At 42.5% G+C, this 60948-nt stretch overlaps 1 protein-coding gene across 1 annotated transcript; it reads right to left on the bottom strand.

Moving 5' to 3' along the window:
* Positions 1–46571: 46571 nt before the first annotated feature.
* On the bottom strand, positions 46572–58018 carry LOC140485467 (uncharacterized). The gene is made up of 4 exons (XM_072583670.1): positions 57784–58018; positions 52760–52862; positions 50268–50531; positions 46572–46979 (listed from the first exon to the last, which is right to left on the bottom strand). The coding sequence occupies exons 1-4, from the start codon at positions 57850–57852 to the stop codon at positions 46813–46815; spliced, it is 603 nt and encodes a 200-aa protein (XP_072439771.1). The 5' UTR covers positions 57853–58018; the 3' UTR covers positions 46572–46812.
* Positions 58019–60948: the final 2930 nt, after the last annotated feature.

The raw sequence follows: 60948 nt of genomic DNA on the forward strand, positions 1-60948 counted from the left end.
TCCTCCGGGTGCTCCGGTTTCCTCCCACAGTCCAAAGATGTGCAGGTCAGGTGAATTGGCCATGCTAAATTGCCCGTAGTGTTAGGTAAGGGGTCGATGTAGATGTAGGGGTATGGGTGGGTACGCTTCGGCGGGGCGGTGTGGACTTGTTGGGCTGAAGGGCCTGTTTCCACACTGTAAGTAATCTAATCTAATCTAATCTAATCAAAGCGATTGGGATGTATTCTATCACACTCCTGACTGTGCCTTGTGAAAAGGCTGTTTTCCCCACTTGTTGGCCCTGGGAGTTTTACCTCTTCCAATAATGTGGATGCCTCCTGGGGAAGGGGATGCAGAAAGATGGGTACACAAGCAAACACACAAATTAGGTGCAGAAAAAGGCCATTCAGCCTCTCAAGTTGCTCTGCCATTGAATATGATCTTGGTTGATCTACTAATGCAAGTTACATGCATAATGTTGCATGTAACTTGCACTGTGATGTTCTAGCCAGCATGAATGCTGGGCAAGAGAATAGAGCTATCTTCATATTTCAGGATTTCAGAATTGTGGCTTAGCAGTGAAGAGGAAATGGTGAGATATGACCAAGTCAAGTGCATGTGATTTGTTGATGACTGTGTTGTTACTATCCATTATGGTCAACCTCATTAAGGGCAGTGTGTCACTTTTCAATAATCCAATTTATGTCTTGTTATGTGTCAGCATCACAGGTTAACATCCATTTGTTTTAAAAATTATGAATACAGTTAGTAATGTGATTATGTGCAGATAATTTGTTTATGCGATATTGATTGAGGCCACCCAGGATTCTTCTTCGGAATACCTTCGGAATTCTTCTTCTTGGGATCTTTTACAGAGACCTGAACAGGCATTTGGGATCTTGTTCAAAACGTGGCACCTGTGTGTGCTGTGTTCCCTCAGTACAGCTCTGGAGTGTCAGCTTTGGCTTTTATGTGCTCAGGCCTTGGTGTGGGACTTCAGCCCAGAACCTTGGGGTTCAGAGGCAAATTGAAGCACAGCTAGTGATGGTTTTGAATGGAATATCGTTGTAATGTGACAATGTGGGATTACTTTATCTCACAGTAAGGTGCCTAAACTTCTTAAGTGGTGAAGGTTCACTACTAAAGAGTAGTTATAGCACAGAGATGCTTAAGGGGAAACTCAATAACTGCATGAAGTTAGAAAGGAAACATATTTGGCAGATTGTTACAATACATCTGGACAGTTATTGGTCTGGACAATCATGTTCTTAAATGTTTATGTTGATGCTTTATTGTCTTATGGGGGGTACAGTGTAGATTTACCAGAATAGTATCTAAGTTCTGAGGACAAGTCTGATAATATTGGGTTGTATCCTCTTGAATTTGGAGTGTTGAAACACTTGAGATGTTTAAAATCATGGTGGCGCAGTGGTTAGCACTGCTGCCTTACAACACTAGGGCCTCGGGTTCGATTCCAACCTCAGGCAACTGTCTGTGTGGAGTTTGCACATTCTCCCTCTGTCTGTGTGGGTTTCCTCTGGGTGCTCCAGTTTCCTCCCAAACTCCAAAGATGCAAAGGTTAGGTGAATTGCCCATAGAGTTAGGTGCATTAGTCAGAGTGAATTGGGTCTGGGTGGGTTACTCTTCGGAGGATCGGTGTGGACTTACTTGTTGGACCAAATGGCCTGTTTCCACACTGTAGGGAATCTAATCTAAACAAAAATGATGAAGAAAACCATCCCTCTATTAATGAATTCCTGAAGAAAGTGACAGGGTTAGGCTTGAAATCAGGAACGAATTATTCACTATAGAAATCTGCCTAAACCATGACTATCTAAGCTTTTTAGGAGGTGATTTTTGCAATTGGTGGCTCCATTTCATATTTTTCCAAAGACAGGTATAACCTTATGGAATCAAGTCCAAATGCAAATAAAACAATTTAAGCTGAGTTGTTTATTGCTGTAGATTATTACAGCCTTTACTATTTCATTAGGAATACTTCCATATTTTCGTCCTTTGTGAGACAAAGCAAGCAAAATATCAGGGATTTCCAAGAAAAGCCATGTGATATTCCCAGCAAATGTGAGGGAGGTTGGTTCACGTGAATATTTAGAGCTGTTATGCATAGACCATTCGGTTTAAATCAAAATGACAGAGTGTGTATGAGTTTCCCCAGACCCATCACACTGTTTACATTTCTTGCACTGTTGTTGGGTAGTATTAATACTACCCAGTGAGACTCACCGAGTCTTCTTCCATCCAGGAGGAATATCAGCAAGCTCTCTCACCTTATAGTAATAGTTCACTTTGTAGTCAAGGCCAGCTAGTTGGAAGGGCAGAAGTTTATCTCAGATGCTGGTACTGACAGTGAATCAGCAAACCTGTTTCAAATTCTGCCCAATGATTGATTCCATCACTCAATTGGCTGATTGCTGTTTTACACTATCAAACCATTCCAAATCTATAATACTCATTAAGATCTGACTAAAAACTAAGAACAGAGTATTATAACTCAACAATTTAGGCTGAAAAATTGCTTAAAGATCAAGTTTATTTATTAAATGCACTGAATCTGGCTGGGGTCAAAGAGAAATGTAATCCCCAGCAATATCAAAGAATACAAACAGTACAGACAGAATAATAGTTGCCTGGTTCTATAGATGGCTGGGCATAAGCATGTTTTCAAGGGAAGCTGGTGAAGGGGCATATTCTTACTACACTATGAGCCGCAAGAGTAAAAGGTAACTGGGTTGCATGGTAATCTGAACTCCAAGAGGTATAAATTTGTCTGGAAAGTGTTAAACCAAGTTGGCAATCCACCAATGCCCAATTACTGCTACCCTCAGCTAACCCCTCTCCCACAACTTTCCAGAACAAATCTGTTCCCCCTCCCACCCTAGATTGTCTGCATTAATCCTCAAAAGGCTTTGATCTATATAGTGTATTTCATTACCTCAAGTCATCCAATAGGTCTCTACAGCCAATGAAGAACATTCAAAGTGTGATCCCTCAAGCAGTGTAGATAAGACTGCAGACTGTTTCAAAAAGACATTCACTACCATCATCCCAGGCCAACCAGGGATAGAGAATAAATGCCAGTGAGATGCATATCCCAAAGAATGATTCAAAACAAATCAAAATAAAACATGCTAGAAATAGATCTGGCAGCATCTGTGAAGAGATACAGATTTAACATTTCCATTCAGGTGAACCATTCCTTTGATGAAAGATCATCAACTTGAAACTCCTCACATGTGCGACTGAGTCTATTTCTAGCAGTTAATTTTTGTTTTTATTTCAGAGTTTAAGCACCTGCACTATTTTGCTTTAATAAATGATACCCTTATCTTTCCATCTTTTTGGAGATATTTTCGTTGCCATTTCCCTTTGGGATTGAATTCCTTTGGATTTATTAATTGGGATAAATATCAGTTGATTTGAAACTTTCATGTTAAGTCAGGGCTCTTTCAAGATGCCACAATACTAAAACCTACTCACGCAAGATCCGCCAAAACATTATTTTCAAAGCTTTCCTCATGATTTGGTATTATGGATTGGAATGACTCAGCTTTCCACGGCTAATGAATCAGCAATTCTGACACTGGGAGGAGACTCTGTCTCTGTAACTTGCTGAAGATCAGAACCCACAATATGTACTGCTGCATATCTGAGTCCTCTCAGCTCAGTTAGTCTGTCATTTGAGAGTACAGATGAATTGAATGGTCATCCTTAGTATTCAATCCAGGGTCAATTTCTGTCCTTGAGGACAAAGTGAGGACTGCAGATGCTGGAGATCAGAGCTGAAAATGTGTTGCTGGAAAAGCGCAGCAGGTCAGGCAGCATCCAAGGAGCAGGAGAATCGACGTTTCGGGCATGAGCCCTTCTTCAGGAATGAGGAAAGTGTGTCCAGCAGGCTAAGATAAAAGGTAGGGAGGAGGGACTTGGGGGAGGGGGGTATGCGATAGGTGGAAGGAGGTCAAGGTGAGGGTGATAGGCCGGAGTGGGGGTGGGGACGGAGAGGTCAGGAAGAAAATTGCAGGTTTGAAGGCAGTGCTGAGTTCGAGGGATTTGACTGAGACAAGGTGGGGGGAGGGGAAATGAGGAAACTGGAGAAATCTGAGTTCATCTCTTGTGGTTGGAGGGTTCCTAGGTGGAAGATAAGGCATTCTTCCTCCAACCGTCATGTTGCTATGGTCTGGCGATGGAGGAGTCTAAGGACCTGCACATCTTTGGTGGAGTGGGAGGGGGAGTTGAAGTGTTGAGCCACGGGGTGGTTGGGTTGGTTGGTCCGGGTGTCCCAGAGGTGTTCTCTGAAACGTTCTGCAAGTAGGCGGCCTGTCTCCCCAATATAGAGGAGGCCACATCGAGTGCAGCGGATGCAATAAATGATGTGTGGAGGTGCAGGTGAATTTGTGGCGGATATGGAAGGATCCCTTGGGGCCTTGGAGGGAAGTGAGGGGGGAGGTGTAGGCGCAAGTTTTGCATTTCTTGCGGTTGCAGGGGAAGGTGCCAGGAGTGGTGGTTGGGTTGGTGGGTGGTGTGGACCTGACAAGGGAGTCATGGAGGGAGTGGTCTTTTCGGAACGCTGATAGGGGAGGGGAGGGGAGGGAAATATATCCCTGGTGGTGGGGTCCGTTTGGAGGTGGCAGAAATGACGGCGGATGATACGCTGTATATGGAGGTTGGTGGGGTGGTAGGTGAGGACCAGTGGGGTTCTGTCCTGGTAGCGGTTGGAGGGTCGGGGCTCAAGGGCGGAGGAGCGGGAAGTGGAGGAGATGCGGTAGAGGGCATTGTCGATCACGTCTGGGGGGAAATTGCGGTCTTTGAAGAAGGAGGCCATCTGGGTTGTACGGTATTGGAACTGGTCCTCCTGGGAGCAGATGTGGTGGACACGAAGGAATTGGGAATATGGGATGGCGTTTCTACAGGGGGCAGGGTGGGAGGAGGTGTAGTCTAGGTAGCTGTGGGAGTTGGTCGGTTTATAGTAAATGTCCATGTTGATTTGATCTCCCGGGATAGAAATGGAAAGGTCTAGGAAGAGGAGGGAGGAGTCTGAGACGGTCCAGGTGAATTTGAGGTCGGGGTGGAAGGTGTTGGTAAAGTGGATGAACTGTTCAACCTCCTCGTGGGAGCACGAGGCAGTGCCCAATACAGTCATTGATGTAGCAGAGGAAAAGGTGGGGGGTGGTGCCAGTGTAGCTGCGGAAGATGGACTGTTCCACATATCCTACGAAGAGGCAGGCATAACTGGGGCCCATGCGGGTGCCCATGGCTACTCCTTTGGTTCCTCCAACCGCCACCAGGACAGAACCCCACTGGTCCTCACCTACCACCCCACCAACCTCCATGTACAGCGTATCATCCGATGTCATTTCCGCCACCTCCAAACAGACCCCACCACCAGGAATATATTTCCCTCCCCTCCCCTATCAGCATTCCGAAAAGACCACTCCCTCCATGACTCCCTCGTCAGGTCCACACCCCCCACCAACCCAACCTCCACTCCCGGCACCTTCCTCTGCAACCGCAAGAAATGCAAAACTTACGCCCACACCTCCCCCCTTACTTCCCTCCAAGGCCCCAAGGGATACTTCCATATCCGCCACAAATTCACCTGCACCTCCACACACATCATTTCTTGCATTCGCTGCACCCGATGTGGCCTCCTCTATATTGGGGAGACAGGCCACTTACTTGCGGAACATTTCAGAGAACACCTCTGGGACACCCGTGACTCAAAACTTCAACTCCCCCTCCCACTCCACCAAGGACATGCAGGTCCTTGGACTCGTCCATCGCCAGACCATAGCAACACGATGGTTGGAGGATGATCGCCTCATCTTCCGCATAGGAACCCTCCAACCACAAGGGATGAACTCAGATTTCTCCAGTTTCCTCAATTCCCCTCCCCCCACCTTGTCTCAGTCAAATCCCTCGAACTCAGCACCTCCTTCCTAACCTGCAATCTTCTTCCTGACCTCTCCGCCCCCACCCCCACTCCGGCCTATCACCCTCACCTTGACCTCCTTCCACCTATCGCATTTCCAATGCCCCTCCCCCAAGTCCCTCCTCCCTACCTTTTATCTTAGCCTGCTGGACACACTTTCCTCATTCCTGAAGAAGGGCTCATGCCCGAAACGTCAATTCTCCTGCTCCTTGGATGCTGCCTGACCTGCTGCGCTTTTCCAGCAACACATTTTCAGCTCAATTTCTGTCCTTATCTAGAGGCAATATTCTGCTCAGATGGCACCTTCATCCAATGGCGGGCCTTGTGAAATCTGGAGGCGAAAGTGAGGACTGCAGACGCTGGAGATCAGATACAAGATTAGAGTGGTGCCGGAAAAGCACAGCAGGAATTCTGATTCCTGATGAAGGGCTCCTGCCTGAAATGTCGATTTTCCTGCTCCTCAGATGCTGCCTGACCCGCTGTGCTTTTCCAGCACCACACTAATCTTGTGAAATCTGGACCCAATCAAAAGAAGGATGTTAACGGGATCACCTTTGGCAGGGTGACGCCTCTTCTGTTTGTCCTAATCAAGCTTCCGTTTATGAAAGACCCTGTCTCCGCTCAGTGTTTTTCCAATGAAGTGTGGCCATAATCAGCAATTCAGGTGAATGGGGATTGGATTTGCCTTTTCACGTTGTGTCGCACACTGCCACAGCTGATCTTCTGATCACAGAATCTTCCTAATCTACAGGGGTACACTCCAGAAAACAGAGCTGAATTGGATCCTCTCTGAAGCCAGACATGACATCATACCAGAGGTAGGTATCAAACAAAAATGTTTTGGTATTTGGCCTCCTGGACAGATAGGAAAATTTATTTCAATGATATTCCCTCCTCTCTCCTACCCTTGGGAAGTTTTGGATTTTCTTTAGAGTTCTCCTAGAGGGTCTATGCATTGCCAAGGGTGTACAGGGTTTCTAGATATGAGGACAGATCGTTACAAAGAGATTGGACAGGCTTATTATTTCCTGTCCAACTTTTAGACTTGTCCATATTTATTTTCTGTTTTACCAGAATGCTCCCTTCACTGGTACAAAGTCTTCAGGACATATACAGTCTATATCCTTGAGACATTTAGCTAGATATGAGGCCTCTTGATGGATTGTTGACATAAAGAGTATGGTGTAGTCCCTTATTAACGAAATATCAACAACTCATGTGGCCCACCTAGCTCTAACTGAAGCTAATTAATAACCACACCACAAAAATTGCTTTTAGATTTTGCAAAGGTTTTGCACAAGCTGCTTCTTTTTATGCAGATTAGAGAAAACATCAATGCAGTTGCCTTCTAAATATTAACTCTGCCTCTCTCTTCCAATTGTCAGCAGTAGGTCAGAGATTGAGTATTATACCAGTGCACCCTTGCATCTCCAAGCCACCACAACAAATGTTTGGCATATTACTGGTGTGGAAGAAATCATGTAGGTCAGTTACTATCAACCTCTTCAGCAGAATTTACAATCTTATATTTTTCCTTCCACAGTATATGGCCAAATTGTTCATCTTTCTTTGCAATGCAATAGCTATATTCCTGGTGTTGGTCAAATGGCTTCCAAGGCAGATGGTGAAGTTAAAAGAAAAAGGCCCAATTCTTTTCCTTAATGGTTGGTTTATTCACAGGATGCCACTTTGTAGATCTCAGCCTCCTTACTACTACCCCCAGGTCCCACTGACTCTCCATATAATATTTCAGACAAACCCATTGAAACAAATTAAGCCAAATAGTGCCTTAAATGACTGTAATGCCACATTAAATCCCAGAGGAACAGTAACCATTCGAATTAAAGTTTGTGGAGTGATAATGCTGTGTCCAATGCCCATAAGGGGAAGTGATGGCCTAATGGTTTCATTGCTAGGTTGTAAATCCAGAGACCTAGGTAATGTTCTGGGTTCAAATTCGGCTCCCACATCTGGTGGAATTTGTATTCAGCAAAACTCCGGGTTGATGAAACCATTATCAGGAAAAATCCATTTGGTTTATTAGAGATCTTTAGGGGAAAAAAATACTGCCATCCTTATCTGGCCTACATGTGACTCCAGATCCACAGCAATGTGGTTGATTCTTAACTGCCCCTTGGGTAATAAGGGATGTGCAATGCTGGCCTAGCCAGCAATGGCCTCGTTGTGGGAAACCGCGCACTCTCCATTCCTGATCCCAGCCCTTAACCAATCAATGCCCATCACTTACACATCTTTAACAACATAATCAACAAACCGTTTATAAATATTCACACCGATCACAATTGGTTTGTTTTACACTGTCAGCACTAAACTTGGTTGACAAGTTTCACTTATTAGTCAGCAAAGCTGCCAAGGTCTGCTGTGGTTTGTTTCAGCTTCTTAATAGGAGATCCATTTTAATCAGTCTTGTCATCTCACGCCCTGGTACTGGGCAGGGTTTTTTGTTAGCCTTGTTTTATTAATGAGCTGTTTTTATTTCCCAGGTCACGGCTGGGGTGGAGGGGGTGCAGTTTTGCGTGAGTGATGTAAGTAATCAGATCTCTAGAACAAAAAGATTTCAGTAGAGTGTGTTTTAAAAGCTTTTGAGTCATAGAGATATACAGCATGGAAACAGACCCTTCAATCCAACTCGTTCATTGTGACCAGATATTCTACATTAATCCACTCCCATTTGACAGTGTTGGGCCAGTATCCCTCTAAACCCTTCCTATTCATATACCTATCCAGATGCCTTTTAAATGTTGTAATTGTACCAGCCTCCACCACCTCTTCTGGCAGCTCATTCCACATGTGCACCACCCTCTGCATGAAAAGATTTCCCCTTGGATTCCTTTTAAATCTTTCCCCTCTCACCTTAATCCTATGCCCTCTGGTTTTGAACTCCCCTACCCTGGAGAAAAGATCCTGACTCTTCACCCTATTCATGGCCCTCATGATTTTATAAATTTACATAAGCACATCCTCCAAGGCTCCAGGCAAAATAGCCCCAGCCTAACTTGAGCTAATGTTTAACCGCACAGTAGGTATTCTTGTCGTGTACTGCCTCTGAGCCAGCAACTCTGAGTTCAGGTCTCACTTTGACACTTGCCAGCCATGGAAGATGTGTTCCTGATGTGGTTCAAGTAGGTCGATCATCAGCCTGCTAGCACTCTGCAATTCTTCCTTAAAGGGGAACTCCAAAACATGCATGAAAACTCAAAATTCCCTCTCAGACCCAGACACTGATTGCTTAATATCATCAGACCACTTCATTTCATTAATAGTCAGTGAAAAAGAAGCAGAGAATCCCCGATGTTGCCCAGAGTCAGCGCTGGAAGTACTCTAACAAGTACCCGTTAGTATCAGGTTGTGAACACTGCAATAGAGAACATTTGAAGTATATTTAATGAATAAATCAGTCGCCAGTTGATGGAAACAAGCAACAGGTTTGGAACTGGGCCTTTGTGAGCAAGATGTGTCACTAATTGCAACAACTGGCCTGCAAAGTCCCAGTTTTAAGCTTGCACTATCTGTGCTCTCTCCAAAAGTCTTCTGAAGTTTCTTGATTAACTGCACCTTAAAGTAAGTTCTTCAAATGTTTATTAACTTTAGATTGTATGTTGCATAACGTCAAACAAGACCAACTGATTTGACTAAATCACAATATTAAGTTGTTAATTTACTGAACAACTATCTCAAACTGTCCTGTCTATCACTTACCTGCTTCTTACTGTCATAAGTATTCAAGGGGGCATTCGATGATCATTAGGAATAAGCAAGGGTACAGGGTAAAAGAAGTTTGGCACTAGATAATGATGCTCCTTGTATGAGCAATTGCAAACAGTATGGGCTAAATGGTCTCCTTCTGCACTGTACCACTTCTGTGTCACTGTGATATGAACTGCATGTATATGATTCATGTTAATCAATGTAAATTTGAAAGCACTGCAGAAACCAATGGTGAATGCACATCTGCACAGTGAATTCCTCATGTTCAGGATGTCCCAAAGAAAGCAAAGTACTTAAAAAGTTCAGTCACCATTGCAATGTCAGTAAATATGACAACAAGTCTCTGCACAGCAAGATCCCCCCAAAAAAAGGAATTTTGACCAAAGGCCAGTTAATTTTAAAGAGTCATAATTCATGACATGAAGACATGGACTCTCCTGCTCTTTTTTCTTAGCACGATTAAATTACATTCACTTGAGAAGGCGAACTCAGCTTTGTGTTGCTTCTGAAAGATGTCTCCTTTGGCACTGCAGCAGTCCTTCAATACGGCACTAATGTGCCTCCCGGGATTATGTGCTTGAGTCTCTGGGTTTTGACTTTTTTACCTAGAGATGGCAGTGCTACCAGTGAACCACTCTGATACTTAAAATACAGGTAATACAGGAAAAGACAAAATCGTGCAATTAAAGAACTTTGTAATGAATGATTGTATGAGATTCATATTCTGCAACTGCTGGTCTGCAAAGTGAACAGTGTCTCTTAAAGCATCTCTTTTTGGGGATGGTCCTTCCATTTATCAAATAAGGCTCCCTGAATCAGATAAGTTGCCGTAAAAGATGTTTTTGGGGGGTTGGGCATGAAGGGAGGTGGGGAAGATTGAGGTCAGCTTGCTGGAGAGGTCAGCAAATAGAATTGCACTGAATAATGCCCGGCAGTAATTACACTGGACAGACACTTCCACCAATAGCTCAGGACTGACTTGGTGAATAATTAAAATATTAACAAATACTTTGTGGTGACATCTTTAAATGAAAATCAGAAATGCCAACAAATGCCAAGTGCCGACATCTAATGATTACATTTTCTGAGGCTGCACTGCTGGGTGCTTGTTAGTCACAGATCTCGTGATCCATTATCTTCAGCTAGGAGTGAACTGCTGTTGGTCATTGCTATAATCTGAGCTGTGCACTGGGTCACTCAGAGTCTGCACATATCAGAGAGAATCAAACTAAAATCGACAATCACTTTTGATGCCTCTATATTCTATCTTCCAAGTTGCTTACAATGGGTTTAGATAATATTGACAATGAAGGAGTGTTCCAATAAACTGATGGCACAGTGCTAGTAAGACAGATTTCATGTTTAGGCAAGAGGTATGTGAAAGACTACTTTTTATGCAGTAAATGTTCATATCCTGTGTTACAATTAGATCAGGGACTGTTAATATTTAAAGAAAAATTCAGACAGCTCATTTTAATCAAGATAACTATAGCACACGATTTCACTTATTTTATTATATATAGAAATATTAAACAAACAATCACTCCTAACTTCACAATATGATTTCTAACTGTATAGGCTATGCACTCAGGTTTACTTTTTATCTTTTGAGAAATCTCTTATAAAACACATCAGAGTCAAATTTATTTGCTTCTGTCATCATGTGTATAATTCTGTGCATCTATACTTAATGACCTCTCCTGCAAGCTGATCCCAACCTTCCCCACCTCCCTTCACTCTGCTCCCTCCCCCACCACCGCTCCCCAAAACACCTTCCACAGCAACTCCTCTGTTTCAGGGAGCCCACAGATGTCTGGAAAATTTTCCTCAACTCCAGTGATTCTCAGAGATAAAACCTTAACCGAGTGTAGAGGTTTCAGTCCTTTGTTCTGGTTATTTTTTTCAATACTTCACAGCTAATCTGTCTTTGGCACAGGAGATGTAGATTTTTCCACTAGTTTCAAACTAGGCAATCTTCGAGTTTCTGTTCCCTCACAAAATTCAAGTTGAGATTAAGCCTCATCCACATTGTTAATAGTGAGGAGGCCCTTTTAAACTACAGTTACATATACTCCGGCTATCTTCCGTCAGCGAGGTTCACATTGCAACTCAGCAAACAGCCAGAAAAATTGAAACTGGAGAATCTCCCAGAGCTCCACCCACCTCCACTACGACATAGTCTGCTGGAGTGTCCTCAAACTGACCTTTACCTTAATTATCCCTCAATTACAATGTTTTCCTCGATCTGACAAAGAAAATTGGTTCTACAGTCTTTCAGAATTCACTGAATACTTCTAAAATAATTTGTTTCTATTTCCCAAAATAAAACTTCTCTTTGGAATGCCTTTGCTGCAAGGATTATAGATCTCACATCTCCAGCTCTTCAGTGAACTATGCCCAGCTGCTGTTTGATAGCTCTATTTCTTCTGACTTTACTAAACAAATATGAGTCACCTTCAAACTTGGCATTTTTTTTCAGGTGTTCTGGCAATTTCTAAAGTCCAGAAATATATGGCATCACCTTTACAACTTTAATCCTCTTGAGAACTAAAAAATGACATCTAAAGTAGGAACATGATCTAGATATTCCCAACAACTCCAACTCCTCCTCTACAAGCCTGGTGGCCAGAGAGATGATCAATGATTTCGAAAGGGGATTGAGTAGGAACTTAGAAATAAATTTGCAGGGCTATAAGGATAGGTGGGTGAATATGAGGGATTGGACTGTTCCACGTCATTATTTTATTAGTATTAAGGAAATTAATCTTTAATTCCAGTACATTCCTGGGTAATATTGACTTGACTGTTTCAAGGTACATTTCCCATCACACTTGGAAATTGAGATAAATATTATTTTTATACGGATCTTTCTGTGTCTGCTTGCTATGACTCAAGTGGTTACACCCTTACCTCAGAAGGTTATGAGTTCAAATTCTCCTCCAAAACTTGAGTACAACAATCTTGGGCTGACCTATGGTGCTGAATTGGGGAATGCTGCACTGTCAGATGAAATCTTAAACAAGGACTTACTACCTTCAGATACATATGGAAAATCCCATTAAACTACATTGAAAAAGATTCTGAACATCCCAACTGTCTTGGCCAACATCACTTACGTAGAATAGCATTTTTGTCATATGACTGTTTGTGGGAGCTGACTGTGCTGAAGTTGGCTGCTATGGTTCCCCATTCCAACAGTGACCCTGTTTCAAAAGTACTTTGTTGGGTGTAAAACATTTTGGGACATGTGGTGGTCATAAAAGATGCTATAAAAATGCAAGTCTTTCTTTTCTATCTCAGAATCGTACAATTACGAGTGGAGGCCCTTCAGCCCATCATGTCTGCACACTCTCTGAATGAGCATCTCTCCCAGTTCACTTCTCATCACTATGTGCATTGTTCCATTTCAAATAAGTCTAAGTTCCTTTTGAATTCTTCAATTGAACCTACCTCTATCATAGTCTTAAGCAATGAAATCCAGACCCTGAACTCTCACATGAAAAACGTTTTTGCTCATATCACTTGGGATTCTTTGACTAATTGTTTAAAATCAGGGCCCTCCATCAATTCTTTCAAGCTGGGATGTTTTCTCTCTATCTTTTCTGTCCAGATCACTCCTGAATCTTAATACTTCTGTCACATTTCCCCTCAGTCTTCTCATGTCCAAGGAAAGCAAATGGTCAGTTAAGAAACAGTGAGGATATATTCCCAGACAGGGCAGGCTTCTTAACAAGAGAAAAAGAGTTGCCCCTCCCTGCTGGGTTGCAGGAGGGGCCCTTGATCTGTTTAAAACCTGGATATGACAGGTTAGTGCAGTGTGACAGACAGGAGAATGACCTTAATTGCTGAAGGCCACCCAGCCTGCGCTTGCTTTTGTCTCCCTGAACCTCTCCCCTCCTGTGGGCTCCACTCTGTAAACTCTCTCCCGAAAGCATTGCACACCATAGCTCTCCACATACTGGCTGCACAACTCACATTGGCTGCACAGTTTATTATAGCTGTTGGCCCTTACAAAACTTGCTATTTTAGGAAGGGCTGACCATTGAACTACTAGAAATTGTCTCTGTCTTCAATGTCATTGCAGCCAAATTGCAATATCATTTAAATTTGACAAGAACAATGTTCCATGCTTTGGATTTTATGACAACCTTTAATTCTTGGAATTAGTAATACAGTGAGTTAATTTTCTTGGGTTACAATAAGACAGCACTGATTTCTGGCTATGTGACATTTGTCTTGGAGAAATTACCACTAACTGGTGGTGAAGTCTGAATGTACCAGGTCATTGAAATTGTGTTACTGAATGTGAAACAGAAGAAATGTATTGTCATTGACAGTGGAAATGATACTTCACTTGGCAAGAAGGATGAGGGTTTTTTGGGGACAGATGTGTTCTACTTTCATAATGCCCCTACAAATCCCTATTTCTCATGCGATGGTCGACACTAAAACCACACTATCAAGAAACATATGTTGTATTCTCAATGTGCTGTGCTAAGACAACCTCCTGGTTCAACATGTGTTTGTGATCTGACCTTATTGCAATGTAATCATTGTGTTAATGGAACTTGTAGTCAGTACATTCTGGGTCTTAACAAATCCCTGCATAACTTCCTTTTCTTCATCCTATGTCTTGTTTTTTTACTTCAAAACTGCACATTACAGGTTATCAATCTTTCTACCATCAGGAACAGCTTCTCATTAACTGCTTTATCAAAATATTTTGTGATTTTTGAATAGGAAATTCCAGATCCTGTATTTTTACCAAATCACTAAAACCTCTGGTACTATTTTATCAAACTATTTATTTGTTCATGCATTATGGGTGTCAATGGCTAGGCCAACATATATTACCCATCACTAATTGCCCTGGAGAAGGTGGTGAAGAGCTGCTTTCTTGAATTGCTGCAGCTTTTTTTGTGTAGATACAATCACATTGCCATTAAGAACAGAGTTCTGAAATTTTCAAATTCCCAAGGGTTGACATCTTCATAAAGTATGGCGCTCTGAATTGGCCACTTTATTGCAGCTGGGGTATAACCAGTTTATAAACGTTTAACATTAGCTTAATTGCTTTTGAACTCTGTGCTCTTATTGTAAACTGAAGAACTGTATCTGTCATTTTAACAATTTTTCAACTTATTGTGCATTAAAAGATTATGTATAAGAGATTCAGATTTAGAATATTACAGCGCAGTACAGGCCCTTTGGCCCTCGATGTTGCGCCGACGTGTGGAACCAATCTGAAGCCCACGTAATCTACACTAATCCATTCTCATCCATATGCCTATCCAATGACCATTTATATGTCCTTAAAGTTGATGAGTCTACTACGGTTGCAAGCAGCGCGTTCAACGCCCCTACTACTCTCTAAGTAAAGAAACTGAGGAAAAAGACTTATCTATGTCGCTCTGTAACCTACAATAACCATCTGAGGAAAAAGACAACATCCCAGGCAACATCCTAGCAAATCTGCTCTGAACCCTTTCCAAAGCTTCCACCTCCTTTCTATAATGTGGTGACCAGAACTGTACACAATACTCTTAAGTGTGGCCACACCAGAGTTTTGTACAGCTACAGCATGATCTCATGGTTCCAAAACTCAATCCCTCTACCAATAAAAGCTAACATAACATATGTCTTCTTAACAACTCTATCAACCTGGTGGCAACTATGTACCTGGACACCGAGAGCTCTGTGCTCAGCTACACTACCAAGAATCTTACCATTAGCCCAGTACTCTGCATTCTTGTTACTCCTTCCAAAGTGAATCACCTCACACTCTTCCACACTCTTCCACATTAAACTCCATTTGCCCCTCTCAGTCCAGGTCTGCAGCTTATCTATGTCGCTCTGTAACCTACAATAACCTTCGTCACTATCCACAACTCTACTGACCTTTGTGTCATCTGCAAATTTACTAAGCCTTCCTTCTATGCCCTCATCCAGGTCATTTATATAAATGACAAACAACAGTGGACCCAAAACAGATCCTTAGGGTATCCCACTAGTAACTGAACTCCAGAGTGAATATTTCCCATCAACTACCACCCTCTCTCTTCTTTTGCTTGCCAATTTCTGATCCAAACCACTAAATCACCCTCAATCCCATGCCTCCATATTTTGTGCATTAGCCTACCGTGGGGAACCTTATCAAACGCCTTACTGAAATCTATTTACACCACATCAATCACTTTACCCTCATTCACCTGTTTGGTCACCTTCTCAAAGAACTCAATAAGGTTTGACTATCCCTAATCAACTTATTCCTCTCTACATGATTACAAATGCTCTCTCTTATAGCCCTTCCCAACACTTTACCCACAACCGAAGTAAGGCTCACAAGTCTACAATTTCCAGGGTTGTCTCTATTCCTCTCCTTGAACAAGGAAACAACATTTGCTATCCTCCAGTCTTCTGGCACTATTCCTGTAGACAACGATGACATAAACATCAAAGCTAAAGGCTCAGCAATCTCCTCCCTGGCTTCCCAGAGAATCCTAGGATAAATCCCATCTGGCTCAGGGGACTTAGAAAAATAGATAACACCTCCTCGTTATGCACGTCAATCCTATCTAGTCTAGTAGCCTGTATCTCAATATTCTCCTCGACTACATTGTCTTTTTTTAGTATAACTACTGATGAAAAGTACTTATTTAGCCCTTCTCCTATGTCCTCTGACTCCAGGCACAACTTCCCACTACTATGTTTGTAACTATGAAATAAAAGTTAAAGTAGGAATAAGCCATTCAGCTCTTCCATTAAATAAGATCATTCCTGCAGCCCTATAACATTTCACCCTTTGCTTATCTCTGTTTATCTCAAATTCTGCTTGCATTGCCTTTTGAGGACTGGAGTTCCAAAGTCTCATGACCCACTAAGAGAAAAATAATTCACCTCTTGGCCAACCTATGATTTTTAAAGAAATTCCTAGTTCTAGATTGTCTCATAAGAGGAAACTTCTTCTTCATATCCCCATCTACCTTGTTCCTTTATCATTTTAAATACCTCAATTAATCTTCCCTCAACCCTCTACATGAATTACAGGCCAAGTTCATCCAATTTGTGGGACCTGGTACCTCTCTAGAAACTCTGCATTACATTACTGAAAGGCTAATATATCTATGAGCTGCTCAAAACTATCTGCAATATTCAACTGACATACCACTTCTTTATTAGAGAATACTGGATATCAGAAAATGAAGGGATTCTATATATGTAGATCGTTATAGTATTTGGAATATAGTCAATGCCCAAAACTTAAAATTACCACATTAGATTTTGCAAAGTGGTGGAAATTTCAATCCTGTATTATTCTTGTCTCATAGGAGATGGGTGGCACTGGTAAGTTGCCCATCCTTAATTGCCCGACATTTTCTGTAATGGTTTGGTCTAACTGAGTAGCATTACAGCCATTCCAGAAGGCTACTCATAATCAATCTGCTGAGAGCCTGGAGTCAAATGAAGACCAGACAAGGTAAGGATGACAAGTTTCCTTCCAGAAAAGAACACAAGTGAACCAGATGGCATTTTACAACAATCAATGATAGTTTCATGGATATTATTGCTGAGATTTGCTTTCTATTCCAGACTCATTCATTGAAATTATTAATTGATTGAATTTAAATTCCATGCTGGAATTTGAACCCATATTGACAGAGCGTTAACCTCGGTTACTAGTTCAGTGACATTACCTCTGTACTACCACCTTCTGTTTATATTTACTAGATTAATAAATTTGGAAATGCACCTGCTTGAATTAGAATACTACTGTTTTAGAGGACTGGGAAGCCACTGTACCTCAGGCAGTGCTACTTGTAAATCTAATCCGATGAATTTATATGCATCAAATATTTATCTAATTTTTCTGTGAAGAATGTGATGATTTCTACCTCAATCCTTCCCTGTGCAAAGAATTCAACTTGCTGTATAAACTAAGTTCTCTTAGTATTTCTACTCAAGATGTTAAGAGTTAATTAATTAATATCATTTTCTGCACAGCATTTCCTTTGCTTTGGGTATTTTAATGGAATTAAACCAAGCAGAGTCTTGCCAGCATTTACCAAACAACTATCAGCAGTTGGCTTGATGTTCCTGGGGCCAAGGACCAAAGTGAAACATGTAAGCTGTTGAATGTTGTAGTGAACTGGAAACAGATGGGCTGGCCATCACTCTTAGTTTTTCTTTGCTTTGCTTAGCAAGATGTAATTAATGGGCATGTATATGCATTGGCAATCCCCTGTGATTCTGTAACAAATATAACTCAGTAAACCAGGGCAACTGTGAATATCTACATATAAAAAGTTTAGTGTAGTGTGTCAGCAGTTTTAAACTGATGCTTCTGGCGAGCCTTCAATAAATGAACTAAATGATTGTGACTGTCGTGGAGAACAAAATGTCATATCACCATAGAAAATATTGAAAGCCTCCTGATCTTCTGGAGTTACTCCAAGATAGTGTACCTTGTGACTGGAAAAGTCCACTGAGTTTTGCTGATGCTGCTGTTGAGCTCACTGTCCCGGGTTGAGCTGCTCTTTCCCTTCCTGAGGGAACTTAATTAATTTGTTGACAAAGATATAAAGTTTGACCCAAAACATGTGCCAGATCTTAACTGGTAATGATAGATTGAAGAGAAGCTAAACATTTAGGGGTAAGCTTGATACATACAATACACAAGAGAGTAGGAAATAAAGGGAACAGGATGGCGACAGACTTGTGGGGAGTATAAACACTGATACAAAACAGCTGAGCCAAATGGACAATGTGTTGTAAATTTTATTTGAAGAATTAGACTTGGCGCTGCTACATGTTGATACCTTCAGGTTACTATCTTGCTTTATACTTTCATGTCAGGTTGAATAATGTCAGGTCAAATTGTATAACCCTCAAAAACAGACCAATGGCAAGTGGTTAGAAACAGAGAGATTCCTGGTCAACTATGTGATGGAAAGAAATTGTACGCATACCTATAAGCCATAACATGCATGTGACAGTGTGCACTTTGTGGCTGGCCTGTGTAGAATAAACTACTGCCAACAGGTGTATTTTAAGGCCCTGCTGGGGTAGATTCAGGACTTGCCTCCTTTCCCTATTCAGAGTGGACAACACAGTAATAGTACAGTAGTCAGAGAGGTAAAAACAATAACTGCAGATGCTGAAAACCAGATTCTGGATCAGTGGTGCTGGAAGAGCACAGCAGTTCAGGCAGCATCCAAGGAGCAGCGAAATCGACGTTTCGGGCAAAAGCCCTTCATCAGGAATAAAGGCAGTGAGCCTGAAGCGTGGAGAGATAAGCTAGAGGAGGGTAGGGGTGGGGAGAGAGTAGCATAGAGTACAATGGGTGAGTGGGGAGGAGATGAAGGTGATAGGTCAAGGAGGATAGGGTGGAGTGGATAGGTCGAAAAGGAGATAGGCAGGTCGGACAAGTCCGGACAAGTCAAGGAGACAGTGCTGAGCTGGAAGTTTGAAACTAGGATGAGGTGGGGGAAGGGGAAATGAGGAGGCTGTTGAAGTCCACATTGATGCCCTGGGGTTGAAGTGTTCCAAGGCGGAAGATGAGGCGTTCTTCCTCCAGGCGTCTGGTGGTGAGGGAGCGGCGGTGAGGGAGGCCCAGGACCTCCATGTCCTCGGCAGAGTGGGAGGGGGAGTTGAAATGTTGGGCCACGGGGCGGTTTGGTTGATTGATGCGGGTGTCTCGGAGATGTTCCCTAAAGCGCTCTGCTAGGAGGCGCCCAGTCTCCCCAATGTAGAGGAGACCACATCGGGAGCAACGGATACAATAAATGATATTAGTGGATGTGCAGGTAAAACTTTGATGGATGTGGAAGGCTCCTTTGGGGCCTTGGATAGAGGTGAGGGAGGAGGTGTGGGCACAGGTTTTACAATTCCTGCGGTGGCAAGGGAAAGTGCCAGGATGGGAGGGGGGTGTGGACCTGACCAGGTAGTCACGGAGGGAACGGTCTTTGCGGAAGGCGGAAAGGGGTGGGGAGGGAAATATATCCCTGGTGGTGGGGTCTTTTTGGACCTCTTCCTCCGCTACATTGATGACCGTATTGGCGCTACCTCGTGCTCCCGCGAGGAGGTTGAGCAATTCATCAACTTCACCAACACATTCCACCCTGACCTTAAATTTACCTGGACCATCTCTGACACCTCCCTCCCCTTCCTGGACCTCTCCATCTCCATTAATGACGACCGACTTGACACTGACATTTTTTACAAACCCACCGACTCCCACAGCTGCCTGGATTACACCTCTTCCCACCCTACCTCTTGCAAAAATGCCATCCCGTATTCCCAATTTCTCCACCTCTGCCGTATCTGCTCCCAGGAGGACCAGTTCCACCATAGAACACACCAGATGGCCTCCTTCTTTAGAGACCGCAATTTCCCTTCCCACGTGGTTAAAGATGCCCTCCAACGCATCTCGTCCACATCCCGCACCTCCGCCCTCAGACCCCACCCCTCCAACCGTAACAAGGACAGAATGCCCCTGGTGCTCACCTTCAACCCTACCAACCTTCGCATAAACCAAATCATCCGCCGACATTTCCGCCACCTCCAAAAAGACCCCACCACCAGGGATATATTTCCATCCCCACCCCTTTCCGCCTTCCGCAAAGACCGTTCCCTCCGTGACTACCTGGTCAAGTCCACACCCCCCCTACGACCCACCCTCCCATCCTGGCACTTTCCCCTGCCACCGCAGGAACTGTAAAACCTGTGCCCACACCTCCTCCCTCACCTCTATCCAAGGCCCTAAAGGAGCCTTCCACATCCATCAAAGTTTTACTTGCACATCCACTAATATTATTTATTGTATCCGTTGCTCCCGATGTGGTCTCCTCGACATTGGGGAGACTGGGCGCCTCCTAGCAGAGCGCTTTAGGGAACATCTCCGAGACACCCGCACCAATCAATCAAACCGCCCCGTGGCCCAACATTTCAACTCCCCCTCCCACTCTGCCGAGGACATGGAGGTCCTGGGCCTCCTTCACCGCCGCTCCCTCACCACCAGACGCCTGGAGGAAGAACGCCTCATCTTCCGCCTTGGAACACTTCAACCCCAGGGCATCAATGTGGACTTCAACAGCTTCCTCATTTCCCCTTCCCCCACCTCATCCTAGTTTCAAACTTCCAGCTCAGCACTGTCTCCTTGACTTGTCCAGACTTGTCCGACCTGCCTATCTTCTTTTCCACCTATCCACTCCACCCTCTCCTCCTTGACCTATCACCTTCATCCCCTCCCCCACTCACCCATTGTACTCTATGCTACTCTCTCTCCACCCCCACCCTCCTCTAGCTTATCTCTCCACGCTTCAGGCTCACTGCCTTTATTCCTTATGAAGGGCTTTTGCCCGAAACGTCGATTTCGCTGCTCCTTGGATGCTGCCTGAACTGCTGTGCTCTTCCAGCACCACTAATCCAGAGTACTGTAGTCAGAACCGTGTTCAGGTAGAACACTAGAGAAGAATATAACTTTTTCCTCAAGGGGCTGGAATCCAAAGATATGAACATTTTGGAAGAGCTGTATTATGTTCCAGGTAAACTGTATTGACAGGATTGTGTTCAAACCTAGGCACCACACCTCATGAAATATATATTGGCTCTGGCACAGAACAAAACCCAGCCTGAAATAATAAAGTTATAAGGCCCAGTTTCATGCTCTAGACTTGCATTTCTTTGAGTATAGAAGGGCAAAGGGTGATCTAACTGAGGTGTTTATCAATAAAATTATAACTAGGCCGTTCAGCGATGACGTTGGGAAGCTGCTCTTCACATAAAGGGAGATGGAAATTGGATGTGCTCCCTCTAAAATGCTGTTGAGACTGGAGGTCGATGGAAATTGTCAGAACTGAAATTGTTAGCATTCTGTTCATAAAGTATATTAGGGAATATGGAACCAAGACAGATGAACACAATTGAGACAAGCCTTATAGTAATAAACCTGAGGTGCTGACTGGTCTAATTCTGTTCCTGATCGGTGCTGGTTTTGAGCCTTCAGTCTCCATCACTGGGGCCATTGCTTTACAAATATCTGCCTTAGCTGTTTTCAACTTACCGGAATTCGCTTCCTTTACTGTCATTTTTCAAATTGACAACATAGCTTCTAATGTAAAATCCCTTTTAGAAACCTGAATTCATCTCTCTACTGGATAGTCAGAGGTTTAAACTATTGTTCCCTATTGGGTGAACAATCCAAGGAGCAGCTTGAGCATGACAAGGCACCAGCACATGAAACTGCACCTAATATGAAATCACCACCAAGCCACATAAAGAACTCACAGATGTTCTTTTATTCTGATTATTTTTCACAAAAAAAGGAGTCGATGTTAACAAATTCATTATAAGATCACTGGATTTCATGTGCTAAACAGGGAGACAAATTGAAGTCCAACTTCCAAAAAGGCATTGGCTAAACACAAATGAGGTTCAAACCTTTTGATTTGTATTACAATGACATGTAAACAGTCACAGTGTAGATGCAAGGTAATCAATGTGGACTTCAACAGCTTCCTCATTTCCCCTTCCCCCACCTCATCCTAGTTTCAAACTTCCAGCTCAGTAATTGTCTCCTTGACTTGTCCGGACTTGTCCGACCTGCCTATCTCCTTTTCGACCTATCCACTCCACCCTCTCCTCCTTGACCTATCACCTTCATCCCCTCCCCCACTCACCCATTGTACTCTATGCTACTTTCTCCCCACCCCCACCCTCCTCTAGCTTATCTCTCCACGCTTCAGGCTCACTGCCTTTATTCCTGATGAAGGGCTTTTGCCCGAAACGTCGATTTCGCTGCTCGTTGGATGCTGCCTGAACTGCTGTGCTCTTCCAGCACCACTAATCCAGTACAGTGTAGATGCAGTTGAACCACAGACTCAGAGCGTGCAAACTTGGCCTGAATTGGATATGGTAATCTGCCTGTTTAAGAGAAAGTCCGTTGAACCTTCAAGGGTGAATTGGCCAAGATCTTGATTTTGGCAGTCTGACTTTGTGATACAATGGGAGAAGGTGAGGACTGCAGATGCTGGAGATCAGAGCTGAGAAATGTGTTGCTGGAAAAGCGCAGCAGGTCAGGCAGCTTCCAAGGAGCAGGAGAATCGACGTTTCGGGCATAAGCCCTTCTTCAGGAATGAGTTTCCTGAAGAAGGGCTTATGCCCGAAACATCGATTCTCCTGCTCCTTGGAAGCTGCCTGACCTGCTGCGCTTTTCCAGCAACACATTTTTCAGCTCGTTTTGATACAATATGCTAGCATGCCAATGCCTTTCAGTTAAGACTGTGGTACTGTTTTCAAAATCTCCGACAAATCAGTAGCAGTATCAATCAACCAATACCAGATAATTAAATCACACTGACACTATAAAGGTCACATGGCAGAGGTCTTCTAGCACACTGGCTGCATCCCTACCTCTAAGCCATAAGGCCGCTGTTCAGGTGTCATCTGTTCCAGAAGTGTGCCATAACGTGGACAGCTTGATTCTAAATATCTATAACAAACACATGGGAGGGTTCTTGTGGGATGGTGGTTGTATCCCTGCCTCTAAGCCAGAAAGTCCAGGTTCAATCCCAGCTGCTCCAGAAATGTGTCATTACATATTTAAACAGGTTGATAAATGGTACCTGTTACAAAAATGTTATCGACGGAAATTCCAGAATTGAGTCTCATATGCAGCAGGGACAGTATTCCTACCCGGAGCCAGGAAACTTGGGTTCGAGGCTCACTTGCTCCAGAGATATGGAATGACATCTCTGAACTGGTTGATTAGAAAATATCAAATTTAGTTTGCTGACATTGTGCCACTTTTCAAAATATCATACAAGTCCTTCAGAAGATGTATAATTAGATTCAAAACAGCAACACTCAGTTGACTAGTTAGTTATATATCTTTTCTCGTAAGCAGATACTGTTTTTTGTTGCTTATTCAGCATCATAAAAACATCCAGAGAGAGAGAGAGCAGTTCTTAATTTCACATCTGTACATTATCCTTTCTTAACTTGACAATTGTTTTTGAACTGTGCCAAATCCTTCTATGTTTAATGTTGAATCTTCAATCTCCTTCTCCCATGTCTCTACATCTTGAGGGGAAGTGTGTGTGTGTGTATAAGGGGGGGGGGGGGTGTTGGTGGAATGGTCTGTGATGCTGCTGATTGCCAATTGACTCTGATTGTACCTCAAAGTGACACCAAACTCAAGAACATGCAAGTTATGCTTTTGTCCCACTAAATTGGAATTCTGGATCAACTATACAGTATACCACATGACCAATTTCCCTTAATGCTTACTGGGGTATTAAGTTAACTTACTGATGAACGCAGCTATTGTAAAGATTTTATTGGTAAAGATTTAATTTTAAACTAGGTGATAATTTGAAACATTAGTGTTGAACTATAGTTAGAAAACCACACCATACTTTTTAAATGAACCATGGAGCACTATGGAGATGCACTGAAGCTTAGAAAATTGGCAAGTTTATTAAATGAATATGTCTGAACATTAGAAGTAGGAGCAGGAATAGTCAATTCAGTCTCTCAAGCTTGTTCTGACATTCAATACGATCATGGCTAATCTCATCTCTGCCTCAACTCCCCATTATCCTTTAGCCCATTACTAATTCAAAATCTCTCTTCCTTAAAATTACTCAATGTCCCAATATCAATCGCACTCTGTGGCAGTGAATTCCATAGATTCACAATCCTTTGAGAGAAGTGACTTTTCATCTGTCTTAAAACTATGACAATAACACGGGCATATTTTTGGCTCTTAGGCATTTCTACAGGGAGACAACATTGAAGCTTTTCATCTTGCACTTATCAGGACTAGGACATAAGAAACAAGATTTAGAAAGAAAAATGGATTAATTCTTCCATTAACACACAGGCGAAAGAAGCAAGTTAAGCATTGCTCCTCTGAAATCTTGAACAGTAACTCCTAGATTTATGTATTGCATTCTCACATTTTGAAATGTTTGTTATAATTTATTTAATTGGAAAGTCAAAGAGTTTACTGTAAGTCAATAAAATATTGCTTGCAGGGGAGCACATAGCCTGTGGTGTGTTAAAGTGCACTAACTCATACAACATGAGTGGTTTGTTAAAATGTCATCACAACCTTCAGATGGCTCGATGCCTTGTAACACAGGCATAGAAACTCGAGTGAGCATTTCCCATGTTTACTTTGTTGGTGGTTTATGAGATGCTAGAAAACAAGGCATCAGAACCAAATAATCCAAAAATTGACTTGCATCTTTAAGGCAGGAAAATGCTTGGTAGTGCTTCATGGAAGGTACAGTCAAAATAAAATGGATGTTGAACCAAAACTGATAACGTTCGGAATGGTGACCAAAGAAGGTGTGCCTTAAAAGATGAACTGTGACTAGGCATGATGACAGATTCTGTTTTATTCATTGATGCAAAGTGTGTGCCATTGCCTGGGCCAATTGTTGTGGTCCATTCTTAATTGGTTTATGAACTAATGAATTACTAGGATCAATTTGGAAGGCAGCTAAGAGTCAATCACATTGATATAGGTCTGGAGTGACATGGAGTTCAGACCTGGCAGGGACAAGAGATTTCCTTCTCCACAGGGCATAAGAGAAGCAGATGAGTTTTCACAACAACCAATAACAATTATGATTATGTCAATGATTAATGGTTGCCATTAGACAGACTTCAATTCCACACTTTCATTGATTCAATTTTTACCATCTGCCATGGTAAGACTTAAACCCTTGTCCCCAGAGTATTAGCTAAGTTCTCTGGCTTACTTGTCCACCAACAATACCACTACACCACTGCCTCCCTAACCCTCAATTTGTGAAGGCAGCTAATGACAACAGGCAACCAGTAACGTACGATATTTGATACCAATTGATCATTTCAAACACTGCTCATTTATTTTGCTAGTTCATTGTAGGAGAATGAGAAATACTTTAAACACAAGCTTTGTATGACCAACTGTTAATTCACATAATCTCCTAGTACATTTAACAGCTATTAAAGAGCACTGAATACAGAAACATCTCTTTCTTAAATGCCAAGGTGGGACAACTTAGGTGCTCATTGCTCCACAAGTGGTGGTGTGGCCCATAAATACAGCACTTCCTCAGTACCGCCCTGGAGTTTCAGCCTGTACACAAATTCCTGGAGCAGTGACTGAACCTACAATTTTATGATTCTTACAAGTGAATCATGGCTGACATAATGAAAAGCAAATGTGCCTCTTGTCTTGTCTGTTAATCTCTCCTGACTTCCCTCCCTCAAGACCTCCCTTTTTTCAAATTTCCTCCTTCACCTCTATTTGCTTAAAAACTGTCAAATTATTGACTTACTGGTTTATATGAAAAATGAATTAGCTAAAATATCAACTTTGTTTCTCTCAATACAGATGGCTGATATTGACTATTTTCAGCAACTTCTGTCAGCTGTGGCTCAGTTGATTGCACTTGCCTTGGAGTGAGAAGGTTCTTGGTTCACATCCCACTTCAGAACTTCACCATAAAGATCACGGTCGACACTCTTCTGTAGCACTGGGCAAGTGCTGCACTGTCAGAGATGTCATGTTTTGAATGAGTTGTTAAACTGAGTTAAAAATGACACACCACCAGGTTATAGTCCAACAGGTTTAATTGGAAGCACACTAGCTTCCAAAAGCTAGAATGCTTCCAATTAAACCTGTTGGACTATAACCTAGTGTTGTGTGATTTTTAACTTTGTGCACCCCAGTTCAACACCGGCATCTCCAAATCATTGTTAAACTGAGGTCATGTTTGCTCCTTCAAGTAGAGAAAAAAGATCCCACTTCACCAACTCGAAGTTGGCAGTTACTCCTCTTGCCCTGACCAATATTTGTTGGTCAACATCACAAAAACAGATTATTTAGTTTTGTTACAATGCAGTTTGTGGGAGCTTGCCGTATACAAATTGACTGTCATATTTTCAACATTACAACAGTACTTCATTGAATACATTGTGCTTTGGAATTCATGAAAGTCACAATATAAACGCAAATCTTAAAGAAAGCAAAATACTGTGAATGCAGAAAGTCTGAAATAAAAACTCAGCAGGTCTGACAGCATTTATGGAGCAAGGAACAGAATTAATGTTTAGAGACCAATATAACTTTTCTTCAAAACTCAGTTGTGAAAAGTGTGCCTTTTCTTCAACATTTTCTGTTTATGGTGCAAATCTTGTTTTATTTCAGACTTCTAGCACTCTCATTATTCTGCATTTGCATGTGATATGGAACTCTGAATTAAGAAACAATAAGGTCAGGACCTTAAAGTACAACTGAAGTAAAAAGGATGGTGTGCAACTATCCTAAAGAACCTTGCTTTCTCCCAAATAAACCATAGGGCTAAGACTTCATGTTCACAAATTCATTTACAGCAGTTGATTTTTTAAAAATTACATCCCAAAACTAGCAGCAAAGCCACCTACAAAACTTAATTTCCTCCAATGGGTCATAATGACTTGTTAAATTCCAATGTACTGTGTCATACTCCAAACGAGCACATCTGCCAATTTCTGCGGTGAATGGGTCAACACACATCCTTCAATCATGCTTGTCTGAATCAAAGTGACTACTTTATTAAATACAGTTCGGTTTTATTAGGAGATAATTGCCTTTTTGGCCCAGTTCCAAGTGTGGTCCAAAGTGATAAAAGACAAACTTAATCAAAAAAAAATTCCGCACACCACTGAGGTATTAGCTGAGCCTTGGTACCAAGCTCTCAGTGAATCTGACTGTGATGTACTGTCCACAATCTTCTCTTTTTGGTCAGTTTTTACATGTCTGGCCACACCAACATTCCCCAATGCCACTCCACTGTTGTCCAGCTGAACATTGTCTGATGGCCCACAAGTTGCTCTGATGCAAAACAGACCTAGTGTGCCATCTCTTTGGTGCAAGTGTGGGCTCTAACAGTTGATGGATTAGTGGTGCTGGACCAAGGAGCTTCAAAATCGATGTTTCGGGCAAACGCCCTTCATCAGGAATAAAGGCAGTGAGCCTGAAGCGTGGAGAGATAAGCTAGAGGAGGGTGGGGGTGGGGAGAAAGTAGCATAGAGTACAATGGGTGAGTGGGGGAGGGGATGAAGGTGATAGGTCAAGGAGGAGAGGGTGGAGTGGATAGGTGGAAAAGGAGATAGGCAGGGAAAATGAGGAAACTGTTGAAGTCCACATTGATGCCCTGGGGTTGAAGTGTTCCAAGGCGGAAGATGAGGCGTTCTTCCACCAGGCTTCTGGTGGTGAGGGAGCGGCGGTGAACGAGGCCCAGGACCTCCATGTCCTCGGCAGAGTGGGAGGGGGAGTTGAAATGTTGGGCCACGGGCCGGTGTGGTTGATTGGTGCGGGTGTCCCGGAGATGTTCCCGATAGCGCTCTGCTAGGAGGCACCCAGACTCCACAATGTAGAGGAGACCGCATCGGGAGCAACGGATACAATAAATGATATTAGTGGATGTTCAGGTAAAACTTTGATGGATGTGGAAGGCTCCTTTAGGGCCTTGGATAGAGGTGAGGGAGGAGGTGTGGGCGCAGGTTTTACAGTTCCTGCGGTGGCAGGGGAAAGTGCCAGGATGGGAGGGTGGGTCGTTGGGGGGTGTGGACCTGACCAGGTAGTCACGGAGGGAATGGTCTTTGCGGAAGGCGGAAAGTGGTGGGGAGGGAAATATATCCCTGGTGGTGGGGTCTGTTTGGAGGTGGCGGAAATGTCGGCGGATGATTTGGTTTATGCGAAGGTTGGTAGGGTTGAAGGTGAGCACCAGGGGCGTTCTGTCCTTGTTACGGTTGGAGGGGTGGGGTCTGAGGGTGGAGGTGCGGGATGTTGACGAAATGCGTTGGAGGGCATCTTTAACCACGTGGGAAGGGAAATTGTGGTCTCTAAAGAAGGAGGCTATCTGGTGTGTTCTGTGGTGGAACTGGTCCTCCTGGGAGCAGATCCGGCGGAGGCAGAGGAATTGGGAATACGGGATGACATTTTTGCAAGAGATAGGGTGGGAAGAGGTGTAATCTAGGTAGCTGTGGGAGTTGGTGGGTTTGTAAAAAATGTCAGTGTCAAGTCAGTCATCATTAATGGAGATGGAGAGGTCCAGGAAGGGGAGCAAGGTGTCAGAGATGGTCCAGGTAAATTTAAGGTCAGGGTGGAATGTGTTGGTGAAGTTAATTAATTGCTCAACCTCCTCGCGGGAGCACGAGGTGGCACCATGCAGTCATCAATCTAGCGGAGGAAGAGGTGGGGAGTGGTGCCGGTGTATTTACGGAAGATCAACTGCTCTACGTAGCCAACAAAGAGACAGGCATAGCTGGGGCCCATATGTGTGCCCATGGCTATCCCTTTGGTCTGGAGGAAGTGGGAGGATTCAAAGGAGAAATTGTTAAGGGTTTGGACCAGTTCGGCCAAACGAATGAACGTGTCGGTGGAAGGGTACTGTTGGGGATGTCTGGAGAGGAAAAAAAGGAGGGCTTGGAGGCCCTGGTCATGGCGGATGGAGGTGTAGAGGGATTAGATATCCATGGTGAATATGAGGCGTTGGGGGCCAGGGAAACGGAAGTCTTGGAGGAGGTGGAGGGCGTGGGTGGTGTCTCGAATGTATGTCGGGAGTTCCTGGACTAGGGGGGATAGGACAGTGTCGAGGTAGGTAGAGATGAGTTATGTGGGGTAGGAGCATGCTGAGACAATGGGTCGGCCAGAGTGGTCAGGCTTGTGGATCTTGGGAAGGAGGTAGAACCGGGCAGTGCGGGGTTCCCGGACTATGAGGTTGGAAGCTGTGGGTGGGAGATCTCCTGAGGTAATGAGGTTCTGTATGGTCTGGGAGATGATGGATAGGTGATGGGGCGTGGGGTCATGGTCGAGGGGGCAGTAGGAAGAGGTGTCCTCGAGTTGACGTTTGTCTTTAGCAGTGTAGAGGTCAGTGCGCCAGACTACCACTGCGCCCCCTTTATCCGCGGGCTTGATGGTGAGGTTGGGATTGGAACAGAGGGATTGGAGGTCTGCACGTTGTGAGGATGAGAGGTTGGAGTGGGGGAGGGAGTTGGACAGGTTGAGGCGGTTAATGTCCCAGTGGCAGTTGGAAATGAAGAGGTTGAGGGCAGGTAATAGGCCAGCGCGGGGTGTCGAGGTGGATGCAGTGTGTTGGAGGTGGGTGAAGGGGTCCTCGGAAGGTGGGCGGGAGTCCTGATTGTGAAAGTAAGCTCGGAGGTGGAGGCAACGGAAGAATTGTTCGACGTCACAGTGTGTATTAAATTCATTGATGCGTGGACGGAGGGGGATGAAGGTGAGTCCTTTTCTGAGGTCTGATCGTTCGTCCTCAGTGAGGGGGAGGTCTGGGGGTATGGTGAAAACTCAGCAGGGCTGGGAGCTGGGATCTGCTGTGGGTGTAGAGCTGGGAGTGGAGCGGAACCTGTAACTGGAGTGGGTGTGATGGTGGGGGGAATGGGGGTGGAGTAGTGTTCCCCTCGGGGTTCTGGAGGGTGGGGATAGTGACAGTGGGGTCTGTGGGGGACACGTCAGCAGAATGCAGGTGAGTGGCGCTGGTGGGGGCAGAAGTGGTGTGGATCACGGCAGTAGGGGTAGCGGAAGTCACTGAGCATGTGGCATCAGCGATGATGTGAAGGGCGGAAGTGATGTCACGTGTGATGCATGAGGAATTGTGAGGGGTGGAAGTGGTTGTGGGAGCGGCTATGATAGGGGTGGAAGTGACATCATCAATCAGCGTGGGGGTGGCAGCTGCATCAGCTGCATGGCTAATGGCGGAATAGATTCCGAGGCCAGTTGATGACCCACCTGCTCGTGTGAATCATACAGTCCAGTAAGAAGGTAAATAATCCCGTGCCAAGATTTTTCCACAACACCGCAAGCAGTAGCTAGATTTTGTACATGGGCGATAGTAAAGAAACTAAACATTGTCCACAGATGTTCCATATTCTCAGGGCTTTTGATTTTCTGAACCTGCTTGATTGCAATTGCAAATGTACAAAGGGAAACCACAGCGAGTGTTCACCCTCTGGTCTTATCTCTACTTCATTAAAATAAAATCTCTACATTTTTCAATATCATTAATTCTATATCCTTTTAAAAATTAAGAAAGACTCCCAAAATGCCTGAAAGTGATGCAGGTTGAAAAGTAGACTGCATTAGCCAGTGAGCAGATTATTTCCTCACCTTAAGTTCAAATTTAGTTTGCGTTGATAGAATTTGAAAAAATTCATTCAGGGGCTAGAATTTATTGCCCATTGCTAATTGTTCAGATGGCAGTACAGAGTCAACCACATTGAACATGTCTTTTTACCAGCTAGGTTTTACCAGTCTGCACTAAGTTCTTAGTAGATATAGGTCAATAACACAATAATCTCTGACAATTTGACATAACTGAAACTAAGCAACGATAAGACTGATATCGAATGTCGATATGTTTACATTGGTCCTGTAGAAGTTGTTCAAATCGACTTTTGATGCAAATACTAGGAACAGTGTAAAGACAGCTTCATTCTGCGTCTAACCTTTTGGTGTGTGTGTGTGGTTCAATCTTCGATACCAAGAATAGCACTGACATCATGCACCTTGAAGAGCGCAAACATTTCCTAGAAACAAATTCACGACATACCGACTGAGGCTCAAACAAGCAGCATTAAAGTGACAGAGAAGAGTCAGTTCAGTAAACAGTCATTTCAGGTACGTGGTCAGGACATTTTTAAACACACTATGATTAAAACAAAGGTGAACCTCCAGCTACAGTATAGTCAGTAGTGTACATTTTAAAAAAAACTTGTGATAACATTGTTCTAATATAAAGGAGCATGAAAGCTAAATCGATTCAGCAACAAATTAGACAAATGGACAGAACAAAGATTTAAATTGACCAGATACACCTTTTTGGTGGTGTTCAGGATATAAATGATCACGACACAAAGATCTAGAAATTGAGCAACGTGGCTCCCATTTTTCAGGTACAATGAGGCTGTGTAATCACTAAATGGCACAGGATGCATATTTGCAATTCCAGCCAGAATTGCAGTTGCGGCATATTTGTTAAAGACAAGGTTGCCTTAAGCAAGCATTAGTGCCTTTACCCATGCCACAGTTGACATTGATATAAAAGGACTCCTTTTGGGGAAGGTAGCAATTTACATATCACTAGCCATTGTTCCAGGTAAAAGTGTATGTAGGCACAGCAACCTGAGCTCCTCAGGAATATAAGCAACCTGGACTTCGACTTGCCACCCTGTCCTCTCCATGATGGAGGTTGGGGCATCATATGGACCTGTGCTAAGTAAATGTTGGAGGAGGAGGTATGGGTGGCAGAAACGACAGGATGGAAGTGGATGAGGCTCCACTCTAGCCAGAGGTCTCCCGGCAAACGAGGAGCAGTCTAGTTTTAATTCCCAATCCAGAACCTGCAGGCTGAGCTGAGGCTCTACGTCAGTGACTACACCCGGCACCTGATGGCACAGACTGCGATGGTGGCAATTTTGGTTCCAGCACAGGACCACGAGGGACAAGCAATGACTAAATCAGTGAGGTTGGTCGAGAGTGAACTCATGGCGGCAACAGTGGAGGTGAGATGGCGCAGGAGAGTGGCGACTCTTTGTTCCGGCAGTGGCATTAGCCGCATGGACTCACGCGGTGAGTCCAGATCAAGGCCCATGGCTGAGTTTGAAGCAGGACCTGCCTAACTTTACTGAGATAAGACTGCAAGAGGAACTTCACGGTTTTATTTTTTCTGGCTCTATATTCTGTTTATTTTTGTTTATTTTCTTTGTTTTAAGATGGCGCCAAAGAGTAGAGACACTAAACAACATTTTTCACTGTATTTGCAATAAAGGAATAACTCCTGAAGCCAAAGAACACAAGAAGAATTTGCAGTATAACTTATCTGCTTCTCTCAATGCATTGTGAAGACTAAACAGTTTGGCATGTGTGATTCCCCTGGTTCCCTGCTCTCTACTTCTCCCACCCTACTTCAACTCTGACCAATCAATAGCCCATGTTTGTTTAGCTCAGTGCTGACCTTTGAGAGAGCTGTCCACAAGCAGCTAGCTATCTCTGTGGCACGGGATTTCCAAGTCGTCATTTGATTCTAGTGTCAACTATTGGGATCTCCGGCATCCAGCAGGAGCGAAGCCATCAAATAAGATATGCAGATGATCACTGAACTGTTCTCAGGCAGTGAACTAGGAACTAAAATGCATTGATTATTTTCAAAACCAAAAGACAGATATCACTGCAAAGGCTCACCAGGTGTGGCAGCATCTTTGGAAATAAATTGAAGTTCTAAACTGGAGAAAGGCCAATTTTGACGGTATTAGGCAAGAACTTTCAAAAGCTGATTGGAGGCAGATGTTCGCAGGTAAAGGGACGGCTGGAAAATGGGAAGCCTTCAGAAATGAGATAGCAAGAATCCAGAGAAAGTATATTTCTGTCAGGGTGAAAGGGAAGGCTGGTAGGTATAGGGAATGCTGGATGACTAAAGAAATTGAGGGTTTGGTTAAGAAAAAGAAGGAAGCATATGTCAGGTACAGACAGGATAGATCGAGTGAATCCTTAGAAGAGTATAAAGAAAGTAGGAGTATACTTAAGAGGGAAATCAGGAGAGTAAAACAGGGACATGAGATAGCTTTGGCAAATAGAATTAAGGAGAATTCAAAGGGTTTTTACAAATATATTAAGGACAAAAGGGTAACTAGGGAGAGAATAGGGCCCCTCAAAGATCAGCAAGGCGGTCTTTGTGTGGAGCCACAGAAAATGGGAGAGATACTAAATGAATATTTTGCATCAGTTTTTACTGTGGAAAAGGATACGGAAAATATAGACTGTAGGGAAATAGATGGTGACATCTTGCAAAATGTCCAGATTACAGAGGAGGAAGTGCTGGATGTCTTGAAATGGTTAAAGGTGGATAAATCCCCACGACCTGATCAGGTGTACCCGAGAACTCTGTGGGAAGCTAGAGAAGTGATTGCTGGGCCTCTTGCTGAGAGATTTGTATCATTGATAGTCACAGGTGAAGTGCCAGAAGACTAGAGGTTGGCAAACATGGTGCCACTGTTTAAGAAGGGTGGTAAGGACAAGCCAGGGAACTACAGACCAGTGAGCCTGATGTTGGTGGTGGGCAAGTTGTTGGAGGGAAACCTGAGGGACAGGATGTACATGTATTTGGAAAGGCAAGGACTGATTCGGGATAGTCAACATGGCTTTGTGCATGGGAAATCATGTCTCACAAACTTGATTGAGTTTTTTGATGAAGTAACAAAGAAGATTGATGAGGGCAGAGCAGTAGATGTGATCTATATGGACTTCAGTAAGGTGTTCGACAAGGTTCCCCATGGGAGACTGATTAGCAAGGTTAGATCTCATGGAATACAGGGCGAACTAGCCATTTGGATACAGAACTGGCTCAAAGGTAGAAGACAGATGGTGGTGGTGGAGGGTTGTTTTTCAGACTGGAGGCCTGTGACCAGTGGAGTGCCACAACGATCGGTGCTGGGCCCTCTACTTTTTGTCATTTACATAAATGATTTGGATGCGAGCATAAGAGGTATAGTTAGTAAGTTTGCAGATGACACCAAAATTGGAGGTGTAGTGGACAGCGAAGAGGGTTACCTCAGATTACAACAGGATCTTGACCAGATGTGCCAATGGGCTGAGAAGTGGCAGATGGAGTTTAATTCAGATAAATGCGAGGTGCTGCATTTTGGGAAAGGAAATCTTAGCAGGACTTATACATTTAATGGTAAGGTCCTAGGGAGTGTTGCTGAACAAAGAGACCTTGGAGTGCAGGTTCATAGCTCCATGAAAGTGGAGTCGCAGGTAGATAGGATAGTGAAGAAGGCATTTGGTATGCTTTCCCTTATTGGTCAGAGTATTGAGTACAGGAGTTGGGAGGTCATGTTGCGGCCATACAGGACATTGGTTAGGCCACTGTTGGAATATTGCGTGCAATTCTGGTCTCCTTCCTATCGGAAAGATGTTATGAAACTTGAAAGGGTTCAGAAAAGATTTACAAGGATGTTGCCAGGGTTGGAGAATCTGAGCTACAGGGAGAGGCTGAACAGGTTGTGGCTGTTTTCTTTGGAGCGTCGGAGGCTGAGGGGTGACCTTATAGAGGTTTACAAAATTATGAGGGGCATGGATAGGATAAATAGCCAATGTCTTTTCCCTGGGGTTGGGGAGAACTAGAGGGCATAGGTTTAGGGTGAGAGGGGAAAGATATAAAAGAGACCTAAGGGGCAACGTTTTCACGCAGAGGGTGGTACGCGTATAGAATGAGCTGCCAGAGGATGTGGTGGAGGCTGGTACAATTGCAACATTTAAGAGGCATTTGGATGGGTATATGAATAGGAAGGGTTTGGAGGGATATGGGCCGGGTGCTGGCAGGTGGGACTAGATTGGGTTGGGATATCTGGTCGGCATGGACGGGTTGGACCAAAGGGTCTGTTTCCATGCTATACACCTCTATGACTCTAAATCAGAGTTAACATTTCAGGCCCAAACCCTCCTTCAGACCTGATTCTTTTTTCAGTTTTGTGGAGAATGAAATAAATATTGAAACATACACTTGGAATAGCAGTTGAAACATATTTTTAAACTTAAATCCTTTGAATTCAAAAGGAAAGAATTGATATGCCACTAATTTACAGGACCAGCAGGTCATTCAGAAGGAATTATGAATTAGAACGCCAACCTTTCATTCAACAACAGTTTTTGGGGAAGGGAGTTGGTTAGAGTATTAAAAGAGGAAATTCATGTTAATGCAAGTGATTTGTAAAGATTTTATCAGTGAAGACTTCAGTAACCCATCAGATGGAAGAGGAGGAACAAATTACTGCAGATGCTGGAATCGGTACTGAAACAACAAATGCTCGAGAAGCAGCTCTGATGAAGAGTCATCTAGAGTCAAAATATTAGTTTGCTCTCTCTCAATGGATGTTGTCTGACACACAGTGATCTCCAGCCTTTGTTGTTTTCAATATGGAAGAGGAGGTATTCCTTGACTGTAGTGCCTGTACATGTGTGGAAGGCAGAAGTCCGATCCATACTTGCCCTGGTGGCAAACACAGAACTCTTGTCATTTCAACTACAAAACATCTCCTTGATCCTTATTATCCTGAAACTTTACCTTCATGTAAGCTTCGATAACAGACTGAAACTAAAGCTGTCAGTCTCTCTCTTGTTGGACAAGCTAGCAATGTGGGATAGATGGGCTGGCATTTCTGAAAATGAAAGGATAGAGCAAGATGGTGCCACACCATCAAAAAAGTACTGTTTCATAACCTTCCTTTTTCAAGCTTATGCATTAATAGAGCCTCCCTACTTTATTTTATTTTGTTCCTTTTCATTAGTGTTAACTCATTATTTTATTTTTCTCCGCCACTTAATGTCTCATGGCAGTATTAGTGCTGCCATTCTGATTATCTCTCCTATTTCAGATCAGTCTATATGTTTTGCCTTGGCCCTGTATCCTGTTCTTTTTAAATGTTGTTTATTCCATGGTAACCAAGAGTTTGCAATCAAAATATTGGCTCAACTGTTCCCTACACAGAAACCAAGCATGACCTGTTCAGTGTTTCACTGTTTTGTTTTTGTTTCAGATTTCTTTACTGTATAATGCATTTTTCCAACCTACTTCCATGCAATCAATGCTGTTCTTTGCAAAGAAGATGCACTGATCTAGCTTGAAGTGACTCTCCTCCCATTCCCCTGTCAAAATGCCCTCAGCTCAATTATTCTGACAGTATAGAAATTTTCAGTTTGAGAACTTCAAAGGACTTAACTTAAATAGTTGCCCCAATTGGCAACGGCAATTTTAAAGTTCTGGTAATCCTCCCGGTTATTGATGGGTATTTTAGAATAATCAAGTTGCAGATGAAGCAAAAGTAAAAAGTAGAATTCATTTTAAAGGCCTGAAAATAAAATGAGGTCAGAGTTATACAGCAGAGAAACAGACTTGTCAGCCCAACTCGTCCATCCCAGTAGTAGGGGGCTAAATCCCCAGCTTCATCGCTGTGAATTCAGTTCCCACTTAACTGCATAAAAGGAGGTTCCCACTGAGTTTCTAAAGTTTCATCCCCATTGATGGTATGGAATTGAAATGATATATTAATTGGATCAGCGCCAATTTAAGAAAAATGCCTGCGCTTCAGGTCACTTTAATGTAAAGAACCAGCCTGTCAAAATTGCATGGATAACGTTGTACATGTGGCAGGCAGCTGAATGTTGCTAATGACCCTGAAAGATTCTAAACAAAAAAAGTTGGCAAGATAGCAGAAATCTATGCCAACAGCAAGACTGCAGTAGCATCATGACTTCGTGTTGAGATCTCTTGCCACCCACTCTTCTCAATATTGCACATGCTGTTTTAGCGCCTTGTCATCTGAGCAGTCATCACATGTCTCCATGTGAGGGTCTGAAAGAAGCAACTGTACTTTGGCAGCTGAACTGTTGACGATTTAATTACAAGAAGACCTTGTGACTACATTCTTGAATCAAGTGTTTCTGGTTCAACTTGCTCAGAGAAACCGTAACTGCACCACCTAGCTTCTCAAAGTTTCAATAATGTAATTACATTTCTATTTACAATCAATGATTTCAAAAGGAAATTGGATAGGACTTAGATGTAGGAAGTAAATTTCCAGGGCTCTAGGAGAATGGCACTGAATGGACAGCTCTGTAAACAACCAGTCTGGAAGTAAATGGGCCAATTGGCCTCCTTCTGTATGTAAAGACTGAAATTTTATTCTAAACATATTGAGATTTGGATCTTTTACTTTCAAATGAAACAACAGGAAAATGGGGCAATGAGAGCCAAACTTTATTTCCTTCCTTTCCAAGACCCCAAGTACACATGCCTCTTCTTGGGCTATGCAAGTATTGGACTTCCTGACCCATTTTGCTTCTGTTGATTTCCTTTCATTGCCAATTAATTAGACCATCTAGTGAAGGATGATGATAGCCTTGATTCATAGAATCCATGAGAGAATCACAGAATCCATACAGTGTGGAAACAGGCCATTCAGCCTAGAGTCCACACCAAGCCTCTGAACAGCACCCCACACAGACCCCTGCCTCAACACCAGCATCTCCAACACCCCCCCCGCCCCCCCCCGAAACCCCCAACACACACACACACACACACCCTATTACCCTGCCTTTCCCACGGCCAATCCATTTAACCTACACATCTTTGGATTGAGAGAGGAAACCGGAATGCCTGGAGAAAACCCACGCAGTCACCCAAGGCTGGAATCGAACCCAGATGCCTGGTGCTGTAAGGCAAACAGTGCTAACTGTTAGGTTCTTTCCGAGGTTTTGCACACAAGATGCAATTTGCACACACACAAACTTCTGCAAACAGTTAAACTTTATTAAAGCTTGTACAAGCTAGGTGACCCCCCTTTGAATTATTTCGCAGGCGTGCAAGGTTGAGTCAAGTAAGGCCCTGAACAAAGAAAACATATCCCCTTTTATACAAGTCAGTTGGCAATGCTCTAGTCACTCTCCCACAGTCACATACCACTTATCAACCCCCCACTTACTCACAGTCGCATGTTACCCCAGGTAGAATGGCAGAATGAGATCATCCTCAAAGATAATGCAAATGTTAATGCCATAATCCTGGAGAATCGTTATGCAGATGATTTCATGACTCATGATTCCCCGAGACAATGCAGGTGTGACATACCTCTGACCAGAAAGCACTTCTGAATGGAGTGATTGAAAGACAGTTTAATTTGACAATAGCAAGGCCGAGTAGTAAATGACTACCTAACTGGAGCATGATTGTCGTCGCCACCCAAAGATGGTGTAGTTTAACCCTTCAATGTTACAAGAATTTCCAGAGAGATATTCCCATTTAATCTTTTAACATTACATGAACCACTTAGCTGCCCATTCAGTTGTGGGAATAGCTCCAAAGTGCTGGTGCAGTCGATATTCCCTCAAAATGTGCTCTATCTTTCCAGGTCTCAGCCTCTGTCTGCTAAGTCACTGAAAGTTGAAGCCCATTCCTTCTTAGAGACTCTCTTCTGTTCCTTTGAAAATTCACTCATTACCGCAACTTGTTCTACAGTTGATCCTGCTATGCCATGACCTCATGCCGCTCGGCAAGCTTCTAATGGCAGCTGAAGTCCAGGTTCATAAGATAACAATGACGGTGGGAACTCTGGTATGTTTTCTCCTCCTACCCAGATCCACTGTAGTGCTTCTGTCACCATGTCAGCTCTGTCAGCAATGCAGCATAGATCATGAATAAAACACAGCATCCTCCTCAATCAAGTATTTACCACAGAAACTAAAATTTCTCCCGAATGGCACAGTTGTTAGGGTCTTTACTACTGAAAAACCTGCCTAGGAAACAGCACGTACTTTGCTACCATGTCCTTGATGAAGAGCTTATGCCCGTAATGTCGATTCTCCTGCTCCTTGGATGCTGCCTGATTGGCTGTGCTTTTCCAGCACCACACTTTTTGACTACAATTTACCTAAACTCAATAAACAGCTACTTTCTATGTATCCAGCAGATCACAAGCTGGGGCTATATGTACCAGCTATGACCTTTGCTACAGCAAGTACTAATGACACTACCTTGAGCTCTTCTCATCGGACTGCATCACCATCTGCTTCAATTATGCATTTTCTCTAAAAGTTGCAGTGCCCTATGTTTCACTTTCTCCTTATAGGACATTAATCTTATGCTCTAACAATCCAGTGAAAAGAAATTTCCCTGACTCTCTCCACGTGCTCTCAGTACTCAAAGCATGAAGACAGTTGCTTTGATGTTCATATTGTTCAGCTGGAAGATGTTCTAGCTGAGCCAAGACTGGATGTTAAACAAAATATTTGAAAGCACAGAGGCAATAAAGGATAGAAATGGAGGAATGGAAAAAAAGAACATTAGTGGATGAAGAAGTTGACCAAATAATTTGAACTAGGTTCTTCAAAAACTGCTTGCTTTCACCTGTGTAATATTACATACTTCTGGTAATCTTCACTCTTCAGTTAGCTCAATCTACCCAAATCATCCTACATACCTTGTCTTGAACACCCAGTATTGATCCCACTCCTGTTCTTCCCATCACCGTTTCCTTTCTCATGTTGTTTCTTCAAAGACAAATTCAAATTGTGTATCCACGTTGCAAATTCCTCCACAATCTCATTCCACCCTATTTCTAGAAGCTCCTCTAGTTGGCTGTCTCAGCTTGTCCCCTTCAGCACTCAGTCACTCACATCCTGTGTGACCCCTCACTTCGAAACCATCCTAATCTAAAACTAGCAATAGAGTTCGACTATCTCTGCTGCACACTTTAACAGCAAAGAAATACATGATCAGATAATCTGTTTCCATGTACGTTTGGTGATGTCTGATCTAATATTGACCAGGAATACCCTGGTTTTCCTCAAATAGTACCATGGGATCTTTTACAGCTGACTGAGGGGGCAGATGTGGACTCAGTTCAACATTTCATCCAGAAGTCTGCAAAGGAGCAAGATATAAACAAGTTGTTGATTGTATAATTTCAGTTACTGATCCCGACAAAAATACATTATGGGTCTAATAGTTGCAATCTTGAATTTTAAGATTTAAAATGCACAATTTAGTTACTGAGTTTTAAAAGGTATTGCACCTCTCAGCTCTAAATGAGGACCACTGCAGTTCCAAAGTTATACTGATTTCAGCACCACCAAAACACAAATGTTACTCAGTAGGAAAACAAGCACCAAAACAACAGCTGGTAATTTAATTCAAATTAGCGTGTTACAAATCTCAAAATAATGTCTCGTAATTGGAGATAAATCAGTCAGAGTCATAGAGATGTACAGCACAGAAGCAGACCCTTCGGTCCAACTCGTCCACGCTAAGCATATATTCTAAACTAATCTAGTCCCTTTTGCCAGCATGTGGCCCATATCCTTCTAAACCCTTCTTATTCATATATCAATCCAGATGCCTTTTAAATGCTGATAATTGTATCAGCCTCCACCATTTCCTCTGACAGCTCATTCCATATACGCATCACTCTCTGCATGAAAAAGTTGTCCCAAAGTCCCTTTTAAATTTATCCCTTCTCACCGTAAACCCCAACCCAGGAAAAAGACTTTGTCTATTTATCTTATCCATGCCCATCATGACTTTATAAGCATCTATAAGGTCACCCCTCAGCCTCCGTAGATTCCAGGGAAAACAGCCCGAGCCTATTCTGCCTCTCCCTGTAGCTCAAACCCCTGAACCCCGGCAACATCCTTGTAAATCTTTTCTGAACCCTTTCAAGTTTCATAACATCCTTCCAATAGGAGGGAGACCAAAACTTGTCACAATATTCCAAGAGTGGCCTAAGCAATGTCCTGTACAGCCACAACATGGCCTCCCAACTCATACTCAATGCTCTGACTAATAAAGGAAAGCATATCAAATACCTTCTTCACTATCCTATCTACCTGCGACTCCACTTTCAAGGAGCTATGACCCTGCACTCCAAGGTCTCTTTGTTCAGCAACACTCCCCAGGACCTTACCATTAAATGTGTAAGTCCTGCCCTAATTTGCCTTTCCAAAAATGCAGCACCTCACATTTATCTAAGTTAAACTTAATCTGCCACCCCTTGGCCCATCTGATCAAGATAACGTTGTGCTCTTGAGGTAATCTTCTTCACTGTCCATTACACCTTTTGGTGTCATCTGTAGACTTACTAACTGTACTTCCAATGTTCACATCCAAATCATATATATTTATGATGAAAAGCAGCGGACCCAGCACCGATTCTTGTGGCACACCATGATCACAGGCCTCAGATCTGAAAAGCAACCCTCCATCAGCACCCTTTGTCTTCTACCTTTGAGCCAGTTCTGTATCCAAATGGCTAGTTCTCCCTGTATTCCATGAGATCTAACCTTGCTAACCAGGCTCCCATGAGAAACCTTGTCGAACGCCTTACTGAAGAAGTTCATATAGATCACGTCCACCTCTCTGCCGTTATCGGTCCTCTTCGTTACTTTTTCAAAAAAACGCAATCAAGTTAATGAGACATGATTTCCCATGCACAAAGTCATGTTGACTATCCCTAATCAGTCCTTGCCTTTCCAAATACATGTAAATCCTCTCCCTCAGGAATGCCCCCAGCAACTTGCCCAGCACTAATGTCAGACTCGCCGGTCCATAGTTCTCTGGGTTTTCCTTACCACCTTTTTTAAATAGTTGCACCACATTAGCCAATCTGCAGTCTTCTGGCACCTGACCTGTAGCTATCAATGATACAAATATCTCAGCAAGGGGCCCAGCAATCACTTCCCTAGCTTCCCACAGAGTTCTAGGGTACACCTGATCAGGTCCTGGGAACTTTATGCATTTTAAGACATCCAGCACCTCCTCCACTGTAATATGGGCATTTTTAAAGATGTCACCACCTATTTCCCCACATTTTGTACCTTCCATGTCCTTTTCCACAGTAAATATTGATGCAAAATACTAGTTTAGTGTCTCCGCCCACCTCCTGCAGTTCCACACATGGGCTGCCTTGCTGATCTTTGAGGGGCCCTATTCTTTCTCTAGTTACACTTTTGTCCTTAATGTAGATTAGATTCCCTACAGTGTGGAAACTGGCCCTTCGGCCCAACAAGTCCACACCGACTCTCCAAACAGCAACCCACCCAGACCCCTTCCCCTACATTTAACCCTGACTAATCCACCTAACACCACAGGCAATTTAGCATGGCCAATTCACCTAACCTGCACATGTTTCGACTGTGGGAGGAAACGGGAGAACCCAGAGGAAACCCACAGACATGGGGAGAATGTGCAAACTCCACACAGACAGTTGTCTGAGGTGGGAATTGAACCCGGGTCCCTGGCGCTGTGAGGCAGCAGTGCTAACCACTGAGCCACCATGCCGCCCCTATTTGTGAAAACCCTTTGAATTCTTCTTAACCCTATTTGCTAAAGGTATCTCATGTCCCCCTTTTGCTCTCCTGATTTCCCTCTTCAGTATACTCCTACTGCCTTAATACTCTTCCAGGGGTTCATTCGATCTCTGCAGCCTACACCTGACATATGCTTTCTTCATCTTCTTTCCCAAAACCTCAATTTCTCTAGTCATCCAGCTTTCCCTACACCTACTGGGCTTGCCTTTAACCCTAACAGGAACATACTGTCTCTGGATTCTCGTTATATAATTTTTGAAATTCTTCCCATTTCCATTCCGTCCCTTTACCTACAAATGCCTCCCCCCCCAATCAATGTTTGAAAGTTCTTGCTGAGTGTCATCAAAAGTGGCCTTCCTCCAATACCAAATCAAAAAATTCTCTTGTACACGCCGAACACATTCCTCTCCATCTAAATCCTTAACACTATGGCAGGCTCAGTCTATGTTTGGAAATTTAAAATCCCCTGCCATAACCACCCTATTATTCTTACAGATAACTGAGAAACAAATTTGAAAGGAGATCTCAATTTCCCACTGACTATTTGGGGGGATCCATAGTACAATCCCAATAAGGTGATTACCCCTTTCTTATTTCTCAGTTCCACTCAAATAATTTCCTGAATGTATTCCCAGGAATATCCTCCGTAAGTACAGCCATAATGTTATGCCTTATCAAAAATGTCTCCCCCTTTCTATCCTTCCTATAGCATTTGTATCCTGGAATATTAAGCTGACAGTCCTATCCATCCCTGAGCCACGTTTCTGTAATTGCTATGATGTCCCAGTCCCATGTTCCTAACCATGCCCTGAGTTCATCTGCCAGGCCTCTTGCATTGAAATAAATGTAGTTTATTAGTCCTACCTTATTCTTAGCCTTGTTCGTGCCTGTCCTGACTGTTTGACTTAACCCTTTCCCAAAGTGTACCAGTCTCAGACTGATCTCTTTCCTCACCATCTCCCTGGGTGCCAACACCCCCCACCTTACTAGTTTAAATCCTCCTGAGCAGCTCAAGCAAATCTCTGTCAGATTAGTCCCCTTGCAATTCAGGTGCAATCCATCCTTCTTATACAGGTCACTTCTACACCAGAAGAGATTCCAATGATCCAAAAATATGAACCCTTCTACCGTGCATAAACTCCTCAGCCACACATTAATTGGCTCTATCCTCCTATTCCTACCCGCACTAGCTCATAGCACCAGGAGTAATCCAGATATTACTACCATTGAGGACCTCCTTTTTAAATTCCTGTCCATCTTCCCATAGTTTCCCTTCAGAATCACATCTTTTTAACACAAAACAAGGAAGCAACTGGGATAGTGTTATTTAGGGGTAATTGCCACAAATAATGAAGCAAGTGCTGAAATAAAATCTCAAATAAAAAAAATCTTTCTGGTTCTGCAAAACGTTTTATTTTTCAGACTGAAACCGGTCTTTCTCCTTTTTTCAGATTCACTCAGAATGTGGGCATTGCTGGCTGAGCCAGAGTTTATTACCTATCCCTAGATGCCTTGAAGAGGGTACTGGTGAAGTGCCTTCTTGAATTGCTGCAGATCATGTGCTGTAGATAGATCCATGCATATGTTAGGGAGGGAGTTACAGGATTTTGCTCCAGCAATACTGAAGAAACTTCTAGATAGTGAATGGCACTGGCCGGACTTTATACTTGCACTTCCATCCACACTGTTTTAATAATGTCGTAAAGATGCAGGAATCCCAAAGCATTTATGGACATATTGGACTTTTTATTAAGTGTCTTTTTAAAAAACATCATACAGCTACGAAAGCAATTCAGTGGCTATCTAGAGTGAGATACCTGGAATGAACACACCAGAGGAGGTGTTAAAGAAACTTCAAAAGGGGTGGACTTAAGAAGGGGAGGGATAAAGTAAATGTAATCTCCTGGAACCTATTTCAGACAAGAAACATAATAAAAGAAAAGACAGGAGACGGGTTGAGACATATGTTTTATGTCGATCCCTTTCAAGAGTACATAAACGGTGAGTTAAAAATCACTTCAACCCGAACTTGCATGTTTGAAGGTGTTCTAGTGAATGCAGGTACTCATGGATGCCACTGGACGTAGGTACTCACATGCACTCACCTGAATTCGTCCACTTGTCTATGAAGATGTTAACCAAAGAACTACCAACTGGTCACCCAATGTTGGAGATATAGGACTCTCTTGGCCAGAGGTTAGAAGCCAATTAGCCAGCAACCAGTCAAATGGAAACAGCTCAAAAGTATTTCAGCCATTCAGCCAGCCAAGAATCTCGAAAATAAATACTTAAATATAAACATTCCATTGTCTGTGGCTCAGTAGTTAGCATTGCTGCCTCACAATGCCTCAGGCGACTGCCTATGTAGAGTTTGCATATTCTCCTAATGTCATGATTTGGAGATGTCGGTGTTGGACTAATGTAAGCAGGCTTTCCTCTGGGTGCTCAAGGTTCCTCCCACAGTCTAAACATGTGTAGCTCGGCGGACTGGTCATGCTAAATTGCCCATAGTGTCCAGGGATATGCAGGATAGGTGAATTAGGCATGGGAAATGCAGGGTTACAGGCTTGAGGTAGGGGTTTGGGTCTGGGTGGGACGGTCTTCAAAGGGTCAATGTAAACTCAATAAGCTAAATGGCCTGCTTCCACACTAAGGATTCTATCACTCCCTGATACACTTCACGAATGACTATAGAGACTGATCCATACACCTTTTAACTTCTATTTTTTAAAACTAATTTCTATATCAAATCAGTGTGTATCATCTGTGTTGCAGTATTGCAATAGCATAACATTTAATAATCTCACTTTTGTTAACTCAAAGAAAGTTGAATTGGCTCCTTTTAAAACAAATTGAATTGCTCTGGGGGAAAGGTGTACACTAGGGAGGGAATAATATGTAAATTAACCTAGTTATGAGCAAAGGGATAATTTGATAAAGAAGAGGAACCAGATCATCTTCCCTCATAATTGGGATACCCTGTCAGGAATTGTGAAAAGCTTGGAGAAGCATGTCCAGGAACTGATTGTAACACTAATTATATTATGCACTGATACTTGAAAAGGAAAATCTTTTAGGCAATAAAGTATAAAGCTGGGACTAATTGGACAACTTCACACTAGAGCTGGCACTGACACAATGCACCAAATGGCCTCTTTCTGTACTTTGATTATTCTATAATCATTATTTGCAAGAGATATGGTCTGGGCTTTTCAACTAATCAGGAGGGGAGGAGACGCAAACTTTATTTCGGAACATACAAGTTTTTGTCTCCTGAAAACTTTATTTCTTGCCTCAAGGTCCATGGGCACCATCCAGTTGATTGTCTACATGGTCATTCTTCTAGAAAGTGCTCAAAAGGTCAGAAGAGACTGTAGAACATTGGAGTACAAAAGGAGCATCAGAGTCAAGCTTAATTCAAACCACGATCCCGTCCAGCATTAGTCATCAGTCAAGAACCACGGTCAACTTTTCGACAGCCATAGCCCCAACTGCTGAGAATTATAACCGAAACTCAACAACTGCTCTAGATCAGGTCACTTCGAACAGCACAGAGCTGCAAGCAAACATCGCCTACCTCATCCAATTGCTGAATGATCAAAAGACCTTCAAAGTACTAATTCAACAACTGTATAAATTTAGTTAAGTATTTAGTTATTTGCTTGTGTCAGAAATCATAAGAAAAAACTATTACAGTAACAAAGGTGGAATGTTTTTCTATTGTATCAAAAGAACCACACTGCCCATGATATATAAATAAACACCAAAGTAACTCTGAAAAAAATATATTGTTCCATCCTATTAAAGGAACAGAGGTTAGTCAACACTGAAGAGAGGGACTGGCGACACTAATAACAGATTAACTGGTTACTATAGTATAAGAGAAAGAACACTTTTTATTTGTAATTTTAACAATGTAGAGATTCAAAATACATTTCAAAGTAAAACAGACATCAAATATAATGTCTTAAAAACAATATTGATAAATGAAATAGAATTGCTCCATCACATTCCCAGTTAGTAATTATACAGTCTTCTGTTCCAAGCTGAAACTTTTTCAGTGAATTCTAAAAATAAACCGTACCAACGTGAATTCTGAATTTTGTTGGTACACAGGTGCGAAGAAGAGCAGCGTGAGTAGTGTCCTTTTAAGGCACACTTCCAATATGAAAGAATTAAAAAGAAACAACTTCAAATTTCAAGATGTGTCTACCTTCTTCTTCAGACAGGATGAAGTGTCCATACACTAGTCATCAGCATCATCAAACTGACCTTCCACAGTAGGAATTTCTACCACATTTGCTCTTTTTGAGAGAGCGTGATCACGGCTTGGGTTGTAAGTCTCACTGTCCTGCCATACAAGCTGCACTTCGCAACAAACACCTCTAACAATTATTGCTAGGTCATCTTCATCTAGAAGAAAACACATCACAAGCAGTTAAAGGAAAAATCATCAGTATTAAGCAAGCAAAGGTAGCAACTAATTTGTACATGGATTCCAGAAAGAACAAGACTAATGCATCCAAGATTGGTATGATTTACATTTATCACTACTGTTTCAGTTTCTGTTTCTTGCCAGATTATGTATGTCATAGGTACATTTGGAATATTCAAGAATAGTTGTCTTGGATAGGAGAAAGAAATCATGAAATTACAGACCTATTAGTCTAACATCTGTTCTGCAGAAGTTACTAGATTAGGTTTAAGGTGACTGAGCACTTGGATAAATAAGAAGTGGTCAGAGAAAGTCAACATCAATTTGTAACCACTATGTCATGTGTAACCAATCTAGTTTAACATCTGAAGCAATTATTCCCTTGCCAGCACTGCACAATTTGATTAACTTGGGAAAAGAAAGGGTGATCTAATGGCAGTGGATAATGGGTGAAGTGTATGGGCGATTTGGTGGCGCAAGAAAAAAGCCATTTGGTCATACATGATAATATTTCCAGATACTAAAAAAGATATCTGGAAATGTTATCTTCTTGATCAGGATACCCAGATTTAAATCCCAGCTGCTCCAGAGGCTTTTAATCATATTTCGAAACACATTGATTAAAAAATATTTTCAAGAGCTTGGTTCTTGTGCTTGTAATTTGTTCACTGGGTGACTAGTTAATTTGGTGATGCCAGCATCTCAGCTATTCACAATGTACATTAATGGATTAGATCAAGGAATTAAAAGTAACATTGTCAGATTTGGAGATGACACAGGGTGGGGGGGGGAAGATAAGCTATGAAGAGGATGCAGAGATGCATCAGTGCTATTTGGACAAGTTGTAATAACATGGATATATGAGAGGCTATATCCTTTGGTAACAAAAACAGGAAGGCAGGTTATCATCTGAATGGTTACAAACTGAGAAAGGAGAATGTGCTATGAGACCTGGTTGTTCTCATATACCAGTTGATGATACTGGTCTGCAGCTGCAGAAGGCAAATAGTAAATTGGCCTTCAATGGCGATAGGATTTGAGCACAAGAGCAAGGGTGTCTTAGTGCAATTATACAGGGCTTGGTGAGAAAACATCTGGAAAATTGTATGCAGTTTTGGTTGCCATATCTGAGGATAGATGCTTACTATAGCGGGATTGCAATGAATGTTTAGCAGACCTATGTCTGGCAGTACTGATGTATGAGAAGAGGTTGAATCAGTCAGGATTATATTGGCTGGAGTTCAGAAGATTAAGGGGAAATCTTGTAGAAAGGTATCATTCTAACAGAAAACTGACAGAACTAGACATGGTGGTCTCGATGGCCTGGAGTCCAGAACCTGGAGTCACAGTCTAAGGTTACGGGTAAACCATTTAGGACTGGGATGGGGAAAAGCTTCTTCTCCTGGACGGTGGCAAGTCTGTGGAATTCACGATCACTGAAAGGAGGCCACGCCCACGGCAAAACATTGTATGATTTCAAAGAGTCAGATAAAGCACTGAAGGCTAAAAGGGAATTAAGTGAGGAAAAACAAGAACAGTGTATCAAGTTGAATGATTAGACATGATCATAGTGAATGGCAGAGCAGGTTTGAAGGGCTGAATGGCCTTCTGCTACTCCTATTTTCGATGTAACAGGGTCAAAAGAGCAGACTGGCCTACTCTTCAGGAATCTTGGCCAGACAAACCAATAAACAAGCAACTACAACTTAAGAAACTATCTCGAATAAAAAAAGAAGGAAATGCAACAGCATTAAAACAAAGATCACTGAAGCAGTGACTTTTTGCACAAAGAGAAATAAAACATAAATCTTATTCTGAAACACAAGATTTCAAAGGAAATACAGAAGTGCTCCTCAATCTGCTTGGCAGCTAGTTATGACTCTGACCACCTACCAAATTTGTGTTACAATCCAAGGGCCTGAAATTTTTATATTTTAAAGTAGATGAAATGAGAGATCCAGACAATTTACTAGATGAATGAAGCCAAAGATTCCAGTTTTATGGAAACGACAAAGCTTTCTACACAATATCAGAACAGCAATGCAAATTTAAAAATGTAAAACTTATTTCTAACATGTGGAATTAAGACGTGGCAAGCATAGGTATTGGTCTTTAGTACGCTTGCCTTCATTTCTCAGGATTTGTATGTGCAGAATTACATTTTATTTTGCTCAAAAACTGCATGAATCCATGTAAGATTCTGTAAATTCATTTTTTATGACTGGCACAGACAGCCTCACACAGGGCATCTCACACCTTAAATGCATTATCTGGGCTGACATGACACCAATTGTTAAAGTTCACTTGAGAATGTAATTTTTAAAAAGTTTGCGATTTATATATGAAAGAACTGAAACCAACATGATCATTCTAAAAGATGACAGACTTAACAAACAATCCAGGTCTTTTTTCAATATATAATTTCAGTTACATCACACTGTAAACTTTTGCTATAAATTGTGTCTTACAATCTTGTACTCTACAACCACCTGATGAAGGAGTAGCACTCCAAAAGTAGTGCTTCCAGGTAAACCTGTTGGACTATAACCTGGTGCTGTGTGATCTTTAACTAATATCATTTAAAGTTGTTTAACCTAAAAATGTTCATGAAATCTGAACCAGTCATTAAAATTAATTGTTAAAATGTCAAGCATGGAAGGTATAGATTTTGACAAAAAACATTTTAGATTTTTAAAGTGGGTTTAAATTTTAGAATGCTTTGGCAAAGACACATGTCACTTTTGATGAAAACAATGAAAGAACTGAGGATAAATGGACCATTCTGTCAGAAAACAGTAGTTGACAAGGGAAAGGTTAACTGAATACAATTCTCTGCCCCTGTCCCAGTCTCTAAGCAACAATGGATCAAATGAAATATGAGTGTGAATTTGGCCAACTTAGAAAAACAAAATCAGGCAGCATGTGAAACTGGCTGCCAATATGTTACTGTACAAGACAAACTTCACCACCATAATGTTAGAACTGTATTTTTCCCCCAAAACAGCAATCAAGGTTTTACTTTTTAAACAAATAACATACTTGCATATTTGACATTTTATGCTGCCTCCGACATAATGAAAAACAGCTAATAAGAGATGGTGTCTAAAATCACATTTCCATTGAATCTCCCAAGAATCACAAAACATATGCAACAGAGTTTAGGCAGAAACTAGAAGACACAACTACTACAAGTGATTTCTAACCATTGTATAAATGTTGTTCAAAAAAAAATAAGGCCAATTGTTAATCATGCATAAATCTATTACCGTAGGGACAAGCTTCGTTGAGTTCCTTCTCCCAGTCCTCTTTCTCAGAAACCGGCTCTCCATCCATTCCAGGTATTTGTGTGGCTTCAGCCAGTGGAGAAACTTCGTAATCACTCAGGTCACTATCCAAATAATTGTGGTAATCAGCTCCATTTTCATCCTCAATTTCATTTTTATCGTCTATTCCGAAGGGGGTGTAGTTGCTCCGAATTTCCAAATTCTGCAAACCTGAATGAAGTGCTATCTCCTCGTCTGCCTGCCCTACTGAAAGAAGATGAAAAATGTGTACATTTAGAAATAAATTATGAATGAATTAACAGGATGACTAAGATTTTTTTCCACAACATCGATTTTACAACATTAGCGTTTTATCTCTTGACTTGGATTCAAAACCAGGCTGCAGGGATGGAATGACATTTGCACTAATAATCTCAGCTAAATCTGGATTAGAGAACAGCTGTGGTCTGCTTACTTGAGGAAGGATGTAATGGCACTAGAAGCCATTCAAAGATGGTTCAGTAGATTAATTTCAGAGACAAAAAACTTACTTTTAAAGAGTAGAGATTGTGCAGTTTAAGCCTATACTTACTAGAGTTTAGAAAGGTGAGAAGAGATATAAATGAGGTATATAAGATATTAAAGGGGATTGACAAAGTAGACATAAAGCAGATGTTACCCTTAGTGGGGCAATCTAGAACAAGAGGTCATACGTTCATGCTAAGGGGTGGAGATTTATAACAAAGAGAAAAAGGAATTACTTTTTGCAAAGGGTTATGAATCTGAAGTAATTACCCAGAGTGCACTGGTGCCAGAACATAATAAATTTAAGGGAGGAACTGGACTGATTTTTAACTAGTAATGAGTTAAAGTGTTGTGGGAAGCAAGTGGAGTTGAGACAGAGAGATCAGCCATGATCATATTAAATACAGCAGGCTAGAGGGCTTGAATTGCTTACAATTCAGCACTTTCAAACGAGTTATGGGCATGGATAAAAATTCAGATTCAGATTAGTACAACAGATTAAAATCTTCATTATGAATTATTGTAATTGATTGGCCAAAATCAAGGGCCACCAGGTTGAGAAAAGAAAGAAAGGAAGATGAGATACATTGTGTACCCATCATAACAAATACTGTAATCAAAATAGTTCGAGTGGTTTCAATTAGAAGGGGTGGGGGGGGGTTAGGGTTAACAGGAGAAAGTTGCAAGTTAACAGCAGTTTGTGGCAGTGTAGTTTTGGAGAGTGAGATCCGTGATGTGCAACCCATGCAAGTTCTGTCCTGGGAACGTGACAGTAGTAGGAGTGAACATTATTATAAGTGGATGGTATTGGCCACTTGATTTCAAGATCTGAGAATACAAGAGAAGAGTTCCTGGAATATGTGGAAGAACAGTAACTCAGAGCTGTTGTCAAGGGAAGATAGATACTTATAACAGCAGGAGGAAGCATTGGGGAAAAAAAGGGTGTGCAACCAATGGGAGAAATTGCTAGAAACTATTGATCTCAACATTGATTAACCCTAAAGTGAAGACGCAGTGGGAATGATAGGAAAGATGAAGCAGGATGTCGACAAATCAGATCACCTTTGCAGATTAGAGTGCAGGAGTTTTGTATAGAACATAAAAGATTGGCTGTTTAACCCAACCAGTGTATACCAATGTTTATGCTCCACTTGAATTTTCACCAGTGCAAGCTTAACTAACCCCATCAGCCTAAACCTCCATTTCCTTGTCCCTCATATATTGAGGGGTACAGACAGTAACTGTCAGAGAATGTTATAGGATCGGGTTCAGTTTGGCAATTTCATCAGGTCATCCACATCTCCCCATAACAAAGAAAGCCTTAAAGAGCTATTTTTCAAGTAACAAACTAGATCAAGCTTTGAGCTGATAAAGACTTGCATTTTGACTGCCAATTATAATAGGGGAGACAGAGGAATCAAATGAAGATGAGAAATTGAGAGATACCAAGACTTTCAGTCACATCGCAATAAGTTTCATTATTTTCCACATTCCCAGATACAGTGCAGAAGTCACAATTCTTTCCCTCTGTAGTTTAGATCCGTAAAAACCAAACACATTTACTCAGACACAGGTTAAGTTTTCAATCAGTCCTCTCCAATGAAGCATGTAACAGATGAATGTGACTTAAGTTATTTAGTGCAAGTAACAAACAGTTAAATACATCACCTGTATTATTTTATATCTGCAACCACATATTTGAGACCAGTCATTTTCACCATCATATTCAGATTTCACTCTTTAGCTTGCCAAATGTCATCCACTCATTAAGTTCAGAGAACTGTTTTCAATCTAATCTTGCGGATAGAAATTTTTTTCTCAGGTTAAGAAAACTAATTTGAGTGCCTTAATGATGAACATAACACAATTTACAAATGGAAAACACCCCATTCCTGCATTCAAAATATGTTTGGACATATGCAGATGAAACTGACAGTGTGCTGCAGCATCAACAAGGAAATGGAGCATACCTACTTTGGGTCTCCACACAGGTCTTCCATTTTTCTGGCAATATGATTTAACATGCAACTCTTCAAGTTGTTGTGCTAATTCTTTATTTTCTTTGATTGGAATCTACAAAAGCAGAAGCAAAAATTATTCCCAAAACTTAACACACTAAAACATACAATTGTTAATTACAAGTTACTTTATGCTATTATACTCTAAATTACCTTGAAACAATATTTTATTTAAATTAAGGTTCGTATTAATTTGGTAAAACGTGAGACACCTGTTCCACAGGCTGTCTTCTATCAATAATAATTTACATTTCTTTAATACTTTTAAGCCAGTAAAGTGCCCCAAAATGCTTCAAAGAAACATCTGCAGATAAAATTTGACACTAAACCACAGATTACATGGGAAAAGTGAGCTAAAACTTGATTAAACAGATAGGCATTAAGGAGAGTCTTTAAAAGGTGCGGTTTAGGGAGACAGTGCAAGAGCTTGAGACGTAAACAATTAAAGACTCTGCCTTCAATAGTGGATCAAAGAAATGGATGTGAAGAAAATAGAACTGAAAATAGGAGTTCTTGGAGGGTGAGAGAAGATTACACAGATAGGGAGAGGTGAATTCAAGGAGAACTGTATGTACATTGAATACTGGTACAGCTGAAGTAGAATTCAACACACAACACAGGCATGATGAGTGAATAAGCCTTAAATGACAATTATGTTGCAGGCAAAGTTTTGAATGAATTCCAGTTAGTGGATGAAAGATGTTGGACTATTTAAAATAGTCTTGGAAAAATAAAGCTGAAATAAAACAACAACAACAAAAAGGGTTTTCAATAGCAGGTGGGCTGAGGTAAGGTAGAGATAGATAATATCACAGAGTAGCCCCTGAGCTTAACATTGGGTAGAGAAAACTACTGGTCTCCACTAAGATATATTTAAAAAATGCTTTTGAGCACTTTATTTTGTGCATTTGAAGTGTGAGATTGTCTTCTGTGGAGACTACTTGTTTGATTTGATTAGTCTTGTCGAATCCAACAAGTCACAGTCAGCAGTTTTAACTCTGGTTACAGCAGGTCCAGTTTGTGCACCACACCCGTAACGTAAGAATTTATGTAGTGTAACCCATTAGCTTGTTTCAGAAAAAGAGATAGATTGCAAAAATTTTACTAGGTACAAGTTTTACTTCCTGTCATGGTGAACTTGATTTTAACAATGAACATTTTTTTTGAAAAAGTCTACATTATTCACATTTAGTTCCAAAGAAAATGTTTGAAGTACCACTTATCAAATCAGTACTGCCAGGTTCAGTGGTCAACTGTCACAAATAACATGGAGAAAGGGAGGACTGCAGATGCTGGAGGTCAGAATTGAAAAGTATGCTGCTGAAAAAGCAAAACAAGTCAGGCAGCAGCTGAGGAGCAGGATAATTGAATTTTGGGCATAAGCCCTTCATCAGGAATGTGGAGGGCGTGGGAAGTTCTGAGAGATAAATGAGAGGAGGGTGGGACTGGAGGAGGACGAGACATGGATGGAGGTGGATGGGTGATGGTGATATGTCAGAGGGGAGGGTGGAGTGGATAAGTGTGAACGAAGATGGACAGGTGGGAAGGAAGATAGACAAGTGGGGCAGTGCGGAGTTTGAGGGTTGGATCTAGGATGAGGTGGTGAAAACTGGTGAAATCAACATTGATACTGTGTGGTCAGAGGGTCCTAAGGCAGAAGATGAGGCGTTCTTCCTCCAGGCATCAGATTTGGTAATGGAAGCCACCCAGGACTTGCATGTCCTTGGCAGAGCGGAGGGGATGTTGAAGCGGTCTGCCACAGGGCAGTGGAGTTGTTTAGCGTGTGCCCTGAAGATGTTCTCTGAAATGTTCTGCAAGTTGGTGGCCTGTCTCCCCAATGTCGAAGCGACCACATCAAGAGCAACGGACACAATAGATGAGGTGTTTGGATATGCCGAAAAATCTCTGCCAGATTTGGGACTTTGGTTGGAGTTTAGGATGGAGGTGTGGGTGCAGGTTTTCTGCCTCTTGAGCCAGAGAAGGAAGATGCTGGGAGTGGAGGGTGGGTTCGTAGGGGTTGTGGACCTAATACCAGAGTTGTGGAGGGAGTAGTCTGCGGAATGCTGATAGGGGTGGGGAGGAAAATGGATCTGTGGTGGTGGGGTGTGATTGTAGGTAGCAGAAATGGTGGACCATATTCGGAGATTAGTGGGGTGTAAGGTGAGGAGCGGGGTTGGGGTGTTCAACAGCAGAGGTGTGGGAAATGAAGGAGATGTGCTGGAGTGCATTGTTGGCCGCATGAGAGTGGAAACTGAGGTCCTTGAAATAGGCCATCTGGTGTGGAACTGCTCCTCCTGGGAGCAGATATGGCGAATGATTTAGGAGTAAGAGATAGGGTTTTTTAACTGTGTGTGTGTGTGTATATATGGTGGGGGGGTAAGTCGGTGGGTTTGAAGCTGATGTTCACACTGAGTTGGTCCCCTAAAGGTGGAGATGGAGAGGTCCAGGAAGGGAGGGAAGTGTCTGAGATGGCCCAGGTGAATTTAAGGTCAGGGTTCACAAGTAGCATACCAGGCTGTCTCAATCTATACGTGACGTGGAGGTGCCAGTGTTGGACTGAGATGGACAAGGTCAGAAGTCATATGACACCAGCTTATAGTGCAAAAGGTTTACACGTCGTTTGGCTAGAATGTGCATTTTGTTAATGCAAAGTTGCTATAATGTGATTGACAAATTGGGGATACTGTTTCTATAGCGCAAACGTTTAAAGCGTGTACTGGTTATAACAAGATTCCGGTCCAATAGTTTAAAAACGGTGCTGCTTTTTCATGATTTTCTTATAACACGGGGTTGCAAGAGAACGGGACTACCACATCATAGCGGAACTGACTATATTTGAAATCACAAGCTAACACAGCACTGCCCCTTTGTCAGGTGAAGTGGACCCTCACGTGACAAAGGGACAGTGCTCCGAAAGCTTGTGATTTCAAGCAAACCTGTTGGACTATAACCTGGTGTCATGTGACTCAATCTAAACAGGCAATATTATTTTATTGTGATCATTGTGTAGTACATTCAACATGCATAGTAATGACAGAAGCTTCATATAAGCAATAAATGGAAATGAAGCAGGACAATCAAACAGTTCCACTTGCATTTGTAGTTTTTAATTACCCCTTTAAAAGCATCTGTGAATTAAAACAATATAGGGACACATATCCAAACATACATGGTAAAATAAACTAAAACAAGATCGCAAAAGAAATTTCATCTCACTCTTAATTCTCACAAGTCTACATGCCTGCTAGTGAACACCCAACACCTTCATTCCTGCACACAGTGATCTCTGGATTTAACTCACAAAGTGAGGCAACCTTTTAATTATTTCATCTGAGAGATGAGCATTAGTTATCACCAACATTTTCTGACCATCTAATTGTGAGAAGGTGATGGTAAGCTACCTTGTTGAACCACTGGAATCCTTTTGACTTTCTGCAGTGGACTGGCACAACTGAGTACAGTTATGACAACCTCACTACTGTGGATCTGAAGTCACATTTGAATCAGGCCAAGCAAAAAAAATCAGCAATTCATAAAGTCTTGGAGAAACACAGCAAGTCTGGCAGCATCCAGAGAGAGAAAAACAAAGTTAACATTCAAATACAACAACTCTGTCAGAACAGCATGGCCACTGGACTCGAAACATTAACTCTGATTTTTTTCACTCTACACATGTTGAATTTCTCCAGCATTTGCAGTTCTTGGTTTTATTTTAAATAAGGTCAGATTTCCTCCCTCAAGGCAATCTTTAAAATTAACCTATTCTTCTAATCAACATCTTCAGAGATGTAATTACACCCCTCTGGAGCAGGTGGACTTGAATCTGGATCTCACAGTCCAGGAGTAAGGACACTACCACTGTTGGGTGGTGGGGTCACCACTGTAACATTAACACAACAGCTCTCATATGGGATTTTACATTGATATAGATCATGAAGTTTTTATTCAAATCAACTTTCACTCCAGATTTTATTAATTTAAATTCCACTAATTGCCATTGTGGAATCTGAACCAGTGCCTCTAAAGCAACAGCCTCGGTCTCCAGATTACTAAACTTCTGTGACACTACCAATACATACAATTCCCTTAGGGTTACACTGGAAAGACTTTTTCCCCTTAGACTTCTACCAACAAAAGCATAATTGAGAGACCATCACTTCAGTTTTACGTTCTCTGACCTTGCACATACATCATTTTCTTTCACTGCTATGTTGGTGCTCTTCCTTACACATGTATTGGCTCAATAACTGCACAATTATGTACAGCCTCACCCACAATTTTTTTTAAAGAAAAGTCCAGCACCTAGAAATAAAAAGAGATCACTCACTGAGGCATGGCGTCACTACATGCTTTATATGGAGAATGCTACAATTTCAAAATAGCTCTCTGACTAGGATAGGAGCAATATAGTTTTGAGAAGTCATCTTTGTTAATGTTGCAGTGATGACCCCCACCAACAGTCTAGGAATATTGACATTTGTTGCTGTAAAATTTGGGACTCGGGTGCGATTAGTTGTACTGTTTCAATAACGGCTAAAATCTACCATTAAAAAATGCAAGTGTTACCACACAATCAAGGCAATTCAACCTCACAAATATGCAATACAAAAGCGTACTCATGTAGCCCTTATTCCATACATGGCTCAGGATTTAAGACTTAATGTAAATTTTCAGTTCTGAAAGCTTACTGGTTTGCAAATTCCATTATTCATATTCAACATGAATCTCGCTTTCCTCTCTAACCCACCACCCCTGCCACTTGTTCAATTTGCTTTCCTACTTTGGTGAGTACGTGGTTGTGACATATTTAATCGGATTACGCGTGATTTTTGCTTTTCTGAAAATCACTTATACATTTGGAAGTCACCGTTCAACTCAGCCTTCGGACTACGAACATGCTTCTTGGAACAAGATATCATGATTAGCAATTAACAAAACAAATGGGTCAGCTGCAGGTAACTAAAGCTCCCAATTACCTCTGTCAGAATATCACCATTTGGCAATAAGACAAAATCAGTGCCCTCAGCCTCCATAATGAAAAACATTAACTCAACATCGGCTTTACTCCAAAACCACACCCTCTCCCAAATAATGTGAGCTTATTATATCATGGTAAAGCATCCAATCGAAGCATCAGCACAGATATTGCTCGTTGCTTTTACAAACACTCATTATTTCCGATGAACAAAAACAAAGGCCTAACTGCTGCTATCGCCGCCTGGACTGCAGAAGCGCGGCAAATCGACCTTTGCGCCTGCGCAATGAGGACCATCTACGTGGCGGGCGCGCCCGCGAGTGAACAGGCGAAGGCAGGTTGTGAAGACCGCGCATGTGCGGAACTGCCTCCAAGGCCGTGGAGACAGCGATGTCGCGTGGCGGAGCGCCTGCGCGACGGTCTTCCCGCCCGCGAGTGAACAGGCGAAGGCAGGTTGTGAAGACCGCGCATGTGCGGAACTGCCTCCAAGGCCGTGGAGACAGCGATGTCGCGTGGCGGAGCGCCTGCGCGATCGTGGGTTTGTGACGGTTGGGAAGGAGAAGCGCACGTGCGGAAGGGTTTTTTTAAAAAAAATAAGCGGGAAGTTTGAATGGGGGAGGAAGAGTGGAGTGGGATATGGGCTGGCTGGACTTTACAAATCGAAGAGTGTGGTGGAGACTCAACATTTCGGGCATAAACTCCTCCTTCATCAGGATGGAGGGGGTAGGGGGCTAAGTAGGAGGGTGGGGTAAGGGAGGAAGATAGCTCAGAAGGGTATAGGTAGATCAAGGTGGGCAATGATGGTGATAGTTTGGTGTGGTTAGGTGGGAATGAAGATGGGCAGGTGGGACAGCTTGGGGGGGGGGCGTTACTGAGTTGGAGGGTTGGCTTTGGGATAAGGTGGGGAGGGGAGATGAGGAAACTGGTGAAATCTATATTGATCCTTTGGGGTTGGAGGGTCCCAAGGCAGAAGATGAGATGTTCTTCCTCCAGGTTTTGGGTGGCTTGGATTTGGTGGAGGAGGCACAGGTCTTGCGTGGAAGTGGTTGGCCACAGGGTGGTGGGGTTGTTTAGTGCATGTGTCCTGGAGATGTTCTCTGGAAAATTCCACAAGTTGGTGTCCTGCCTCCCCAATGCAGAGGATCCCAACGGATGAGGTGTTTGAATGTGCAGGAAAATCTCTGCTGGATGTGGAAGGATCCTTTGGGGCCTTGGATGGAGATGTGGGTGCAGGTTTTATACGTTTTGTGGTGGTAAGGAAGGGTGCTGGGAGTAGAGGGGGAGTTGGTAGTGGGCATGGACCTAGTGAGGGGGGTTGTGGAGGGAATAGTCTCTATGAAGTGCTGATAGGGGTGGGAAGAGAAATATATTTCTCAGGTGGGGTCTCACTTCAGGTGGTGGAAATGGGAGGATGATGCCCAACAAACCAAGCAGACTTTATATGGAAATCTTTGGTGAATGAGGACAGTGGTCACAGCTTCAAGATTTTCAGCAAAGAGAGCTAGGAGTGAGATGAGAAGAAATTTCTTTACTCAGATATGTTAGGATTTACAACACACTACCTAGGAGAGTGGTGGAGGCAGATTCCATAGGAAGTTTAAAAGAGAGCTGGGTATATATTTGAAAGTTGTTTGCTTAGAGGGCCATGTAACTAGAGCTGGAGAATGGGATGAGTTAGGAGCTCTTTTGGGAACCTGGTGCAGACACGATGGGTAGAATGGTGTCATTCAAAGTTTGATCCTAACTGCAAGTGGGGGGGGGAGTAGTTGGCACTTTGTGTGATGCCAAAATGGGTAATTATGAAAGAAAAGTAGGAGTATTGTAGACCTTATGCTCAACAGGTGGCATAATGCTGCCTGATCTGTGCTTTTCCAGCACCACTCTAATCTAGACTCTGGTTTCCAGCATCTGCAGTCATTGTTTTTACCATAATTGAAGATCACCAAGCCATGAAGTTCAATATGATTCTGACCTAAAAGTTATGTAATCCCAGTGGACCATTGATAGAATACATCTTCCACGTGTTTTTTTTTCAGTCATATCCATTTATGGATGCAATTACAATTCAAATTCATCACTATTCATTTGCTTCTCCTCTGCTGAGTTTCTCATTCTTTGGAAATGTTTTTAGTCCTGTATTTCTAATGCCAACAGGATTAAATGTTTATTTGGAAGCATTAGCTTTCAGAACGCCGGTCCTTCATCTGAAAGCTAGTGCTTCCAAATAAACCTGTTGGGATCCTAACCTGGTGTTCTGTGATTTTTTTTTTTAAACTTCGTACACCCCAGAGCAACACCAGTTCCTCCAAATCAGAATTAAAGGACTCCCCAAAACCTTTAAACCAGGAGCAACATTTCTCATCTTGTATCTCTAGTTATCTGAAAGTTCCATTCTACATCGGCACCTTTTTATCTTCTGAAAATTTGTACTTCCTTTCTATCTAGGAATCAAGTTGATCCACCATACTAGTTAAATGTTTTGCTTTTTAATGCCATTTGATTTAAGGTAAACATGTTAGGCAGGAATTGCTTTTCCTGATACCAGCTAGAAAAAATTTTAAGAATAAGTGATATGAATAGCTAGAATTTCAACCATGAAATGATAAAGGCATGCAATTGTTCCACAAGTAGGCGGCCTGTCTCCCCAGTGTAGAGGAGACCATATTGAAAGCAATGGACGCAGTTGATGAGGTTTTTTGGATGTGCAGGAAAATCTCTGCCAGACGTGGAATGATCCTTTGGGGCCTTGGATGGAGGTGAGGAATGTTTTAGAGAACATCTCTGGGGCACACGTACTAAACAACCCCACCAGCCTATGGCAGATTACTCCAACTACCCTTCCCACTCTGCCAAGGACATGCAAGTCCTGGGCTGTCTCCACTAATCCTAGCCACCTGACAACTGGAGGAAGAACACCTCATCTTCTGCCTTTGGACCCTCCAACCACACAGAATCAATGACGATTTCACCAGGTTCCTCATCTCCACTCCCCCCACCTTATCCCAGATCCAACCCTCCAACTCAGAACTGCCCTCTTGAACTGTCCTGCCTGTCCATCTTCCTTCCCACCTATCCACTTCACCCTCCGCTCTGACCTATCACCATCACCCCCCACCTTTATCCAACACCTATTGCATTCCTAGCTACCTCCCCCAGCCCTACCCCC

Source organism: Chiloscyllium punctatum, chromosome 14 (genome assembly GCF_047496795.1).
Source record: "Chiloscyllium punctatum isolate Juve2018m chromosome 14, sChiPun1.3, whole genome shotgun sequence".
Lineage (NCBI taxonomy): Eukaryota > Metazoa > Chordata > Chondrichthyes > Orectolobiformes > Hemiscylliidae > Chiloscyllium > Chiloscyllium punctatum.

Coding starts and splice junctions, on each gene's coding strand:
- LOC140485467 (XM_072583670.1), bottom strand. CDS start 57,852: ATGTTTTTCATTATGGAGGCTGAGGGCACTGATTTTGTCTTATTGCCA. Junction 52,863..57,783: donor ATGGTGATATTCTGACAGAG/GTAATTGGGAGC, acceptor CTGCTTTTGTAG/ATTCCAATCAAAGAAAATAA. Junction 46,980..50,267: donor CAACGAAGCTTGTCCCTACG/GTAATAGATTTA, acceptor GTTTTCTTCTAG/ATGAAGATGACCTAGCAATA.